At 34.3% G+C, this 72,089-nt stretch overlaps 1 protein-coding gene across 3 annotated transcripts; it reads left to right on the top strand.

Moving 5' to 3' along the window:
* The first annotated feature begins 17,025 nt into the window (after positions 1–17,025).
* On the top strand, positions 17,026–61,560 carry LOC309861440 (large proline-rich protein BAG6-like). 3 transcript variants are annotated; one of them, XM_082724337.1, is made up of 4 exons: positions 17,026–17,113; positions 19,088–19,191; positions 57,492–57,558; positions 61,246–61,560. In XM_082724337.1, the coding sequence occupies exons 3-4, from the start codon at positions 57,551–57,553 to the stop codon at positions 61,502–61,504; spliced, it is 267 nt and encodes an 88-aa protein (XP_082580463.1). In that variant the 5' UTR covers positions 17,026–17,113; positions 19,088–19,191; positions 57,492–57,550; the 3' UTR covers positions 61,505–61,560. The 3 variants fall into 3 exon arrangements, with proteins under 3 accessions (XP_082580463.1, XP_082580464.1, XP_082580465.1); XM_082724338.1 differs by having other exon boundaries at positions 17,026–17,117; XM_082724339.1 differs by lacking the exon at positions 19,088–19,191 and having other exon boundaries at positions 17,028–17,113.
* The last annotated feature ends 10,529 nt before the right edge of the window (positions 61,561–72,089 follow it).

The following is a 72,089-nucleotide window of genomic DNA, read 5'->3' as shown; positions in this document are numbered from 1 at the left end:
TGAAGCAAATATCAGGCTATGACAGAGTAGAGAGTATGCAGGATATGGATATAACAATTTTATAGAAATATACAAATATCTTGGGAGATGAGAACATTTATGAAAATAAACATGTGAACTTTAGGTTAATATTTCACATTGCTCAGTTAGTGTCATTCAGTTTCTATTTTGAAATTATATTTTTTTCTATTGTATTAAAGCTCAAATTTTCTACTATTATTATGTTCTTTTACACATTTTTCATAGGTTAAAAAGATGAGATTAAAGTGAAGCGGTTTTAGTCCATTATATTTTTATAAAACTTTTGCACTCTCCATGTCTAACCCTGTCCAAGACCAGTTTTCTAATTGTTTTTCGTGAGAAACAATGCTGTTCTTTCATACAGTACTTTTTGGTTGTTGCTATTGTAAAGTTCATACAACATATCTGGTCACAGAAGCAAGATTATAAATCACAGATCATAAGGGTATGACAAATGCCTTTATATGTAAGTACACATCAAAGAAATGTTTGTCCAATTGGAACATCACTTGCAAATATACCCTATATACTCTTTGTATTTGTATTCTAGGACAGGTATAATAAAGAACTGTAAGTATATGGCTTAAAGCAATAGAAGTATATTTTGCCCCAGTTCTGGTGACTAGAAGTCTGAAACTGAGGTTTCAGCCTAACCCTACTCTCCTACAGACTCTAAGGGAGGATCCTTGTTTGCCTCTGGTGGTTGTTGGCAAATCGTTGGCATTGTTTTACTTGCAGTTCCATTACTCCAATCTCTGTCTCCAACCACATTTGATCCTTTCCCCTGTGTGTCCATTTCTCTGTGCCCCTCTGTCCTTACAATGACAGAAGTCATTGGATTTAGAGCACATCCTAATCTAATGGGACCTCACCTTAAATATGCAGAGACTGCCATTTCTAAATAAGGTCTCAGTCACAGGTGTCAGATTTTAGGACTTCAATATATCTATTTTGGTAAACACAGTTCAGCCCACGACACAACTTGCTATTATTAGTAGTATGGAGTAGTCAGATATGGTAGACTTTTTAGGTCAATAGCAACTGATATATAGTATGTAGATTTTCATATCAAATCAGAAAAAATGATTAAATCTTCAACTTTGAAACTATTCACCTGCATATTCCATTTTCCGTTTAAAATAAATGTAAAAACAGGGTTCTGGGTAGCTCAGTGGGTTAAGCCTCTGCCTTCAACTCAGGTTATGATCTCAGGGTCCTGGGATCAAACCCTGCATTAAGCTCTCTGCTTATCAATCAGGGAGCTTGCTTCCCTCTCTCCCTGCCTGCCTCTCTGCTTGCTTGTGATCTCCGTCTGCCAAATAAATAAATAAAATCTTAAAAAAAAATAAATGTATAAGTGATGCTTCATGTGTGTGCTGCTTCTACATGGATTTTATGTACAGGACTTTTCAAAATACTCTTTTTTTCCCCCTTTTTTTAAAAGTAATCTTTATACCTAGTGTTGGGCTTGAACTCACAACCTCAATGTCAAGAGTAAGTCACTCTACTAATGGAGCCAGCCAGACAGGTGTCCCCAAAATATTTCTTTTAAATTTACTCTTGTACAACTGAATTCTGGAGCTTAGACTAGAAGAAAGCCAGGGCTTGATGCTTAACTGGAAAAATGACACATGTATCAGTTCTGATAACAAACTTAATTGAACCAATTACCTTTTTCTTTTTAAGTTGAATTATAATTGGCATATAACCTTGTATAAGTGCAAGGTGTACAATGTTTTGATTTGATGCATTTATATATTGCAATAATATTACCACCACAGTATCATCTAATGTCTTTATCATGTCACATAATTGTTATCTCTTTTAGTGGTGAAAATAATTAAGATCTTGTCTCTTAGCAACTTCAAAGTTTATAATACAGTATTATTGACTATAATAACAATGCAGTGTATTAGCTCTCCAAGACTTACTTATCTACTAGTTGTAAATTTATACTCTCAAATAACGGTTCCCCAATCATTCACCCCTTAGTCACTAGTAACTAGCATTCTATCCTGTTGTTACAATTTTTTTAAATTAACACCTAAGCGATATTATACATTATTTAGTCTCTCTCAGTCTGACCTATTTCACTAAGCATAATGAAAAATAACTCATGATGTCATGAATGGCAGAATTTAATTTTTATTATTTTTTAAAAAATTTTATTTTTTTATTTGACAGAAATATCACAAGTAGGCAGAGAGGTAGGCAGAGAGAGAGGAGGAAGCAGGCTCCCCACTGAGCAGAGAGCCCGATGCGGGGCTCAATCCCAGGACCCTGAGACCATAACCTGAACCGAAGGCAGAGGCTTAATGCACTGAGCCACCCAGGTGCCCCTGGATTTTTTTTTAATGGCTGAGTAATATTCCATTGTATCTATGTGTTACATTTTCTTTATCCATTCATCTATTGACAGACATTTCAGGTTTTCCACATTTTGAATAGTACAAATAAAGTCACAATAAATATGATAGTACTGATATCTTTTTGTTATTCTTTTTTAAAAAGACTTTATTTATGTATTTGAGAGAAAGAGAGCATGAGGAGGCAGAGGGAGAAGGAGAAGCAGACTCCTCACTGAGCATGGAGTCCAATGCTCAATCCCTATACCCTGAGATCATAACCCCAGCCAAAGTTAGATGCTTAATCAACTTAGGCACCCAGGTACCCCTCTTTCTGATATTCTATTTTCAATGGGGGATACATACATAGAAAAAATACATACATACACTTATCTTCCAACACTCAAAAATTAACTTGAAATGGATTATACTTATTAAACATATGACCTAATGTCATTAAACTCCTAGAAGAAAGCATAGGAAAGAACATCCTTAATATTGGCCTAGCAATGATTTTTTGGATTTGACACCAAAGGCACAAGCAACAAAGCAGAAATCAATTGGAACATATCAAACTAAAAATCTTTTGCATAGCAACAAAACAATCAACAAAATAAAAGGCAACCTATAGAAGGGAAGAAAATATTTCCAAACTATGTATAGGATGACAGGTTAGTGTCCAAAGTATACAAATTTATACTACTCAATCTAAAACTACAAAGAATCCAATTTTAAAAATGAGCAAAGGAGCTAAACAGGTATTTTTCCAGAGAAGACATCCAAAAAACCAACCAACAAATGAAAAGTTGCTCAAGATTCATCATTCAATTTGAAACAGTTGTTCAATGTACAAATCTTTCACTCGGTTAATTTTATTCTTTTTGATATAACTGTAACTTTTTCTTAATTTCTGTTCTTATAGTTTTTATTAGTGTATAGAAACACAGCTGATCTTTGAATACTGATTTTGTATCCTGCAATTTTACTGAAGTTATATACTACTTCTAACAATTTTTGGTTAAGCCTTACAGATTTTATATATACAATAGCTTGTCATCTGCAAAGACAATTTTTACTTTTTCCTTTCTGATTTGGATGTTTTTTATTCATTTTTCTTGCCCAATTTCTGGCTAGGACTTCCAGTAGTGTATTAAATAAAGTTGGCAAGAGTGGGCATCCTTGTCTTGTTCCTGATCATGGAGGGACAGCTTTCAGCTTTTCACCATTGAGTGCGATATTCGCTGCGAGCTCATCATATATGACCTTTATTATGTTGGGGTATGATCCCTCCATATCCATTTTGTTCAGTTTTTATCATAAATGGATATTGAATTTTGTCAAGTGCTTTTTAGCTGCATTTGCTGAGATGATCGTATGATTTTATCCTCCATTTCGTTAATGTGGTGAATCAAATTGATTTGCAGATGTCAATCTAACCTTGCATCTCAGATACAAACTCCACTTGTTCATGATATATGATCCCTTTAATGTATTGTTGAATATGACTTGATAATATTTTATTGAGGATTTCTGCATGTATGTCATTAGGGATAGAGGATGGTAATGTTCTTTTCTTTTGGTGTCTTTAGATTTGGTATCAGATAATTCTAACCTTATAAAAAGCGTCTGGAAGTATTCTCTCTTCATGTATGTTTTGGAAGTGTTTGGGAAGGATTGGTATTCTTCTTATAATGTTTGATTTAATTCACAAATGAAGTCATCTAGTCATATGAACAAGGTAGGGGATCTGAAAGAAATGAAGCACTTATTGTGTCTTAAGTAAAAAAAAAAATTAGAACGTCTAACTGAAGAATCTTATGGTTGGAGGAAGAGGTCTTGGTTTCTGTGGCAGTAAATTACTCTTAGTTTGGATGACAACTCCTCACATGCCACTAGGTTCTAGGTAAATATGACTTTAGGATGTCAAGTGACTGTGAGACCACAGCTGCCCATCATCAACTGGACATTATCAGATTGCTGAGTCAAAAAGTCAAGTAGGCACAGTATAAGTTGACTGTATAATAAAAATAGTGCATTCAAGATTAGGCCAAACAGCTATAAAAGGTATGTGCAAATTACACATAAAATTACGCAGATTCCCCAGTCACCTACAAGTATGAACTGTTGCTTTTTCACTAAGTGTCTTGCTTTGAGTCATTCAAGAATTGTGATTGCCTGGCTTCCTCAGTTGGAAGAGCATGAGACTCTTGATCTTGGGGTCATGAGTTTGAGCCCTATGTTGGGTGCAGAGATAAATAAATAAAACTTTTAAAAAATGTGGGTGGATATGACCTTTAAGGAGTATCTGTGACAGACAGTACTCATACCTCCAAGAAGTACTGGCAATTTTTCTCCCAACAATGTAGGAATATTTGTAGCACAAGACCTAGAACTACTGAAAGAAAAAAATATTTTAATGTTATAAATGGTGGACTGCTGATTTCTATTTTACTTTCTCTCATTTTAGGCACTATTAAAGGGACTTGGTAATATAAAGAATCTTGCCTCAGTCCACATCATGTGACTTTTGTTTTCACCATGTCTCTTCTCTGTTGACACTAAGACGTAGGGTAAGCTATAACTAAGATGACCAGACCAACTAAATCCAGTATTCACTAAATTTTCCTCTGTTTAGCACTGAAAGTCTCTCAGGAACCCCTCAGTCCCAGGAAAACCAGTAGAGATATCCATCCTAAGTATAACCTGGCTGCCTTATATTTACAAAGTGAAGGGGAATTAATGCATTATGGAGTAAATCTTTAAAAAAAATATGGAATGGTTGCTGATGGATCAATGGATTCTTTTTTAGTCCCCTGGTTGAGACATACTTCAAGCCACTTCCCTGGTCCCTGGGATCATGCAATTAATAGTCCATAGTTTTGGAAATAATATCTCTTTTTTTCAGCCCTCCCTCTAGTTTTGTTTTTCTCTTACTGTTATTCACCATTGTTTTGGTGAGATTACCTGCCCAATGATGTATTCACATGTATCTTTATTTAAGTTGCACTTTCTTAGGGAGTAATTATAAGAAGTATGGTTTATTAATAAAATATATTTTTACCTGGATTTGATGTATAAAAGAGGCTGAAATAATCCTGAAGTCACAGTGAATATCAGGCACAAATTTATATTATTCAGATTCAAGTTTTTTTCTTAAACATTCCTCTAAAGTTAAAAGAAAGTAGATTATGAATGAAAAAAAACTTAGAACTTGGAACATTATCTTTTTTTAATATAAAAAGCTATGTAATTTGAATTAGGATTGAATCCTTCTTTGAAAGATCAGAGAATTAGCTCACCTAAATTTCCTCCCACATTTCCACCCATTATCTTCCAATTTTCATCATTTCTGTTAAATTTTTCTGCTGCAACTTTAATTTCCACAGTTATTTAATATAAATTATATTTTAAAATAGATTTAGAAAGTCCTTTCACCATATAAAGCCAAATAGAGACTGCTTCAGGATCTACATTACTTCATCCATACCTGTTTGAAAATTATTCCCAGGTTTATAAGAAAATGCCAGAATATTTCTGATATTTCCCATTACTTTTTTAGTTTTCCTTGGTAGTGCAGATTTGACCTCTCACAATATTTCAGTACATCTATCAGTCTCTTTGCTAAAGTTTCTCTAGTCACAAATTTTTTTTCACATTCATTTCTTAGTTCATTGGATTTAATTGTCTAAACAGTTGGTTGTTTTGTTTTGTTTATAGTATTTGTGAAGGCATGGGTACCTGGATGGCTCAGTCACTTAAGTGTTCAATTCTTGGTTCCAGCTAAAGTCATGACCTCAGGGTGGTGAGATGGGTCACCACAATGGACTCGAAGCTCAGTGGGGAGTCTGCCTGAGAATCTCTCTCTCCCTCGCCCCTTCCCCCTCACTCTCTCTCTAAAATAAATAAACTTTAAAAAAAAATTGTGAAAGCAGTTTACAGGTGTTTCTGCATGAGTTTCTGCATGTTTGAGAATGCTTGAGTGTTTGTTGCCTTTATTCAGTTAAAAAGAAAAAAAAAAAAAGACTGGGTTGAAAAGTTTTATTTCACACTTTGTCTTAGAACTTTTCAGACATGACCCCTTTTGGTCTTCTATGAAGAAATCTCACTGTCTTTCGCATGCTTCTCTGTAAGTATTTTGTTTGGCTGGATTTTGTCTGCACGAAAAAACCAATGGGTATTAGATTTTGTTTTTCAACTTTTCAGGTTTGACAATGTATGTGTTCTGTTTTTATAGCTGAACAACACCTTAGTTTAAAATGGGGTCAGATTTTATTTATCTGAGAAATGTGCTGATGGCTCATTTATCTTCTGGCACTGATTGGCGCTCACAAAAGAGATCTGGGCCTAGCTTGAATTTCACCCACAAAAGTGATTTTTTTTTCCTTCTGACTGGTTGCTTAAATTCTTTTTTTATCTGATGTTCTGCAACTTAAAATGGATATGTTTCAGTGTCAATTATCTGTATCACTGCCCAGTGTGCTCTTGCAGGCTTCAAATTCAGTTATTCCTTCTTTCATGAATTTCCTTTCAGAAATATGTTATTTTAAAATCTTTTCTTTCTCACTGTTAAGGTGTCTAGAAATGCCAATTATCTTTAAATGGGATGATTTTTTTAATCCTCATTATTTGTTACCCTATTTCTAATTTCTTTAAACTACATCATTTTGGAAGTTTTTAGTTTTCTTTTTGTTAGTGAGCCCATTTTCATTTTCAGCGGCATCAATTCATTTCCTTGCATGTCTAATCATTTATCAGTTCTGTGTGAGGTCTTCTTTTTTCCTTATGGGCTTTTATAATTTTTCTTTTCTTCTCTGAGTTCCTGTTTACTCTAAGTATTTTATTAATAAATCTCTATAGGGAATTTCTACTGTACCTTGAATTAGGTTTTCTTTAAAATTTTGTTCTTTTCTGTCTTTTTCATGCTAGTTTTATAAAAAAAAAAAAAAGTATTTTTCTATTGTTGTCTGGCAATTTCTTTTCTCCTCGGACACACTTGTGGAGAGATCTACCCATATATTCCATTTGTTATCATATTACCACTAATTTTCCTTAACCCCCCTTTCTGCATTAGCTGAGACTTGTTTTTGCTCTGTTATTCCATCTTTTATGATACTGTCACCTCTAGCATTGTGAGTGAATTCAATTCATGGCTTATTAAATCTCCTGTATTGTGGGGCACCTGGGTGGCTCAGTGGGTTAAGCCTCTGCCTTTGGTTAGGGTCATGATTCCAGGGTCCTGGGATCGAGCCCCACATCAAGCTCTCTGCTCTGTGGGGAGTCTGCTCCCTCCTCTCTCTCTACCTGCCTTTCTGCCTACTTGCGAGCTCTGTCAAAAAAAAAAAAAAAAATCTTAAAAAAAACATCTCCTGTATTGTGGAGGCATGGAGCCCCCGAGGTTCATGCCTCTCTATATGAGACATCCTTCTAGCGGCCTAGTCAAACTCTCCTGATCATAATCACCAAGGCCACACCCATTTGCACTCCTCACCCACCCAGGTGACTGATGGCAAAGAGATCTACAGGTAAAGCAAACTTTTTAATCAACCACAGAGGAAATGGGGAATTTTGTCATTATCCTCATGCCTCTATCTCCACACAATGTCCTTTCTGCTCAAAGGAGCCCTTTAGAGAGCAATGATCTCACTGCCCCCCTTCCTTTACTCCAAGCCCAGAAAAAAATCATGATGGTGTACCCTCATCTTTTTATATGAAGGCTTAATTTGTTAGTATTCACTAGTTGCCTGTACTTCTCTAAACCTTGAGAAATAATATATGTTAAGCTTAGCTTCTTAAGCTTACTCTTGGAATATTTGAGTAACTGAACATCAATTGACTAAAAAATTATAAATTAGAAATATTTTAATGTAGCCCGTCTATAAGTAATGAAGTAAAGTTCACCAGACACAAATATTCTGTGTTGAAAACTCATAAAAGAATGTCTAATTTATTATGATATACAGAGAAACATTGATAATAACATGAGGCAAAAATGGTCACTTGAGTATCAAAGTGACTGATAACACAGTATGAACAAATAAACATTAGCCAAATAACAAAAGTCTTTATGAGTGAGTGGTTTGATGAATTCATAGATTCTATTTTTTGGTCCAGAAAGGACCAGTGCTTACATATGTCATCTCATTTAAGCCTGCATTACCTCTCAGACACATTTTATAGATAAAGAAACTTAGTGGGAGACAAGTAAGCAATTTGGCCAAGGGCATCCAAGTAATTAAGACACCAAGCTTCCAACTAGGCAGATTGACTCCAGAGTCCGCACTCAGCTTTGTGCCCTCCCTTCAGTCATGGATGTCTCATCCCCAGCCTGTAGCTCCATGCCTTCCCTCATTATTCTTTTCCTCAGACATTAATGTAATTATACAAAATCATTGCCATATAACCTTGCCTTATATACCTGCAAGTTAATGCTTCCTATTTCAAACTTCAGATAATTATTGAGCTAATGTCAAAATAGGTTAGTAAATGCTTTACCCATTGTCTTATTGAGAACTATATAGCTCAGGAGACATTCTTTCAGATTGCTCTGAAGAACTGTTCCAAAGCTGTTAGCTTTGTATGAATATCTCAATAAAGCTATTATTCAAAACAAACAAAAATGACCAGTCTTTTCCCGGGTGCTGGCATTATATATGTATATAACATATATTTACTTCCTGAAATATGACCACTCTCCTCTCTAATCAAACACAGAAGTATACTTCTCTTTTTGAGTATAATTATAATAAAAATTTAGAAGTATTTCAAAACAATTTATGGAAATACATTAATTTTGCTAATCTGTAACTAGTCTTAAAATTAATCCTATAATGCTAAATTTTCACATAGATTTTTTCATTCTGTTTCCTCATCTATGAAATGGGGGCATTTATGTGGTGATGAATAAATATATCTAAAGCAAAGAGAATGTTTCCTAGCGCTTAAGAGGTGCTTTGGAAATACTTATTATTTTTACTGGACAGAGCATATTCATTTTTTCAAAAGAATGTTTTTATTCTTAACCAAATAAGTTTCAAATTTCCCATTATATTTTTTTCAATCTTTTTTTCTTCACAAACTGTCAACTCTTCAAAGAACATAAGACCTTTAAACACCAATTTTCAACTCAATTAGTTTATAATATGTTTGTGTAATCACAAAACTTCAATATATTTTTTTTTTCAGAAATCAAAGGTCTTTTCAGGAAATAGGAGAATCCAATTTAAAATAAAAACAAATAAATTTATAGTTAAAAGAATACAATTCAGGGCCTCCTGGGTGACTCAGTTTGTTGAGCATACAAGTCTTGATTTCAGCTTGGATCATGATCTTGGGATCATGACATCAGGCCCCACATGGAGCTCCACACTGGGCATGAAACCTGCTTACAATTATCTCTTCTCCCTCTCCCCACCCCACATGCCCATTCCATGCTCGCTCGCTCTCTCGCTCGGAAAAAAAAAAAAAAAAAAAAGGAAAAGAAAGAAAGAAATATAATTCAACTGAATTCTAAGCTCCAATTTACCATTCCCCCATCTACAATCTCACTATTAATCTAATGCCTCATGCTCAGTTCACAAATGCATAATTTATTATGCATGTTCATATAAAATTTGGTGCTTACTCAATTGTAACTGTGAATGAATGAATGTAGCAACCCCAGCCAGAGAAAGGAGTGATAACCAAGGTTACCAAGGCTCAATGCCTTTAGAAATTTAGGTTTGCACCACAACAGGGCTAGTTTCATGGGAATTTGACCTATGAATTCCTTAAGGGTCCTGTACATAGAAAGAACCTCATGCTTGGTTTATTTCTCTGCTGTGAATGTCTTGTAATTCTTAGAATTTTTGAACAAGGAATACTACATTTCATTGTGTACTATTATGTGGCTGATTCCACTCATGAAGTCAAATAAGCTACCAAGTCCTATGGTGATAGTTAAGGAGAGGGAGGAAATCAGTATTGGTAGCTGAAGAGGGAGATGATAAATATAAAAAGTACTCCAAAGCCAACTGCAGCATGATGACCATACCTCTGCTCATTAACTTCTCATAAGTTTGCCCTCTAAAACAGAGACCCACGAGAACAATGGAGGAGATACTTTTCAAGTACAGTTGGAGAAGATTAATGTGAAACAAAGAGATGAATGGGAAGCATCCTGCTTTTATTTTATTCAAGGGAAACTTCTGTGGGAAAGATGGCTGGTTGACAGCCTCTAGTTACTCTAAGATTGGCCAATGTGTTCATGCCAGACTATGCTTCCCTACTGAGACTTTGATATGTTAGAATCAAGATATTCCTTCTTATTGCTAGATTCCCATAATTCCTATAATGATAGACTTTGCTCAGGAAGTCTTAGGTGGTCAGCTAGCTGACTCACACACATAAACTCTATCAAATACATGCATACATACATATATACACATAATTGCTACTGGGATCATGAGTAATTTTGGTTTCTTTCACCCTGTTTTGCTTGTGTGTATATTATTTTTTTTTTCCAATATGTTATTCAATGACTTAAAATATTACTGGAAATCATTGAGGATAACACATTTTGTGATCTTAATGGGAGTAAGTGATTTGAACCACTCACATTTACTAACTACTCTTAAAATGCACAGCTTTTCGTCTTACCTGAATAGTATCATCAGGAAAATGATTCCAGTTTAGGTACAAACATATACTTCCATCACTCTTTCAACAGGAAAATCATAAATGCATTCCATAATAGGTTTTTGCATGAATTACCACTGCTACAAATCACTAGGCAATGTATGTGGGCAAAACTCCATTATTTCTTTGTTTTCTTTTTCTAGTTAGATTATACTAACTGTATATTTACATTTCACAATGGTTTTTAGAATTAACTACATCTTTTTATTTCTTATTTAATATTACAAAATATTTTGAAATATTCAAACATAAGAAAGGCTTACTAAAGGAAATACACTACAATTAACATTTCCCATGGTACTAACACTATGATTACAGGAAAAGTAAAGTTATGCTTTTGAGTGTAGAAGGGAAAATAGAAGTAAGCATAATTTATAGGCAAACTTCTTAGGAAATATTTAGGTGAATTCTGAAAATCTAACCATAAATAAAATTTTTTCATCTTAATCCATAGTTATTACAAGTATATATAATGAACTAAGTTTCAGTGGCCAGCAAATTGGGGTGGTTCTTGACTCTTTCCTGTTCCTTCCCTTCATTTTAAATCAATCAGAAAGTCTTGCCAACTATACATCTTAAATCTTTTTTGAAGCTCTCTCCTCCACCCAATTTCCACTGGCATTGGGCTAATACTGGTGCTCATTAACTTTTCATTTACATACTCAAATTCTGGCCTCCCTTTGTGACTGTCCTCTACATTGTCGCCAGTGTGATTATTCTGAAATGTTAATATGGTCATTCCTCTGCAATTTATATCTGTCATTGGCTTCCCTCAATCTAGTTTTAAATAAAATACTTTTTGGCAACATATTTGAGACTGTGATCTTATTCCTGCTTGCTTCTCAGACTCATGCCTTGTCACTACTCTGTACAAAAACTCTCTGTTCTGACTCTACTGAACTGCCTCTCTTTGTTCAAAGGTTCCATGAGTTTTCACAACCCTGAAAATTGCATCTTCAGTTGCTACTGCCTAAAACATATTCCTCCTGTTCAATAACAAAAAATACAATTCACTCCTCTTTTAGCACTTACATATTTTCTAAAGTTCATAATTAACATGGATACATTGTCATTAGTGGGGGATGGGTTAAATGGGTGGTGGATGCTAAGGAGGACACTTGTCCTGATGAGCCCTGGGTGTTATGTAAGAGATGAATCACTAAACTCTACTTCTGAAACCGATATTACACTATATGTTAACTAACTAGAATTTAAGTAAAAACTTAAAACAATATTCAATAAATACTAAATTGCCTCAAAACTTTTTTAAAAAATTAAAATTAAAAATCCTCAATGCAAAAACATTTAATTTGCTCAACATAAAAAAATTTAATGTATCTATACTAAATATTTCATTTCCCATATCAGAATAATTAAACAATAATACCACATGACATTTCCCTTAGGCCAATTTCACTGATTTTTCTCCCTGGCAAGCAAGTGAACAAAATAACAAATGACTTACCTTGATTTAAGCACTTCCTCTTCTACCTTTTGCTGGATGCTGGATAAATTTCCAATAGGCAGCTTTAGGTACTATACCTACAAAATGCTCTAATGTGTCTGGGAAATTCTTAAGTTTAAAGACTCTATCTGTTCATTCCCATATCCTAAAACTCTTGAACAATGCTTGCTGCATGGGAAGAGCTCATGTAATATTTGTTTAGAGAATGAAAGATGTCAAGTAATTAGGAATTAAACATAATTTTGACTTTTCAGTGTTATTTTGAAAATTTCATCAAAATGTCAAAACATAGCTATTCAGATATGCAGATATCCTTGGCCATGTTCTTGCTTAAATTTTATAAATATTAAGATACAGTTCATTCCAACAGCGTTTTTATTTGCCTATGAATTAGGTACTTTGTTTCTTGAGGAGCTCAGATAAATAAAGCACTAACTCTTTTTTCAGTATGTTTTCAGAGTATGAGTAGATGATGAAATGATGACTGGTACTATATTCTGTATTATTACTATTTAATCACCTACAAAGATATTTAGAGGTGAAATTTAATAATCATGCTGTAGTCTTAATTTATGTGTGTGTGTAAAACAATTTGATACATTCAAAATATGCACTGTGTTATGGCAATATAGGTAAATTTATGCATAAAAATCATAGGGCATAGTGGTTAGTTAATTTTGGATTGATTGAACATATCACTACTATAAATAATTCATAAAGTATAAACCTTTCAATTGCACACTATACTTTTTAAAAAATGAGAACAGCACTTCAACACAACAAAAAGAGTGAATAAATGGGATTATATAGACTTGATCAAATTTCCTTGTTTTTTTTTTGAAGTAGCCTCAGTGTCCAACGTGGGGCTTGAACTCATGACCCTGAAATGAAGTCACTTGGTCTAATAAAATGAGCCAGCCAGGTGTCCCCCCCAACATGTACTTCCCCATTTTATGTACTTAAAAATATGTAACTATAAATTCCCTATATGCCCCAGTAAACATTACAATTCAAATCTGAGACTTACAACAATATAAAATGTTAGTAAAATCAGTTTTGTCAAAGTGATATTAATTTATGTAAGATTTTTTAAGAAATTGGGGCACCTGGGTGGCTCAATCCGTTAAGTATCTGCTTTTGGCTCAGGTCATCATCCCAGGGTCCTGGGATCAAGTTCCCTTAGGGCTCCCTGCTCAGCAGGGTGTCTGCTTCTACTTCTCCTTCTGTTTCTCCACCCCCACCCCATTCATGCACTCTTTCTCTCCCTCCCTCTGTCAAATAAATAAAATCTTTTTAAAAAATTCTTAAGAAATTGACTAATGCAAAAACTATAAAGTAGTGTAGGTCCATGGCATTTATTTTTCATACGTCAGGTGGGGAAACCCACCCAATGGGGACCATCCACAGTGCCACAAAGTGCCTACTCTGATTGCATCTCATGACCCTTGTTTTCCCTTTCTCCATTAAAACACTTAGTTCCTAGTAGCAATTTTTCAGAGTTCTGATGGCTGACCTCTGCATTATAACTTGATGAAAATAATTTTTGAAAGGCTAATATTTCAGGATATTTTTGTAAATTCCCTAAACAGGTTCTCTTATATTACCATGGTTATTAGTTTCATAATGTTTCCATAAATTAATACAAATTTAGGGGCTTAAACAACACAGGCATGATCTCACAGTTCTGTAGATCTGATGTTTAGTTGGTCTGGGTCTCAGAAAGCCAACATCAAGTGTTCCCAGGGCTGTGTTCATTTCTGCAGGCTCAAGCAGAAAATCCACTGTCAAGCTTATGCACATTTTTTCTAGGATTCATTTCCTTGTGGTTGCAAGTTAAGATCCCTGTTTCCTTTTTGGCTATTGGCTAGAAATTAGGGATCCTTCTTAGCTTCCAGAGATCTTCTTGACAGTTGGTCCCATTCCTTTATATTTAAATCAGCAAGAGTGGGTCAGGTTACTTTCATTCCTCAAATATTACCAGCCTCATGTCTTTGACCAACTTATTCTGTCTTCTTCTTTGACTTTTAAGGACTTGTGTGATTGTATCGGGCCCAATCATATAATCCAGGATTATCTCCCTGTTATCAATAAATGGGTTAGTAATTTTAATTCCATGTGCAAAGTTTCTTCTCATTATTACCTATAATAGTGTCTCATCAAATAATCAGAGAATAGAAAATGTTGGGGAGACATTTTTATAATTCTTTCTTTGATGACTGTTTTTTCTCCTTATGGAAAACATATTGAATAAATTAGTTATAAATATTGAGTATTTTTGGAACATATTATTCTATGATGGTGCACTATCTTAAAGACTGCAAACAAAGAAGGGAAACATTAAAGAAATTCTTCATTACAAGTGTCCCTCATACTTGACCTCTCTCTTAGGCATTTTTTTTTTTTTTTGGCTGTATTGTTATAAATTGCTATTAAAAATACAGCTCCTGACCAATGCCATCAAAGGTCCAATTGCATTCTATCTTCCTGCTCTGCCATGTTTATTTAGCATGTGGATTCTATTCTCCTATTCATAGAATGGCTGATGAGCTTTGGACAACCTGCCTTTATTCCCAGCATAAAGAAGGGAAAAGACTAGGAAAAAAAAAAAAAAAGATAAAGTGCCTAAATCCAAAAGCATAAGTGCAAGTCTGTGGAATCTGGTCTTTCCTTAAAATATTCCCAACAGCTCCACTCACTTATTTTCATTACATAATTGGAACCATATACTACATTGCTTTCCCTAGATGATAAATTACTCAGAAAATAGTGGGGTTGAATAGACTGGGATGGTAAACGGCACTGGGTCTGATATATTATCATCAGACAGAAGAACACATAGTTTACATCTGAGTATTTTTTGTCTCCCACTTAATAGAGAAAATAATGGAAATTGAATTTATTTGACTGAACTGTGCCTTGGTGTCCTGAAGTTTTCATTTTGTTTGGATCAAAGGAATCAACAGTCACTAAGCTTCAGATGGGGAATTCAGCTTTAATTTGTAAATTCAGATCATATATCAATAGCTCATGTTTTAAATAGTTTATGTTTTAAATTGTTAAGCATTCTGAAAAATTATTGAAATTTTTAATGTTAACTTTATGTGATTTAGCCAAATGTCTCAAAAGTGTTGAACTTTTAGGCTTTACATATTATGAAGTGTAGAAGGGTAAGAATGCATAATCTTTTGTTTTATCTTAAATTATCCTTTTGTATATCTCAAATCAAGCTTTTAACTTGGCTTTCTGTTTCTGTTATGTTCAATATCTTTCCTAAAATTAGGATTAAGTTTAATTTGAAATAAAATATCATAATCTATATAATATTTATACATTTAGCTTTTGTGTCTTGTGACTATTATTCAAAAATAGCAATTCTATAACAGATACCATCTAAAAACAACATTTAAAAGCACATCATTTTCTACTTTTGATGATCTTAGTCCTTGAACTTAAAAAAAGCAAGCCCATATCAATGAATGTTAATAAGAAGACTTTGTAATGTGACCTGAAAATCAACAATGTGTTTTCACTTTATGGTTCCCTGTCTGGGTGGCATAGTATAGATGATGGGTAATAAAGAAAAATGAGATTCAAAGCAATTATTTCCCAAACTGTTTGGTACTGGAATTATTGTAGTCTTTGGTCTGAACCAAATGAACTTACTATTATATAAAATAGGAAAGTCAAAATACATTACAGTAATCCTTGAATCTCAAGGGTAAATCACTTAGCTATAGTAATTTAAAGTCCTTGAGTATTTATTATAAAGTATACCTCACAATCTGAATATACAACTGGCTATATATCCCCCAATAACACATTGATATTCAGCTATTTCAGTAATGAAATAGATCTCAGTATAAGACTATACTATGATAGAAGCAATCATTCTTAGTGAGGTATGTATTTAAGTTGGCATATCAACTTGTGAGAAACTTACTAAGTACTTTGGTTTTAAAACTTCCCTATTTAATACGTTAAAACATTGTTTGCAGTATACCAAGGGCATTTTATTCTAAAGGCTTTTCATCATAAAATATTTTCAGTGAAGCATTTGCTATCATGCAAAACTACTAGCAGTTAATACACTTAAGAATTTAAAATTTGTCAGAGTCAGATGTGAAATTGTCTTAGAAAGGAACATCTAAGAGATAGCCTGATGTTCCAAATAATGCAATAGTACTTTTATATACAGATAAAACACCGTTTTAAAAACAACTTAAAACAAAACAAAACAGCAGGACATTGGTAAGAAGAATTTAGCTGATATAGATGACAAATTTGAGAAGGATGATTATAGGCTGACAGCACCAACTGAAGAAATTGGAGGAGTTTGCCTGCTCTGGAAATTTCTTTCTTCAGAAACCCCAATGGCCTCTCACAACAAAAGGTCTAGAAGGTCAACAGGATGTACCCATTCTAATGCAGACTAGGATGTAGAATTAGAATGTAGAATGTACCCATTCTAATGCAAACAATAGCCCTGTGGGAAGATTTCCACTCAGATTGTTGGTTAGTAAACTCCTGGATGCTCCTGGGTTATAATCTGAAATGGGCCCCTTAAAGCAGTGGCCAGGGAGAGACTGAAGAAAGATGGAGGCCACTCCAGGTCGGTAGGTGGCAGTTTTAAGAAGCACAGAGAACTTACACATGAGGCTTGTCTTAGGTGGCAAGATTAACAGACCCCAGGCCCTCCTCCCTTCCACTAAACCTTAAAGGTTTATATAGAGGTCATAACTGAGTTCAGTAAGGTATACCATGAAGGTGTTCTCAAAACCATATCTATCTCAAGGCTATATTCTTGGAGCAGCCTCTGGGTGCATAAAAGGCAAGGAGAATCCCCATTCCAAGGACCAGAAAAGGGGTAGGGAGCCTCACGGACCCACATCCAGCTCATAGGTCAGCGGGCAGCCATATCTCAATGATGTCCTTCAACATTGACCCTCCTCCTTTATCTCCACCACAAAACAGAAGCCTAAATATGAATGAATAATAACACTGCTGGACTTAAGATATTTGAAGGCCAGTTTTAAGGTCCTCATAAAATAGGCGAAGCTCTATGTCATTGGAAGGTAGAACCTCACTGATTAAAAACATAAAGCTGTATATTTTAAATTCTAAGGAAATTACTAAAAATACATGAAAGATGTATAAGTAATAAGCCAGTGGAGGAGGTAAAATGATATAATAGGTAATGTTCATTTAAGACCAAAAAAGGAAGAGCAAGATTATGCAAAGATTAGATGAAATGAGTAGAAAGCAGCTAGCAATTTGGTATATTTTTAATCCAACTACATCCTTAGGCACATTAACTATGAATATCTTAAATACAACTTTCTTAGGACTGCAATTATCAGATTGGATCAAATAACAAAATGCAGTTCTATATTGTCTATAAGAAATAGAGTTTATATATGATAAAGTTAGGTTAAAAGTAAAAAAAGATAGAGAAAACATACTGTGCAAACACTAATCCAGAAGAAGTGGAGTAGCTATTTTAATATCAGAAAAAGCAAGCTTCACAGTCAAATATATATATAATCAGGATTAAAAGATGCAACATTACATCATAACTAATTGTCAGTTCCTGAAGAAGACATCATAACCCTAAATGTCAATGTGCTTAATAACAGAGCATCAAAATAAAGAAGCAAGAATGGATGTTACTATAATGAACAGGGCAATATAAATTTAAAATTGGAGACTCCAACAATCTCTTCTCAGCTATTGATAGAACAAATAGAAAATAAGAGTTTAGAGTATTTGAATATTACCAACCAAATAGACCTAGCTGACATTTATACAATAGCCCACCTAACAACAGCAGAACGTTCTTTTCAAAGACATATTGAACATCCATCAGAATATACCACATAATAGGCCATTAAAACAAACACACGCCCAGTTTAAAAGAATAGAAATCATGGAAACTAGATTCTAATAACATTATGGAATTCTAATAGCATTATGGAATTTAATAATAAATCAAAAATATATCTGAAAAGTCCTCAAATAATTGGAAATTAAATATCTCAATGTTTAAATTTTTGAATTTAATACAAGTAAAAATGCAACATATAACAATATGTGCTATATAGATATAGTAGTGTTTTCAGGATATTTTATAGTATTAAATATTTATAGTAGAAAAAAGAAAGGGGCATCTGGGTGGCTTGGTCTATTAAGCTTCCAACTCAGGTCATGATCTCAGCGTTGTGAGATTCAGCCCTACTTTGAGCTCTGTGCTGGGTGTGGAGTCAGAAAGTTCCAGATCAATAATCTAATGTTCTATTTTAAGAAATTAAAAAAAAATAAGCAAATTAAATCCAAAGCAAGTAGAAACAAGGAAAGAATAAAGGCTAGAGAAGAAATTAAAGAAATTAAAAGCAGAAAAAAATAGTATCAATGCAAGAAAAAGGTTACTTTTTGGAAAGTTCGATGATAAACTTACAATTACAGTACTACAACAACAACAACAAAAGAATTTCCAGTAAAAAGAAGGAAACATTGTCAATATCAAGAATGGGAAATAAAAGGACAACAGTACCAACATTAGACCTAAGCTGAAACCATCATCTTCCAGGAATCTGCCCTATGGACAGCCTGTGACCTCAGTGCCATCACAGAGATGGATTTCAGAGTGATGGATTTGAAGCCTTCAAACAAGTCCATTCCTGGGAGTTGGAGGTAAGTGAAGAAAATCCTCCTGGCCACATCTTCAAAAGTCTCCATGTTAGATAAGCAAAAGGAGGATGGGCCTGTTCTAGAGTAGAGGAGATAAGAGAAACATAACTACCAAATCCAATCTGGTGTGTTTTATCAGATCTGGGATCAAATACCAGCAAGTGCAAATATTTATGAAAGATACCCAGTTGGATATTTGGGGCAAATTGGTATACTGACTACATGACATACATAATAAAGAACATCTTTGTATATCAAAGTTAAATTTCCTGAGTGTAATCATTTTACTGCAGTGGGATTGAATGTCTTTTATAAAAAGGAAATGACTGCTAAAATATTTAAGCATGAAGTATCAGAAACTTAGTCCCAAATAATAAGTATGTAATTCAAAATGTGTATTGTTGTATGTGGATATGTTTAAGTAGATAGAGATAAGGGATATATATCACAAATAATGAAATTTGGACACTCTAGGTAAAGGATTAAGAGTGTAAACTTTTAATTTCTGAAAGTCTTATATTTTTATACTAAAATTTGACTTAAAAATAAAGTAGTATACAATAATTTCTTATAGGCCACAGTTTAAGAAAAAAAAAAAAGTCAACCTACTTCAGAATCCTTTTAATTATTTTTAGTTATTGTAGTGCTTGAGTGCCTTAACCACTCTGTATTTCAAATCTTCAACTTCTGTCTGTATCTCATCCAAACTACAGGTGAAAGTCTTAGTAATTTTGATACTACCTGATGGTCTTATTGCATTTAGTTGGGGGTAAAATCCAGTTCCAAAATTCCACCCTGAGTATTAGCATTCTAAATATCAATTGGTAGCATAGTCTTTCTAGAAAGCTGAGCATGAGCCTCAGAAAGTAGCATTCAATTCTAGAAAGAAGTGAGGGGCAAAGTGGGGGAAGGCAGAGAAGAAGGGAGAGCCAATACAAATGTGGATTATTGAAAATCAGCAGAATACAATGATTATTCTCAAAAATCTATACTGACTTGGTTTCTGTTCCTTCTATTAGAAGGGAGAAATAAGAATGAATTTACCACAATTTGCTGAATCCTATTGTTAAGGTTTACTTCATGGAGACTTAACACCCACACACTTCCAGGTTGTGTAAGCTCCCTTATACCAGCTTGAATAGAAAAATCTCATGAGGGAGGGGGAACACGACACGGGCATTTTGCAAAGCACTGACAGACTGAGCACACATCAAGGTTCTTGTGGTCAGTTGGAGTTTATGGTCACCCTGGAAACAGAAAGGAGAGATACCAAGGTGGAGAAGATCTGAATGACTGAGGGTGCACATGTGTATGGAGAATCTGTGGGTGGTGGGGAGTGGAATTACAGAGCACTTTTTAGCAAGCAGAATATAGTGGAAGGGGTGGGATGTTTCCAAGATTATGCTGTAAAAAGACTGGTTTCCATTTTGGATGCTCTCTTTCACACTCTCTTGTATTTGCTCACCATATTGTGACATGTTATGGGACAGCCCTGTAGGAAGAGAGGGGAAAGGACTGAAGCCTGCCAACAACCATCTGAATGGGCTTACAAGTGGATTCACCCCAGCTTTTCCCCTTGAGTCTTTAACCGTGACCATAGCCCCAGCTGGCCAATGGCTTGACTTGAGACAGAGGCATTCAACGAAGTCACACTCTGATATCTGACTCTTAAAAACTGTTAGAAAACACATAGTTCTCAGGAGAGGCCATTAAGTTTGAGGATAATTTCTTCCGTAGCAACAGATAGTACACTATTCTATCTCATCCTCCTTTGTGGGCTGTGCCATGTTTTTCCCTCATGTTTGGAGCTTGCAGTTAGTACTGCATGTATAAAGTGCTCTTCTTTTATGCTTCCTCTAGCAACTGTAGCTCCGCCCTACAAGCTAAACTATGAGTCACATGACCCTCACAATATGTTGTCAAAACTTCCTATGTATTTTCTTACCACAGTTTGGAATTCTATTTTTCTATGGTTTTTTGACAAATGTCTGAGAATTCCTCTAAATAATAAGCTTCATGAGGCAGGGTTTTGTTTTGCTCTGTTTTTCACTCCAGCCTTGGTCATAGTACCAGCCACAGTTTTTGATTAGCGTGTATTCAACTAACATATGATTATATGAGAAGCATCACTACTAGACAAATATGGACATGTTTCAAAATTTACAGGTGCTTCACCTTGAAAATTCTAGTAGTAGGTAACAGAAATAAAAATAAGAAGAAATTTCATGGATCATCTGGAGATTTAATTTCACAACAAAAAATACTTTTCTGGGCGCCTGGGTGGCTCAGTGGGTTAGGCCGCTGCCTTCGGCTCAGGTCATGATCTCAGGGTCCTGGGATCGAGTCCCGCATCGGGTTCTCTGCTCAGCGGGGAGCCTGCTTCCCTCTCTCTGCCTGCCTTTCCGTCTGCTTGTGATTTCTCTCTGTCAAATAAATAAATAAAATCTTAAAAAAAAATAATTTTCCTAATGAGAACTAATAGTAAGATAAGAAATATATAATGAAAAAAACAATAATCTCTGTCTTAGTAGAACAAAAAGAAAATATTTAGAGATATTCAGAAATTTTTAGATATTCAACAGATAAAGCATTACTGAAAGTCTTAAAAGGAAACTAAAATAAATGAAAGTAAATACCTGTTCTTTCATAGGAAAAATCAAGTGTCTATTAGTCAGGTGATACACTAACATGATAACAGAGTAATTATATGAAATGTACATACATTTTTAATTTTCACTATTAAAATTAATTATGATTTTAGATAGAACTATCTAGTAGGAAGGACTAGGAGAGAAATCTGGTGTCAGAGAGCATTACCACTTGCTACCTACAGGACATCAAACAATAGGTTCCTCTTTCTTAGACTAAAAGTCTATCAAGAATGTGAATTTAATTAGTAGAAAATTTGATTTTTTTTTAGATAAAGATTAGGAGAAATCATTAAAGTTTGTATGTACCAGATCCCCTGGTAACTATAAAACAATTAATTTGTATTTCCTCTTGTTATTGTTATTATTACTATTACTGTTAGTATAGTTAGCAATTCTACAGCATTATCAAATCTGATTATTTCTGCTGAGTCTTTGAGTGGTAAATGGTAAAATGAGTACATACTGTCTTTGAATAGAGTCATCAGAATCCACTTGGGGATTTTTTTTTTTTTAAGATTTCATTTATTTATTTAACAGAGAGAGATCACAAGTACGCAGAAAGGCAAGCAGAGAGAGAGAGAGAAGAGGAAGCAGCTTCCTGCCTAGTGGACAGCTGGATGTGGGACTCGATCCCAGGACCCTGAGATCATGACCTTAGCCAAAGGCAGAGGCTTAACCCACTGAGCTACCCAAGTGCCCCCCGACCTGGGGATTCTTGTTAGAAACTTCATTTTTTGGGCACCACATCAGCACATTGTGGTAGAGGGATGGAATGCATATTTTAAGAAGAAACCCAAATTATTTTTCATTCACTCTCAAGTTATAAATTGTAAAGACTGGTATGTTAGCTTATGAATTAAAGTTACATTTTCTACAGGATTTGTATTCCACATTCAATTTAAATTCTAGGAAATATCTAGTTGCAATTTATTGGAAACCAATTGACTTTGTTCACTAGTAAAGTCCACATTTAATTTATTACTGTATTTTTCTTCCTTAATTTTTTAAAAGCACTTTTAATGTGGATACATTAATCATATCTTTGATTCAGTTACTGGAAAGCTGTATTTCAGAAAACTGGTATGTAATTTTATTAAAATTAATCATAATAAAGTTTAAAATAATCACATTTAAAATGTGCAACCCATAGGGATTAAATTTCAATGGCTATTTACATAAATGCAAATATAATTCAGAGAACTGTAGTCATACTGTAAACCCTGACTGCTATTAACTGTTTCTTTTGACCCTCACTGATATTACATAAAAGGGACGTAAGATTTTGGGGGCTTAGAGTGGCTAACGAAGTGTTAATTTCTTCTTTCTGAAATCATATTGAACTTATAAAATGACCACAAAATAAAGTAAGTAACCAAGAGGATTCCTTTGGAAGAACAAACTACTGAGATATTTCTGGAGGATATAAAACCAACAAGATCAAACTGACTTTACAGGATAAACCTAGTCTGAACCTTCCACAACTCAATATAGACAAAATGAAGAAATTTCAAAACACTGAGATTTCAAATCTTTCCAAATGCCTCGATCAAAAAACATGTTCTAGGAAACTAGAGGAGGGTGTTTTATAGTCAAGTATGAATATAATTAATACCATGCCAGTTACCTTTTATCATTTTCTGTAACTATAGTGTTTATCCCACAATAAATTTGCAAGGATACCTCTCCTTGCTAGGAAGATGGACGAAAGTAGTTTCTCAGAGAGGGTTTTGCATCTGGAGAAAGAAGGTGAGAGGTGCCCAGGATGAATTCTGACCATTACTGGAGGAAGATCTCTTCCTTCCCACTCAGCAGGAAAGCTGCACCTGAATCAAATGCACAACTATAACTGTAGCTAGAAATCAGCAAACTAAAAGTTTGAAAAAGAAAGACTTTTAATGTTTCAGTGAGAGATTAAAAAAAAAAAGCCAGTTAAACTATTCATATTGATCTATCTTAACTACTACTAAGAATTTATACAGAAAATCTATAATCACCTAATATTTGAGGGGAAAATAAAGGACACCAGCTGAAATAAATGAAAGAATCCATTAGGAAAGAAAATTAATCCAAAGAAGAAATACAATTAGCTTAATAAATATCTTCATTAAAGCTTGGGAAGTTAGCATTCCCACAAAATATAAATATGAAACTTATTAACTAACTTCAGAATGCAAAATAAATGTAAACACAGGCTTAACAAAATAGACAGTAGAGAAGAATATAGAGAAAATATAAAAGAAAAATAATTCTGATAAATAAATAGAATATTTTACTGAATTAAAAAAAGCAACTCTTTAGATTTATGGTGCCTTCATTAGAAACATTCAGAGGAAATTAGCAACCAAAATAATAATAAAATCCTACAAACTTCTAGATAGAAGGAATATTTGTAGTTTAAAAAGATCACATTTACCTTATGATATGATGAGGTGATAAAAAAATACTAATGAAGAGTCCTACTCTCCAAAAACCATAGCAACTTGGTAACTGTTATAAGAAAAAATATTGTAAAACCAATTCTATATCTAATTATAATTATAAAAACCAAAATGATAATACTGAAGAAAATTTAAAAATAGACTACATACATTTTTTTTCTAATTTCATGCTTTTATTGAAAATCCAGTTAGTTAACATATACTGTAATATTAGTTTTAGGAGTAGAACATAGTGATTCATCACTTATATACAACACCCAGTGCTCATCACAAGTGCCCTCTTTAATACCCATTTTTTAAAAAAAGACAATTGATCATATAGATACTCCCAGTAAAACTGAAAATGAATTCACATACGGCACCAAAAATAGACACACAGAGTATGTTTTAAAAAATAGCAAGACACACTTCATGTTACATTGTGATGGTTAATTTTATGTGTCAGTTTGACTGGATAAGAGAAGCCTTGGATAGCTGGTAAACATTATTTCTGTGTCTGTGAGGGTATTTCAGGAGAAGCCTAGCATTTGAATCAGAGACAAGCCAAGAAGACTGCCTTGACTATTGTGGATGGACATTATCTAATGCACTGAGGGCATGAATGGAATAAAAAGGTAGAGGAAGACTAAATTTACTCTCTGCTTGACTTGGGAAATAACTTAATTCAGCCAGAGAAAAAAAATGTTTTCTAGCTTCTTCAAGCAACAAACATTAATTGTCCATTTTGTAATTTACTATGGCTTTGCTTATGAATTTAAAAAGATACCATGCACCCATACAAAAATATACACATTTACACCTATGTAGATGGGTCTGTTGTTTCTGTGAAAGCTGGAATCAAAGGATGCCCAGGACTCTCAGACTTGCTTTTCTCACTTAAACAACCATGAATATGATGCCAGGAAGAACATACAAATCACATCTAAAACCTGTATAATATTTCTTTATTATTTCTTTATGTATATGTATTATATTTAGCATTTTTACCACTTAATAGCTTTCAGGTTGCCTGAAATATTTGTTTGTATATGTATGAGTTCACAGACAAGAAGAGATATTTTATTTTATTTTATTCATTTGAAATAGGAAATACTCATTTTATTTTATTTTATTTTATTCATTTGAAATAGAATGAATATTTTATTCATTTGAAATTTTTTTTTTGCTTCTTTTTTTTTTTAATATAAAATTTTATAGGAGGAGAGGGAAGAGCAGATTCCTCACTGAACTGAGCAGGGAGCCTGAGCCCAAGTTGGGAGAGGGTGATCCCAGGACCCCGAGATCATGACCAGAGCTGAAGCAGCTGCTTTACCAACTGAACCCCAGGTGCCCCAAGAAGAGATATTTTAGATGTTATGACAGATCCTTGGGTTTAGAGCTATGGTGGAGTGACGGGGGGTGGGGAGCGGCGGGGAGGAGTAGTGGAAAGGGAGAGCTCAGTCTTAAGACCCTATATCATGAACGGAGCCAAAATCAAGGGTTGGTTGCTCAACCAACTGAGACACCCAGGTACCCCTAAAGTTGTTTTAGACTTAGATATGGTTACTTAAATTAGATCTATAATTGGGAAAAAAAAGACATTTTTAAGAACTAAGGAAACAGGAATCATAAATATGAAACATATATTTCTAAAAAAAGTTTTTATAAGATGGGAAAGAGGAAAATGCAGAGAGGGGAGAAAGAAAAACAAGAATTTAAATGAAAATCAGACATAAGACCAATATTATTGATTATAATAAGTGATTGATTTAATTTTTGTATTAAATGAAAATTTTCTATGATGATTTATAAGTATACTATTATAATATTTATAATAGACACACCAAAAACATTTTAATAAACATTTAAAAATAATGTAATCTCCAGATACAGATCCAAAAACTTGAAGGGAGATTAAAGCAGTATCTTCAATATGAACTTTAGTCAAAATATGATTTATGGTAAAAATAAAACATCAAGGGTGTGGTTTATCTCCCAATCAGAGGGGGCCCCTGAGTGTGGGGAGATGATGGTGGTAGCGCTGGTGTGGGGGCCAAAAAATTTCACCTGAGGCTAAACAAAGGCATTAGAAGTTTACTGAATCCAACTCAAAGGATAGCAAGACATAAGAGGAGAGGCTGTCTTTAAGGAGGCAGTGCATGCGGCCTATTCTGTTTTGTTTTGTTTTTTGAGAATTTTATTTATTTGTGAGAGAGAGCACGAATGAGGGGAAGGGCCGAAGGACAGGGAGGGAGAGAACAGACTCTTTGCTGAGCAGGGAACATGACCCAGGGCTTGATCCCAGGACTCCATCATGACCTGGGCAGATGCCTAACCGCCTGAGCCACCAAGGTGCCCCATGGTAGGACTGTTTTTGAAAGGGGAAGATGAGGAAGTATGGCAATATATGGAATCTTCCCTTTTTTGGTAACTGTGCCTGGTTGTAAGTAACACATTGGTCAGTTAGGGCCTATGGATATTTTGAGGTAGGTGGCCTAATGGGCCTGTGTTCAGCCAGGGGGTGGGGGTAACTTTGAGCCCGTTTGCCTTGAACAGGTTTCCACTGGTCAAGCCTGTACATCAGAAATGTATATACAAATTAATATAACACACAAATGCATAAGGAAAGTATTTTAAAAAGTGGAAGAAGAAATAGAAAATGAACAGTTTCAAACTTGAAAACAATTTTGCCCAAACAGCAAAACAAACAAACAACTAATATGAAAAAAAATGAGATATTGTATCAAAATAAAACTTGTTTTTACTTGATGTTAAAAATTACTAGGGTGGCTCAGTTAGTTTACTGTCTGACTCTTAATTTTGGCTCAGGTCATGGTCTCAGAGTGGTGGGACTGAGTCCCTCATCTGACTTTGGGCTGAGTGTGAAACCTGCTTGGGATTCTCTCTTGCTTTCTCCAATGCTTCTCATTTCTCTCCCTTCTTCTCTCTCTGTCTTTCTCTCTCAAAAGGAAAAAAAAAATTACCAATATCTCTTCTCTATTTTAATCTGTAATATAAGTGCCCAATATGAATAACTATCTATTTAAATATCCATAGTATCTTACACACAGAGTAAGAGCACTAAGAAAAATCTCAATGAACTCAGATAAATGGAAATCATACAGACTATGATCCAATGAATATATAATATGATAAAAACAGTTCCCAGGCACCCATGTCTAAAGTAACTACAACTAAGAAATAAACGAGCTATGCATTCAAACAAGAAGATAATACAAGAATAATTCTTTTCCGAGTTTTGGATGGTAATCATTCTTTCTTTGTTATTATTATCACGCATTGTCTACCAAGATTTAAATGCACATATAGTTTTCAAATACAAATCTCTGTAGAACTACACCAAAATAATATGTACAAATAATAAACACAATAATAAGTTGTTTACTACAGCATTATTTATGGCAAGAAGAAACTTATAGGGCATTGATATCTAAAATAAGAACTGTGTAAGTCATTTTAAAGAAAAATAATAAGCTACAAGTTGTAAAGGATGTTTTACAAATATATTTTATAAAATAACATTTTGTTATAGAAATATGAAATAATGTGGTGTAGAAGTTATTATTTCAAAGTAAATAAAATTCTATAATATGTTCATTAATAGGTATGAATAGATAGCAAGGAGTTTTCTAAGTATAAGTTTCAAATTAGGAGATTGCTAAGTGGTGGTTCTTAGCTATTATTTCATTTCTCCCTGTGTTATTTATTGGTTGACTTAAACACAGTACATATCAGAAGAATAAAATGAAAGGAATTAAAACAATAAAATGAGTTGGAGGTCATAAAAAGAAGAATCAACCAATTATCAAAAGGCATATGTACAAAAAATTATACAAGTTATTGGCAAATTCTATCAACTGAAAAGATGAAATATAAATACATGATATTACTAAAAAAGAGAGGCTATAATATCAATCCAAAAGAAATTATAATACCTGGGAAAATTATTAAAATTTATACCAAAGTATTTCAAAAATTAAAGTTAGGATTATTTTAAATAGAAATACAATTTCTCAAGGTTGTTTCTAGAAAAAGAAACTTTAAGTATACTAATATTCATTAAAAATGAATACATAATCAATAACATGCATTCACAGAGAGCAGGTCATATGGTTCTTCCTACCGGTTAATTATAATAAATCTTCAAAAATTATAAGTTTCAAGTATTTCAGAACCTAAAAATATAACAGACCATTGCTTTGTTCTTTGACTTGCTGTAGAGCATAGAAGTAGCTAAAAATGGCAGTATTCATTCTTTGATTCTATAATAAGCCTTATAACAAAACCAAAAGACGATTACAGAAAAAAAATGAATATTATAGATAAAACTCACTTATACATTAGTAAGTTGAAGGAGGAAGTATATTTTATTTTATTTTTTTAATTTTTAAAATTTTTTGAAAGATTTTATTTATTTGACAGAGAGAGTCACAGCGAGAGAGGAAACACAAGCAGCAGGAGTGGGAGAGGGAAAAGCAGGCCTCCCGCCAATGTGGGGAGATCCACAGGCCTGGATCCCAAGACCCTGGGATCATCACCTGAGCCGAAGTCAATCGCTTAACAACAGAGCCACCCAGGTGCCTCAGCAGAAGTATATTTTTAAAAACACCACTACTGCATATATATATATATTTTTTTACTACTGCATATTTTTAAAATCAGAATACTTCAAGGGAAAAGAAAGCATTATTATAGCATTCACACGTTGAAGTACTAACCCCAGTAACTTAGAATGTGACTGTATTTGAAGATACAACCTGTAATTAGGTAATTAAGTTAAAATGAAGTCCTGAGGCTGGATCCTGTCTGACCAGTGTCCTTATAAGAATAAGCCTGGGACATAGAAAACAAAACAAAACAAAAACAACAACACTAAGGATATACTCACAGAGAAAAGAAGGGCACATCAAGTATCTGGCCATTTGCAAGGCAATGAACGAGGCCACAGGAGAAATCAAATGTGGGCCACCTTGATCTTGGACTTCTACCTTCCATAACTATAAGGAAATAAATTTCTATTGTTTAAACCACCCAACCTGTAGTATTTTGTTATGACAGCCCTAACAAACTAATAGGCATTATTTTTTATTTATTTATATTTATATTTATTTTTATAGATATGATTTACTTATTTGAGAGAGAGAGCATGAGCAGAGTGAGGAGCAGAAGAGAAGCCGACTCTCCACTGAGCAGGGAGCCCAATCGAGGGCTCCATCCTGGGGCTCTGGGATCATGACCTGAGTTGAAGGCACTTGCTTAACCGACTGAGCCACCCAGATACCCCTGCATTATTTTTTTAACACATGTGATAGTTGGATGCATTAACTTGGCTAGGCTGTATGCATCAATTGTTCAAACACTGTGAGTTATTTTGTAGATGTGATTTTTTTTAAGTTTATTTATTATTTTTTTTAGGAATCTCTACACTCAGTGTGGGGCTCAAACTCCGAGCCCCCAGATCAAGAATCACATGCTCTGCTGACTGAGCCAGCCAGGCACCCTGATGACTCTTAATTAAGAATAATATTCTTTAAATCAGTGCACTTTAAGGGTATTATCCTAGACAATCTGTGTGGGTCAGATTCAATTAACAGAAAAGCCTTTAGAGCCTTGAGGTTTCTTGGAAGGAAGAAGACATGCATAGTGTGGACTGCGGCTATAGCTCTTGGCCCAGAGCTCCAGCTTGCCCTTTCAGACAGCCTGCCCTAGGTACTTTAGACTTGCCTAGCTCGCCCCCAACTGCTGAATAAGCCTACAGTTTGCAATAAATGTACCTTTCTGTATTTTCCCGTCTCTCTCATTCTCTATCTCTCTGTATAGCTATTCCTCTCTTACTCTTTCCATCTCTATCTTCATATTTATATACATATACTTTAGAGTGAAATATCTGGATACTTGGATAGGTGTATATATATTATATATTAATAGACCATGCCAGTTTTCCATGGTCTATTTTTTCCATTCCAAAAATAATGCAGGGGTATCTGGGTGGCTCATACCTGCGTGGTTATACCTGTGTGTGTGTGTGTGTGTGTGTGTGTGTGTGTGTACACATCTCCTACTGGTTCTGTTTCTGTGGTAGGAATGACTGGATTTTGTGGGGAGAGGGTTGGAAGGAAGAATAGTTTTTAAGTAAGTATTAGTTCCCTTAGTTTCCTGGGGCTGCTGCAACAATTTACCAGAAACTTGGCTTAAAACAACCAAAATATATTCCTTATATTCTCTCATAGTTCTGGAGGCCAGAAGTTCAAAAACATTGCCTCACTTAAGCAGAATCACAGCAGGAGTAGGGCCACACTTCCCCCAGAGTTCTAGACAAGAATCTGTTCCTTGAATTTTCTTGTTTCTTTTTTTTTTGTTAAATTTTTTTTTAAAGATTTTATTTATTTATTTGACAAACAGAGATCACAAGTAGGCAGAGAGGCAGGCAGAGAAGGAGGGGGAAGCAGGCTCTCCACTGAGCAAAGAGCCCCGATGTGGACCCCAAGATCATGACCCCAGCTGAAGGCAGAGGCCTTACCCACTGAGCCACCCAGGTGCCCCGAATTTTCCTGTTTCTGAGACTACAGGCATCCTTTGCATCTGGTGCCACACACCAGTCTTTTTTTTTTTTTTTTTTTAAAGATTTTATTTATTTATTTGTAAGAGAGAGAGAGTGAGAGCGAGCACAGGCAGACAGAGTGGAAGGCAGAGTCAGATGGAGAAGCAGGCTCCCTGCGGATCAAGGAGCCCGATGTGGGACTCGATCCCAGGACACTGGGATCATGACCTGAGCCGAAGGCAGCTGCTTAACCAACTGAGCCACCCAGGCGTCCCAGCCACACACCAGTCTTCAAGGGTAGCATCTTTAAGTCTCTCTGCCCTGTCTTCACAGAGCTTTCTCCACGAGGTGTGTAAAATCTGTGCCTTGGTGCCTCCCGTACAGGGAGTGATAGCACTCAGCACACCCGGTATAAACCAGGAAAGCCTCCCCTCTCAAGATACTTAATTTAATCCACATCTAAAATGCTTGTGTTTTTCGTTTTTGTTTTTGTTTCTCAATTGTTAGGTCGTATTCACAGGTTACAGTGATTAGGATGTGGATATCTTTTAGGAAGTCATTTTTCATCCTACTACAAAACAATTTTAATTTAATAGATACGCAGAGAAATAATGCTTTTATTTTAACTGGTATTGGAAGATAATTAATATAAGTAATATTTACATTCAAAACATTTCTAATCAAGATCCAAAAGGATTAGAGAGAAGTTTCCTCCATTTGAGAATGTGTATTTATAGGAACTATAGCCATCACTCTTAATGAATGTACTGTGAAAAATAGATAATGCAAATGAAGTCTTTATAAATCAATGTATAAATAATAATTGTTAAAAATTCACTGATTCTGTGGAGCTTCAAGAATGTCAATGTCTCATTATTATGAAATTGTCATAACAAATTGACAGACTAGGAAGGCCATTATTGAGTATAGCAGTAAATAAAGAATAATCTTTTGTTTTTCAGAATTAGCTATGAAAATGAACAAAACTCAGTGTTATTAGTCACTAAAGAAAACTAGAAAAATATCATTTTGCTGGTCATATTTTAAAGTCTTTAAGTTACTCTCCATCAGGCCTGGGGAACTGGAGTTCACTGGTTATAGAAGAGATTCCCATCGGAGAGTGGTAAGTAAATAGGTAGATAGATAGATTATTATCATTTTTTCAAATAGGAAACGAAGCTTTCACGCTATTCATTAATCTTATTGAACTGGCACCTGATCCTCAGAGAAATGGTCTCAATCTCATTAAGTCAAGGCAGCTACCATTCCAGAGAAAATAAGCAGAGAGGAAAAAAAATACTCTATTTATAGGAGTTTTTTAAAAAGAATGTCCATCAGAAACTCTGTGGCTCGAACATGTACAAAAATACATCTATTACATTTAACTGCAACGGGGCAGAGTGAATCAGTTTCCCTGTTCTGAAATGTTAAAGGGCAGACATTTCATTTTATTTCTTCCTGGCTTCTCTACATTAAAAAATGATTCCGTTTTTGACAGACTGCGGCTGTAGATGGCCTTGTTACGGTGCACGGCCATCCTGGTGAATGACTCTGATTACTCTAGATCCTGATGCTGTGAAAATCATGTAAAAAATATAAGAATGGTTTCTTTTCCTTAAAAAAGGAAAATGCCAGGAAGTTCTCTCTTAAAAGAATAAAAAACTTCCTTCTATGGAAAACATTCTTATTTTATTAGTAAAGGCTTTGATAAGGAGCTAATAATTGTGTTATTTCTGACTCTCTCTTTTGCTAAAATTTACCTGAAATTGTATGTAAAGTACATAATTTATTTTTAATTCTTCAGAATCTTTAAGAAGTTGAGTTAGAAACTTCGAAGTAGGAGACCAAAAGTCAGTAAGATATATGATGTTGATTCTTTTTGTGTGTGTGTGTCTTTAAAAAAAAAAAATTATTAACGTATAATGTATTACTTGTTTCAGGGATACAGGTCTGTAAATCATCAGTCTTACACAACTCACAGCACTTTCTTTTCTGAATGGGCAGGTGGGTAGAGTCAACTCACTTTAAACTCCAAGCTGTGTTAGAATGTGTTAATCCAAGCAAATTCAGGGGGTTACCAACTAGTAAGGAGTCAAATAATATCAGTGGACTAATCTAATGTGATATTGATTAACTCCCTTATAAAGATGACAAACTATAATTTAGGCCAGTTCTCACCTAAGCAAAATTTTATACACACACACACACATATGCATGTATAATACATACTTTAATATTGTGGTTGAATGCTAGTGAGAAAAATAAATTTTGAAATATTATAGAACTATTTGTAAATACATAGGAAAAGTACTATCTTTTCTTTCTTAAGATTTTATTTATTTATTTGACAGAGAGAGAGCTCAAGTAGGGGGGGGTGGCAGGCAGAGGGAGAGGGAAAGGGTGAAGTAGGCATCTCACATCATCAGGGAGCCCCCTACTTGGGGCTAGATCCTGAGACCCTAAGATCATGACCTGAGATAAAAGCAGAGGCTTAACAGAATGAGTCACCCAGGTATACCCAGAATACTATGGTTTCTTAAAGCTATAATCAGAAAAGACCAAGGACATATGATTATTTAAATATCCACAAATGAAAATATTAAGAAAATTCCTGAATTTGAATGTCTAAAATATATTATATAATTATATCTGCTTATGTAAGGTATTATTAAGATATGCTGAATATGCTAAAATCATTGGTTTTATAATTTAAAAATGATCTGTGAGGCTATATAGAAAAAGCTCTCACCATACATGTGATGAGGAATGCCGAAGCTCAGGAGTAGAAAGGCTACTTCAGGTCTAGACAGGGATGAAGAAAGGCAAGCAGAATGCAATCTTGGCTACATTGGATGATATAATGCTTATGGGACTTAAGACAGAGAGATATTAATTAGTATCAGAAGATTCAGTAAGGCTCTTCTGTGAGGAAGCAAGCATCTGAAATGGAATTTGAGGGGGACAACAGCAGAAGACAGGTATTTGGGTAAAGTAGGACAATCAGTTGTAGAGTACAGATTAGTCAAAAAAAAGAATTACCTATATGCAGAAAGCATGTTGGGAAAGTTAAAATAACTGTGAAGAGAACTTTTTTTTTTTCCTTGTGGATTCTGCTTGTTATAAAATGTCCCTGGGAAATTACATGTTAAATTAAAATTTTTATCACTGGATAGGAACACAGACTAATAATGACCACCAACATACTCTGCTTTAATGTCAGCTACACCACATTCTAAGTGTTTCTTCTGCATTATTTATTTAATCCTGACAGCCAATATAGAGGTATTACCTCCATTTTATAGATGAAGAATAAAGACCTACAAGGGTAAATAATTTCTCAAGGAAATACAGCCAGTAACAGGCAGAGCTATTAATTGAACCCAAATAGCCTGGTCCTTAATTTGTGTTATTAACAATTATACTACCAACCGCTTCTCCAGTTTTTAAGTGTGATGTCCTAGAACAAAATGACATCACTCTAAATTCTCATTTTTCACAGAAGAGTAAGATTCAAGCTACATCATTTAAATATAGAAAAAATATCAAGGTTACTAGAAATCTTATAAATATGCTTAAATATTTATTCTTAATACTTTTCCTCTGTTATTTTCTTAACCCTGGATATGTCTCCTTTTTTGAAGAGCGGGAAACACGTATACAAGTAAGCTGTTTTTAAAAAATTCATCATTCCCTCTCCAATTATATAGATGTTTAGGATAAAGAGCAGAGTGGTTGCTGCTTGAATTCTGTGAAATAACACAAAACGAAGTCTATGAATAAGAATAAGCAACCTGAGATATATATACGATGCATACCATATACTAAGGAATATATGGATTTGGTTCAAATTACACCATTCTTTCTTTTCTGATCACGGATTGGAATATTTTTGTTCATTTATATTTAAATCTACTTTACAGAAATATATCATTCCATGAAAAAGCACTTGAATCTACTCAGCAGTCAAATTCAGAAAACTCGGCAAAATGTGCATACAGTGATTAAAAAAAAAAATTACCCAAGACTTTTTTGAACACAGTCACAACAAATGTTTGGGTTCTGAGTACATCTTTGGTAATTGTTTACTCTGGTCATCCTGAGATCACTGACTTTTAACTATCTTCTGAAATCTGGTGATTATTTGTCAACTGCCCAACTTGTTCTGAAAATGTTAGCTCTCAGGGGAAATCGTTCTTCAGACCTCTCGCTTTCTCACATTAGACTCTAGCTGTCAATGCCACAGTATGTATATTCCTGAGAGAGGACACAAGGATTCTAAGACTTCTCCTAATTAGATAGAAAGGGATATCAGAGGGGGGGAGAGAGAGAGGGAGAGTGAGAGTATTATTTTGACAGTTAAAAGGGCTTTTCCTCTTAACTAGTACAAAATTGTTCAATGCTTGAACTAATTTCTCTGTTTAAGGCAATCATTTTTCAAGTATGGTTTCATTTTTATTATTTATTTATTTATTTATTTATTTATCTATTTATTTCCCGTTTGTTTTTTATTGTTATTATTCCCTTGGAAAATATGTTAACATTTGCTTGCTGCGCTTGCCCTCGTGTTCATTTTGTTCGTTTCACCCGATTTACTTGGTCTCCTATGTAAAAATATCCAAATGCATACTCATAATCTTTTGTGAATCTTCACCTTAATTATTGCAACATGTAAAGAATCTAAGTGATAATATTTAATAAATGGAAGCAGGAGTCTCTTCGACAAAGTTCCATTTTTTTGTTGCTTTAATGACGTAACACATAATTTATCGTGAAGATTCCCAATGGTCTGTTTTTTCCCATGAACTGCATGAAGTTAATTTTCAATGTAATGCTCTTTCATAGTGACAGAAGAAATGGCAGATCCTCAAATGCAATTGGTTTCTGGAGTGAAGTCTTGTCTATTTAGAACACTAGTAACTTAGAATTCTTATTGGATAGGAAAAGAAAGCAGTAGTATAGTAATACACATAGCTATTGATAAATTAACTCATTTCTGTCATATCCAAGATTATTTGAGGTCCTAATCAACCTTCCCCCTCACATCTGTCTTAGAAATCCATCCATATGATTTACATGATGTTGTTTTTCATTTGTGTTTCTAAATTTTTTTAAAATGTGATTCTTAATATGCTACTTTTTTACTTAACTATTGGAATCATGAAAGAGAAATGTAGAGGGTTTTCCCCCCAAAGTGTTATATTAAATAATAATAGTATCAAAACCAAAATAAATTAGCAACTTGAAAAGCTTGTCTTCACCACTTTTATCAGATCAACTTATCAGAAATCAGTATAATCAATACACCTGGATACAGTTAATATGGACTCTCAAAAAAGAGAGACTTCACCTATTACTCTACCCTGCCTAATGTATACACAATATCATTTAAACATTTGACTTGTATATCTCTAATACTTTCACATGCATGGAAGAGATACTGTAGTGGTTTAAGTCCAAGCTTTTGGCGCCACTCCTGACTGTCACTTCCTAATTTTGTGGCCTTAAACAATTCACTTCAACTCTCTGGGCCTTGATTCCCAACTCTACAGTATGGGAATAATGGGAATAATGATAGGACTGAACACACTAATTCACATGAAACACTTAGTCTGTCAGTATAGATATTATAAAGTAAAAAAAGTAACTCCATCTTACTCATATTTTTTTAGCATGCATGTTTGCTTATTTGGCACTGCCTGTCGTCTTACACTTACCTGTCATTGATAAATGGAAAGAAAGCATTTTCCATTTGTCAGAAAACACACATTCTCATTAAAATTAGAAATAACATATAGATAAGGTTCAAATTTTGTTCTAAGGGTAAGTTTCAAACTTTATTTTTGTTTTCTTTTATTTCATAATTGTAATTACACTTAACACATTAAGGGAATGTTTTCAACTTGACTGTAGCTACTGATTTCATTTTTCTTTGCAGTTTATTTGATACATTTTTTTTTTCTCAGAAAACACAGTAAGTGTTTACATTTAAATAGCCAAATACGGGGCGCCTGGGTGGCTCAGTGGGTTAAGCCGCTGCCTTCAGCTCAGGTCATGATCTCGGGGTCCTAGGATCGAGTCCCGCATCGGGCTCTCTGCTCAGCAGGGAGCCTGCTTCCCTCTCTGCCTGCCTCTCCGTCTACTTGTGATTTCTCTCCGTCAAATAAATAAATAAAATCTTAAAAAAAATAAAAATGAAAAAAAAATAAATAGCCAAATACACCATTCATCTTGTCAGGCATGTCTGGGAATTAAAGATGATTGTGCCTATTGGATCCTCTTCTGTTAGCAGCTGGTATAAGACTCCCGTTGGTATAAGACTCCTGGTATAAGACTCAAGCTTGAAGTTGCAGCTTGAAACAGGGAACTCCATGGGATCAAAAGAAATAGAAGCCAACAAAGAGGGTTAAGTGTCTTTAATGGCATATTCTGTTCAAGTGAGAGTTGGCCTAAATTACACTTTGCCATCTTTATAAGGAGTAAAGATGTTAACATCACATTGAATTCGTCAACTAATGTTATCTGATTTCTTACTGGTTGGTAACCCTCCAAAGTTGTTTGGTTCACCTATACCCTTAACACATTCTAACACTGCCTAGAGTTCAAAGTGAGTTGCCCCTTCCCACACGCCCCTTCAAAAAAGAATCAACACCACACATCTCACTGACTTTAGGTCTCCTACTTCAAAGTTTTTAAGCCAACGTCTTAAAAATTCTCTGACTCACCAGTTAAAAGATCTATGAATAGACTCATATAGGCTTTAGGGTATCCTTGTGGGTCAGAACACGGCTTTTATTTGAAGTTTCACTCTAACAGACTGAAAGCAGAAGGATATAAGTACCCACCACCTCACCACCCATTTGCTCTACTTTCCAGAAATACCTGGCTACTTGATGAAGAACTCAGAGTCTTAGACCTGGAGCTATATAAAAGAGGCAAAGTGGCTCAAATAGGTGGCTTTGGAGCCTCTGTCCTTGTCAAAGAAGTTGAGGGAAACAGGTCTGGAGACTTGTTGCAGGAACACAGGCATCCATTTGGGGTATTATACATAATGTAGGCATTCCCTTAAAGGAGAAATCACCTCAGTGATCCTTGTTAAAACATTAACAGGAGTCTCCAATACACATCTCCTCTTTAAGCATAAAAGGGAATCTGTTTTGCCCCTTTTCCATTAGTATTGGTACATAAACTTCAATGTAATATAGAATTGTCTTTAAATACACACTTTTCACGTATTCATATATTTCTCATTATAATACTATTCTCTTCAAATTCATTCTAACATTGGGATAAAATTAGTTCAATGTTGCTGAATATGGTTCCAAAAAAAAAAAAAAACTAGTTATGCAACCTAGGGCAGCAAGATTCTCATACACGTTTCTTTTCTGGATGTGAAAAGTAATTAATTATTCCATAAACTCTTATACTTCTGGAATATGACTGCCCTGAACAACCCTGTATTTTTCTGCTTCTTATTTTATCCAATTTTGTGGGGGACTTTTGAAATACAATTTATGTGCAGCCACACTTTATTGCATTTTCACCATTATGAGATTAAAAGGCCAATATCATTTTAAAGGTCGTAACTGACAGGTTGTTTGCAATATTTTTATAGCTCTGCAAGGAAAAAATTAATTTGTTGCATCTGTTCACACTAGAAAAAAATTGTCTTTGGAAAACATACTTGTTAAAGTCTTTCTTGTAATAAGGACTCCTAGCTTTGTTTTTTTGTTTTTGTTGTTGTTGTTTTCAGCATTGCCTACAGTCCCAATAATACTACGAGGGTTAAAATGTGTTTAATTAATGAAAGGCATAAATTCTATGCCTCATATAATCATAGGGTTGTGAAATGTTTAAGTTGTTTTCTACTCTACCCTCACCCTTATCTCATCTAACTGTCTCAGAAACATGTTTTAGACTTAGCTTCGTAAAAAGGAGGGTATGAGGTGAGTGTTAACATGCTCAATGTTTATTGCCGGAATCAAATCCAAGCATGTGTGGGAAAAGTGGAATAGGAGATAAAATGTGTTTTATCAAACTGAACATAATTTCAAAGAAAGCAAAGATAATTGCTCGGTTATGGGACATCTCCATGAGATTACTCAGAACCGCTGCTCTCAGATCAGTTCTTTGATCGAAGAAGTGTGACATTTCTCTGCTAGTTGCTTCCCATCTTCTGTCTCTTATGAATGAAAATATTTGTAAGACATTAGGTCACCTGGGGCGGCTGGGTGGCTCAGTGGGTTAAGCCTCTGCCTTTGGCTCAGGTCATGATCCCAGGGTCCTGGGATCCAGCCAGCATCAGGCTCTCTACTCAGCAGGGAGCCTGCTTTCCCCTCTGTCTCTGCCTGCTGCTCTGCCTACTTGTGATCTCTCTCTGTCAAATAAATAAATAAAATCTTAAAAAAAAAAAAAAAAAGACATTAGGTCACCTGAACTGGGCCACTAGGAAGGCAGAAATTTTCAGGTGGACTCAAGTGCAGTTCAGTTGAACTGGATGCTAAAGTTGCTGTAGTTCATGCTTTGGAGGGTACAATAGCAGCCATACCTAGTAACCATCGCTGGTCCCATGGCTACCCTGACACTACTTGTGGTGTTCAGAGATGAGACACAGTCACTTTAGTCAGGGCTTTGCGATCATTCCCTCCACTCTGGAACCCAGGGGAATGAATGAGACCCAAGTAACTATGAGTGGTACATTAACTCAGTTTGTAGCAATTTACCCTTCATGCCAATTAAATAGCATGTATACTAATCTGTTACTACGAAAAGAGGTCCTTATTCTTTTTCAAGAAAGGAAGAAATACAATCCTTCAAAGTAGAGATGAATTTGAGTATTTTCGATATAGTCCTTGATGCTACAGGAAATCCCAAAATCAAAATCAATATTTATCTTCTATTTCCTTCACTACTCATCTCAGATTTTGCCCACCTTTGTCCAGCACGCTTGTAGTCACTTGTCTGTCTGATGGAGTGACAACTCCATCCTTTTGATAAGTACCACTCTTTTCATTTTGTTTGTTTTGTTTTGTTTTGAGGAGTACTGCTGTTGGTTAAGGGCTTCCCCTACTCGTTCTCATACCGTTAACTGTCTTGTCACAGTAGTATATTAACTTTGTTGCTCTCTGTTTTAACATACTTCACAAAGATCTTGACCATCTTGATATTCCACAAAACAACATTTTGATCCACTGTATTAATGATGCCATGCTAATCAAACCAAGGAAGCAGTAAACAGGATGCACTCTTATGTAATAAGACATAGGCAAACCAGAGAGAGAGAGAGAGAATTTTCAAAAACTCACTTATCTCACATATTTGTGATGTTTATGTGGGTCTAGTGGTCTGTGACATCCCAGAAAATTCTCCTAACTAATAAAATATTTTGTTATACCTTGAGCTCCCAACCATTATAAACATGAAGTGAATTACAAAGGATTCCCTATAACCAGAGGTTGTACAGAGGTAGATGAAAAAGATTCATGACTGTTTAAAAGCTTTATATAGTGTGTTGTCACTATGGAAAATGGACTGCTATCCCATGACAGCATCTACCTCTCCCCCTGGGCTGATCCTGAAGGGTAGTTGTGGTGAGAAATAATACTATGAGGCAGAGAGAACAAGCAATACACTTGGTCATTCAATATGTATGAAAAGAAAGGTGACCTGAAGTGTGGAAATACTCTTGCCTTCTGTATTGTGGTAGAACACTTAACCAGAAGGTCAAGAGCCTGAAAAAATAATGGTAGAAGTCTGAGGTTGAGTAATTCTAGGAAACTACCGATAGCTTCTTTAGAACTCCTTAGTAAGGTCTAGATTAGAGGCTATCAGAAGAGTCACTCATGTTTTGTCTAGCTACAATGGGAGAAAAAAAGCCATGAGGATAGGTGGCTATTCTTACTAGTTCAAGCACCCAGTAACAATAGAGAAAGAAAGAATCTTTGATTCTGAGCAATTCTGAATACCCCCCCAACTTTGAGTAAATTATATCCACAACCTGAATATCATTTCTATATTGAAGACCCAAATTGAGGACTTAGAATCATTGGAGAGGAGGTGATAGTTGCTTAGAAGATAGAGTTGGAGCAGCCATGGATGTAGGACTTTGAGACAAGAGTACAAATGTGAAGACACTCAAGAGATGTGAGTATGTTAAAAGGGAAAGAGAGTTCATTCAGTTATATTATCTGCTACTGCTAGATCAAATAAAAACAGGTATCAGATTTTCACAAAGCAATGATACTGGAGTGTTAAGAGCAAAATACAGATGGAGATGGCTTGAAGGATGTACTAGTAAATGTGCAGTAAGACATCCTGAATTCACTAAGAATCTTCACAAACAACTTCCTGTTTCCTAGTACCTTTTTAGTACATTTTAAACCTTGACATCAGATATAATTGTGACATATTCTAAATTGTGAATGCTAATCAACTTAATTTTTGTTTTACTAAAATCATTTATTCTGTCAGCTCCTCTACATCATTTCACTTATGTTTGATCTAAAAAAGTAAAAATCATGTCATGTGTCTTGACCCTTAATATTTTCCTACTCTATCAACCTCTCTACTTTTTTATCATGTCATTACAGATCCACTAACTCATCACAAAAAAATGAGTAACTAATATTTATTGAGATAGTGTAACTATTATTTTACCGATATGATTTCATTATATCTCCATAGCAATCTTATAGGTGTATAAATTATTTTTACTCTCATTACAGAGTAATGAGAGTAAAACTCAGTCACAAAATATGTAAGTGGTTGAAGTGGGTTTGAAACCCATTCATTCTGATTCCACGCTTGTTTTTTAATCACAGCTCTCTATTAAATTCTCATCAATCATCTCAACAACCTGTCATTCAAATTCCTCACACTTTAAAGCTTCCCATGATTTAGCTATCGCAAAATGTCTTCACTGTGAAGTAACCACTATGTCGCTGTTATCCTCCTTTCTCGGCTGTTACCCTTGCCTTATACTTCATTAGAACTGTACGAGGTCAGAAGACACAACATTCCCAGACATTCTCTTTATCAACCACATTGTATTATTTATTTAAAAACTCAACTGCATGTATCTTTTTCCTCATTTCCAAAGGACGGGCGCTCATTTCTTGTAAAGCTATATCAACTGTCTCTGCATTGGATTCCATCCCCTCCTGCGTGGTTCAGTATTGACCTGCTGCCTTATGGTTAGGACTTTCCCCCTCCTACAATTTTAGTTCTCCTAATAGTCAATTTTGTCTCTGTATGTATAAAAATATGCATTTCCCGTAGTAAGGGAAAAATAAGTTAGCAAAAACAAAGCCATTCTCTAATCTATGTATTCTTGTGACGATTGCAAGACATATTTAATTATTAATGTTTGTCATAAACCAACAATCTCATGATCCCCATGTAGCTCAGTCAGTTAAGACTCTGCCTTCTGCTCAAAATTGAGCCCTGCATCGGGCTCCCTGCTCTGTGGGGAGTCTGCTTTTCCCTCTCCCTCTGCCCCTTCCCCTGCTTGTGCTCTCTCTTTCAAATAAATAAATAAACAAAAACTTAAAAAAAAAAAAGCCTCTATATTCTGCCTCCTTTTATTCAAACACCACTCATTCAGACTTCAATCCTGCGTATTTTTTTTTTTTTTTGAGCAGCTTTAAACAAGGTTGCTAATAATTGCCAAATGTACTGGAAACTTTGCAATTTTTGTTTTATCTGATCATTTAACCAGGTATTTAAATAATTTTCATATTCTCCATACTCTTTCCTCTAGTGAATTTTTATCATGGTGCACCATGTGTCACTAAGAAGTGTCCCTTTCTATATCTTTATGCATTCAAAAATTCTGTTAAACCTTAAAAATAGAGCTGTCTCCATCCTGCAATGCTAGATTTGATTAGTTATAGTCTAGTTACACAATGAAATACTATATACAAATTGAATGAACTACCTAAAATTATTTATACTATGAATAAATTTCTCAAACAGAGTTGACTGAATGAACTGAGACTCAATAGAATACATAGTGCATGATTTTCTTTCTTGATCTGGGTGTGAAGTAAATGGGCATGTTTATTTGTGAGTAAGTTCTCTGCATGTGTCTATCTATCCTTCTATCTATCTGCACTTAACATATATCTCACTTTGAGCAATCCCTTACACAACTCTGCTTTTGCTATTAGCTGAGAATTCTCTCCAGATTCCCATATGTGTTATGGTACTGATACCCAAATCCATATGCTTTACTTACTCCCCACTCCATGTTGCCACCAGTAAATATATCATGTCTTCAAACAAATCATTTGCAAAATCAAACTAGCTAGTTTCCTTCCCAACTCGATTTACTCCCAAATATTCACTGACAAGCCAAATGTGTCTTCCTTATCACCACACTTCAAAAATTAATAAAAGTTCTTTCCATTAACCATCACAAGAACCTCAGCCCTCACAATGAATATGTCATGGAACCCATAGGTAATATACTATCTTCTTTTTTTCCATTCAGTCTTCTATATGGAATTCAAGTGATTGTCTAAACCCAAAATGCTCATCTCATACCATTATTAAAACATTTTCAAGTGTCTTTAGTGTAAAGGCCAAATCCCTTACCAAACCAAAACTACCTCAGTTTTGTTTCTCAGTATAACCTTCACCCACATTGTCTTCTTTGCTCTGACCCCTCACAGCCTATGCCTCCATATGCTTGTTTATATTATGGCTTTCCTGTCACAAATACACACCTGCTCATCATTCAAGCTCACATATGTTGTCTCTTATATAAAGTTTTCTAGTTATATGCCTCAAGGATAAATGATTCTTTCATATCCACACAAGGAATATTCAGAGAATACACATTGAATTAAATAGAAAGCTCTTAGCTGTTAGGAATTATGTTTGTGGATATTTACATAGTAGAATTTTCTAGGTCATCATTATCTCTTTATTTTACCTATTGTGTCTATTTTCATTCTCAATTACAGACGTCTCATTATATGTCCTCTCATTTATTTTTTCTGGGTCACTTCTCACTCTATATATGCTAGGATATATGAGGGCTATTTTCTGTTTTGTTCCTTGGTGTACTTAGCTTTTAGCCCGATACACAGTAACTACATTAACCATGTGACTTTGGCTACCATCAAGAAACTAATATCCTCCACAGGAAAACTTCAGGTCACTTTATCCATTCCAGAACCTTTTTTTTTTCCTTTATAAATGGTATTTTGGGTCCTGACATATTCATAATATTCATATATCCATTTGTCAGTCATTTTACTTTTTCATTTATATTGCACAAGTGCCAACATACCAAACTGAACAGTCTCTTTTCTACTAGAAATTCCTTTGCTTTGACTCAAGTCAGATCTTCTTAAAATGCAAATCTTGTGTTATTCTCGTACATCAAGCTTTTAGTAAATGCCCTCTAGTCTGAAATAAAGTTCACTGGATTAGTGAAGATAAGGCGTTTTTATTTGTCTCAACACACCTAATTGTATCATTAATCATTACTGCTCTCCAAATACATAAGCAATTGAAAAAAAAATAAAGAAAAACATTAGTAATAAACAAACAAAGAAACAAACAAATGAAAATGAAAACAAAGCACTTTAAAATGTACCAGTTTAGTGAAAAGCATAGAAGTTAAAAAAAAAAAAGAAAAAGAAGGATGGAGTAGTGTTATACTTCCAGTGCTGAGGTGGTGGGAAAGTACTGTGTGAAAATATCCTTTAAGTCCAAAAGGTCTGTTTCCCAAACTGACTTTTTTAAAGTTTTTATTTAAATTCCAGTTAGTTAACACACAGTGTAATACTAGCTTCAGATGTACAATATAGTGATTCACCACTTCCATATAACACTTGGTACTCATCACAAGTGCATCCTTAATCCCAATCACCCATTTCATCCATCCCTTTCACCTACCTCCCCTCTGATAGCTATGGGTTTCTTCTCTATAGTTAAGAATCTGTTTTGTGCCAACCTTCCTTCTTAAACCTTCTACATAAAAAATTATTAGCAAATAGCTCTTCTAGAAAAAAGAGCACTCTGACAATTATTAGAAGGCATGGTCATAGGTATTTGTAAAATATAATTTAAAAAACCCAAAATAATAAAAAGACTAGATCTTTCCCAAATACAGAAACAAATGCACATTAGAAATATTGAATCAGAAATTAGAATAATCTAATACTTATCCATTTTTAATGCTATAAAAGAGATTAAAGAAAACAGTTTTCTTTGAAAGACCTAACCTAATAAGAGATATGATATATTTAAGAAGTGATCAGACAATAGAACCTATAAAAATGTTCTACTACAGTCAGGAATGAAAAAAAAAAAAAAAGGAAAGGAAAAAATAGTAAGTAAACTGTAATTTAGAAGCTACAGAAAAAAATGGACTGCAGACAGAGGAGTAACTTGAGGAAAACACTAACAAATGGGGGAGGGAAATAGAGACTATGTATTACGAGGAAGTAAATGATTGCTATAGCACAAAAAGAGAGCTAACATGCATAACATCTGTTGCTGAAGAAAAGAGAATAACAAATGAAAAATAGAAACACTTCAAAGAAAAATATAAGAACTACTGAAATGAGGAAATATCTGAAGCTGCAGAGTTAATGTAAAAATAATCAACACCAAGATATATCCAACTTGAAACTGCTGGGCTTCTTGAATAAAGAGTCTTAGAGTCCTCAAGGCAAAATAATAATAATACTAATGATAAATTTATCAGAAAGAAGGGAAAAAATCATTTTTAGACTTTGAACAATTATGTGTAGACCTAGTTCACTCCTTATCGTTCTATTGTGTGACTCTAAATCAATTCGTGCTTCTCTTTATTGTTGATGGGCATTTGAGTTCTTTTTTTTTTTTTTTTTTGGTTATTATATGCAATGTTAATACCAATATTGTTGTGCATGTTTCCATGCACAAAAGATATAAATATAGGTATACCTGTATACAGGTAGGTATAAATATAGGTATTTCTATATATAGGCCTACTTGTCCAAGAGTAGAATTGGGTTAATTAACACTAGATGCTCAGTTGGTCCATATAGTTGCCAAAAATGCTATTGTTTGTCTTCTCATTTTAGTAATTCTAGTGAGTGTGAAAGATTTCTTAAACTCAGAAACCATTAACCATAGATCAAAAAAGAAATACAAGTGTACATAAAAGAAAGACTTTCTACTTATCAAAAGACACCACTGAGAACCTTAAAAGAAAAGCCTCAGCATGGAAAATATATTTGTAATACATATATTTATAAGATATGTATGAAAGTGTATTAAGAAATTCAAGAAATTTGTCAGTAAAATCAGATATCCTGGAGAAAATGAATAAAAGTTTTGAATAAGCCTTTTAAAGACAAAGATATCCACATAAAAAAATACATATATGAAAAAGTTCTTAACTTCATTAGATGTCAGGGCAAGGGCAAATTTTCTATTTTCTACCCATCAGAAAGACTAACTTGAGAGGTTTTGTTTTGTTTCTGCTGAGATTCTGAAGTAATACCAATTAACATTGCTGAACATGTATGAAACTGTCAACTTCCACTAAGTGATTTACATATAATATCTCATTGAATTTCTACAATAATCTTCTGTGCCAAGAAGTGCCATTATAATCCCTCTTTTATAGGTAAAGAAACAAATAAAACCATTTGATTAGGAAACCTACTTGTGAATGGTCAAGGAAAACTTCAAACTCCATCTGTCTGATCAGATTCTGGAAAGTATGGGAAGTTTGAGTGTGTTCCCATGCGTACGTGAGGTAGGGAGGAAATACATAGCTTTGCCTACGTAAATCTGACCAAAGAAGAAAGTAGATTTCCAGAAAGGAGGTCAGCCACTGATCATTTGTTTTCGCTGATGTCAATTAACATGCTTTCCTTTGTACTTGTCTCTTCTTCCTCCATTTCCTCTCTTCCTCCTCCATTTCTTATGTGTCATTTGAGTTAATTTCTTTAAAATATTCATGCTAAAGTTCTTCAATATATGGAGAGGAAATCTGAAATTCATTGGTGAAGGATTTAGGGACATTGAAACAGCTACTACCACTCACACTGGAGGTCTAAAAACAAATAACTTTTCTGGTTTGGGTGGGTTCTTAATATTTTGTAGGGAAGTTAAAAAAAATTATTTCCATGTTCTCTATCTTAGCCTTTATTTCTACAGATGAATAAATCCACAAAAATTTTCCTTAGCCACTTCCATTTGTTTTCATTTTATTGAGCATGTTTTGCTATGTTTAACACTATAAAACTATTAATCAAATTTTATGTCATGTAAAATAATGCCTTTGTATTTATTTTACTTCACTTTGTTTTAACTTTCCCACTTCCCTTCCCAGTTCACTGTAAGATACTCTCAATTCTACCCATGATGCTGAAAATATATTCTTCAAAACTTTAATGGAGAATTCATTGTTAAAATAATACTTTATCACTGTTATGCTGAAAATGTTGTACCTAACAGAACAAGCGATTATAGTTCTGGTGCTGAATTAAACTGCATTTTGACCAGGAAAAAAAAAAAATTCCTTTAAGATAGAGATGTTGTCATTCCCTTCAAACCTGGCCTATGGCTATTGAAGGGGAAGCATTCTCGCTTCTACAAACACTATTTCTACACCATCTTTTCAGTCGAAATTCTATTAGAGGTTGAGGAAAGTAAGTTTACAGAAGGGTTATATGCAAATCTACCTCTTTTTCTCCACCACACTCACCTCCAATTACATTTAAAAAAATGTCAGTAAAATTAGAAGCTTTTTGGCAAAGAGTAAGCAAAAAAACCTCTTCTTTTAGCATTAAACTTAATATATTGATCTACATTTGAAAAGACAGTTTGAGTGATTCAAAATTTGCATATTTTTATACATGATACCTACCCTCACCCCACCTTTGGCATTCAAAGTGACAGTTAAGAGTAGTAGCAGGGAATAAGTGCTTGGAATGCAGTTAAATGCAGCATAAATGGATCCTTTTAAAGAATAACAGTTTTAATGGTTACTTAACCTACATATGACTCCATTTCTTCCTGCAGAAAAATAGGGATAATATTTATCACTCATAAAACTTTTTAATATGTCACCTCACTAATCTCCTTACCCCTTTGTGTGACCCTGAGAGAGAAAAGCTCTAGATAAAACACAAGAGCTATAAGGCTGGCCCTCAATTTTAGATACAGAAACTGATAGACCCAAAGGCTTGAGCTATGGCTATTTGAAGCTGTTACAACAGTTTCAATCTTTCACAACAAGCTGGAACTAAATAACCTGGACTTTTGTCTCACCAAGTTACTTAAAAATATATTAAGTTAGTATATAAGGACACACCAAAGCAATCAATATTTTGTGAAACTGACAGACTGTAATATGTTTTTTTTTTTTAATGGCATTAGTGTTAAGTGCATTAACTTTAATGAAGAACCTAGAAATGATCTCTTAATAACCTTATTGGGATATGACTACTTTTAAATGGCTTTTGCTTTGTCCTTGGAATTCATATGATGCATGTGACAGAGGCTTGTTCAGTGTTAACAGAGGATTAGATGAAGGAAATTAATTAAAGCTTCCTTGCAACGTTTTCCCCTTGAGCTATTCAGTATGCCAAAGTGGTATGACAGGGTACCATCCTTCCTCTAAATCTACTCATTAAATAACTCAATTGGGTTTAAACACACATCCTTTTTTTTTTTTTTAAATTAGACCATAATTTTTCTCCTTGTCTTTCTAACCTGACCCCTTCGAGCCACTGCCACCTCTGTGATTTGTAATTACCTTTTAGCTTCCAAGAATAGGACAGCCACAAAGTGCATCCCCCTGTTTCAGGGTCTACCAATTCACTTTCTTGAGACCTGTCTTCAATTGAGATGACAAATTTAAATAGGTTAGGGACATTTGTTTAACTAATCCCCTGGGCAAATAAGGATCTAAAATGATTTCCTAGAACTGAAACCATAGTTATCAGTAATATCCTGTAATATTAGATGGAACACAGATATATGACTCTTTTCAAATACTGTTCATACCACACTTTAATAATTATAAGAAATATTACTTTTCAATTTTATATTTAAAAATGAATAGAATCACTTGTCTTTAAGTTTCCACAAATTGTGATCTTCTGTTTTTAAAACATTCTTATAGATGTATTAATTCTTTGCTACTAAAAACAATTACTTATAAAATAAGAGAAAGATAATTTCACAAAAGAAAGGTTACTTTCTTTTCTTGAAAAAAAAAAAGGAAGCACTGTAGCAATGACATGTGAAAGTAAATCAGGATAATAATATTTTTTGAAAAATTGTATCAAGTTTGAAGTTTTCAGGTAAGCAAATATAAAGCTCTTGATTCCCTTACATACTACTTTTAATCAAATAAAAAGTCCAAGTTTTAAAATGCTTGCTTTAAAATGTCTGCCCTTTTGAGGTCAAGGATGAAGATATAAAGAAATTTAAAATTAGACTGTTGAGTCTTTCTCTTTTTCTTCATCTAGATGCTGTTTGACATGTGATACTGATGAGGAAAACCAACCTGGAAAAAGGGAAATATGATTTCTGTTTAAAATAATTATTTAGAAAATCAGATATAGATGATCAGTGGCATAGTGGAATGCTCACTGACCAAAACAGAAATCAAAAATTGCTCAGACAAATTAAATTCTATTTAAAACATTGATACTATAATTAAAACTATATATGTACATGTGCATGTATGCATACCTGTATATCCACACACAAGAAAAACTGTTCATCCAAATTGTTAATATACTTTGTTGATTGCATTATAATAGCAATTCTATGAAAAAGCCAGTGTTATTATTCTTTAATACATTGGACCCAATACATTGGATTATATTTTCTGAAATTAAAAAACATGAAATTGATCACATTGACAAATTTTACCTAATTTATAATACTAATATACAAATAAAGAAATCCATAGCTTATATGGTTAATATATTTATTTGTTCATTATTTTAAACACTGTAAGACTGACGGGTTCATTCTTCTGCAAATTACATATGTTCAAAGTTTGATCAACCTTGATATCTGAGATGAAACACCTAAAATACATCAAAATGCAAATCTGACCAGCTAAAAAGTATTCATGCTAAAATGTCAGGATCATGACAATTAAGATAGGTGGTTCCAAAATAATATCCTGCAAATATTTAATGAGATTGAGAAATATTATAACACGTTCATGCAAAATTTTACTTGAATCATTAGTGAAAAGCATAGTACTTCAACTGTCTTAAAACATGTACCCAACATTGCAAAAACGACCAGAGACATTTAAATTCTCAAATAAACCTAAAACCCCTATCTTGTTTTACATAATAATAGAAGTTATATTTTACCTGCTAAAAGTGTGAGTTCCAAAACTTCAAGATTTCCTGTAAGGAAGCAATCTCAGTCTCTTTGTGGAGTTTGTGATACGTAGGTAAAGAGTATAACTGCAGCTGCAGACTTTATCTTTTTAGCTTGAACATTAAAAAAAAGCTCGCCTAAGTCACAAAATTTACAAATTTTATTTTAATTAATTCTTTCCTAGAGCTTTTTTTTAAATAGACTAAATCTCAAAATAATTCCAACTAATAAAGATAGTGCCTTATGACACTCAAGTACATCATTTATAGTAAATTCAGGTTGTAACTTGGCCACTGATAGGAACCTCCAGTTCAGAGACAATTCTATAATGTTTGCCTACCTTCAGGTGGGAATTCTCGTATGATGCAGTTCCCAGTACTTACCATGATTTTATAAGTTGCCTGAAGTGGGATTTCTCACTATGCCATCCTTACAACACTTAAATCAGAATCTGCAGGAATGCTTACTTCAAATGTGAATTCCCAGGTCCCACCAGAGACCAAATGAATCAGAATGCATATGGTAGAGCATGAATTTGGATTTTAATTATTTGCCCAAGTGGTTGTTATGCACATTAAATTTGAGAATGCATATGCATTCCTAAATCCAAGTAAAGAATATATGGCATGCATACCAAATATTTCACAAAGCTGTCAGTCACGAATAGAGCAGGTGATTAAGTATTGATAAAATAGTTTAAGTAATGGAACAACTGTAACCAGCTTCATAAACTGGGAATAAATGAGGAAGATTTTAAGACTTAGAGTATACCAAGGTCATGGGCCTTCTAGCTTTGGTGATTTTCAAGCTTGCCTGATAAGTCTCATGGGGTGCTTAGTAAACTGCAGATAATTATGTCTCAACAGAACCTATTGAATGAGGGCCTCTTGGAGCAGATGCCTGGTAATCAATATATTTAACTATCTAGTCTGGTGACATTTATCCTCAAGGAAGTGGGGATATACGGCTTAGTGTATTCCCAGGCTGGCACTACAAAATAATCATAGTAACTTTGACCTTAATTGTTAAAATTTCTAAATTGCTAGTGTGGCATTATATCTTTAATTAGTACAGTTGCTTTAATCTGTCAAATTATGTCCTTGATATCTATTAGGTACACCCCTTATGCTCTTACCTTTTCCTTATTAAAGACGGACTTAAAACTGACTTCCTATTACTATTCTTGTTTTGCATAGGATTGTTTTTCATGAATAATCATGAATGCCCTCAATATTTGTACAACCTAATCTGTGAGACGTCTGATACACTTTTTTTCTACATGAATTTTTAAGTGTCTTCACAAATACAAATGCATTAGTAGCAGTTAATAAAGGTACATGTATTTTCCATAAATTCAGTATCTCACAATATTTGTATACATTATGGCATATGATAGACCTAGGAATGATTACACTTATTAACATACACACATACAAGCATGATTGATTTCAGGCTTATAATTTAGAAAACATTGCTAGTAACATGAATAAAACCAGAAAAACTAAAATTAGGCATCCCTCAGTTGAGGAAATCATTATGTAATTGTTTAAAAATAACTGTAAAATTCAGTTGTCTACATTGAGTTCATTACAATCCATTTAAAACAAAAAAAAAGCAATTCTTTTAAAAGATTCTTCTTTAAGAATAAACTGTAGTTTAGAATGGATTAAAAGCAAAGCTACCTTTTCAGGTTTCAAGATATACTATAAAGCTACAGTAAACAAAATAGTATGGTACTGGCACCAAAAATAAACACATAAATCAACAGAACAGGATAGACAGTCCAGAAATAAACCCACACCTACATGGTCAATTAATCTAAGACAAAGGATGAGATACAGTCTTTTCAATATATGGTGTTGAAACAACTGGACAGACACCTACAGAAGAATGAAACTGGCCACTTTTTTTGCACCACAATGAAAGTAAACTCAAAAGAATTAAAGACCTAAATGTGAGACCTAAAACCATAAAACTCCTCAAAGAAAACATAGGCAATGATCTCTTATGCTTGGATCTTAGGAACATATTTATGGATATGTCTCCTCAGGAAAGAGAAACAAAAGCAAACATAAACTATTGGGATTATATCAAAATAAAAAGCTTCTGTACAGCAATGGAAACCATCAACAAAACAAATAGGCAACCCACTGAATAAGAGAAGATATCTGTATATATATCTATATATATCTATATATATATATATATCTGATAAGGGGCTAATATATATCTGATAAGGGGTTAATATATAACTGATAAGGGGTTAATATTCAGAATACATAAAGAGCTTACATAACTGAACACCAAAAAATAAACAATCCAATTAAAAATAATCAGAGAACCTGAATAGACATTTTTCCAAAGACATACAGATGACCAACAGACACAAGAAAAGATGTTCAACATCACTCATCATCAGAGAAATGCAAAACAGAACCACAATAAGGTATCACCTCACACTTGTCAGAATGACTAGTATTTTTTAAATTAACATATAATATATTATTTGTCTCAGGGGCACAGGTCTGTGAATCATGTCTTACACAATTCACAGCACTCACCATAGCTCATATCCTCCCCAATGTCCATAACCCAACCATCCTATCCCATCATCCCCCAACCCCCAGCAACACACAGTTTGTTTCCTAATATTAAGAGTCTCATGATTTTTCTCCCTCCCTGGTCCCATCTTGCTTCATTTTTTCCCTCCCTTGCCCCACAACCCCCTACCTTGCCTCTCACATTCTTCATATCAGAGAGATCATATGATAATTGACGTTCTCTGATTGACTTATTTTGCTTAGCATAATACTGTTCCATCCATGTCATTGCAAATGGCAAGATTTGGGGGTTTTTTGATGGCTGCATAGTATTTGAGTGTGTGTGTGTGTGTGTGCGTGTGTATGACATCTTCTGTATCCATTCATCTGTTGGTGGACATCTAGGTTCTTTTCATAGTTTGGCTATTGTGAACATCGCTGCTATAAATGGTCAGATGCATGTGCCCCTTCAGGTCACTACATTTGTATTTTTAGGGTAAATAGCCAGTAGTGCATTTGCTGGGTCATAGGGTAGCTCTATTTTCAACTTTTTAAGGACCCTCCATGCTGTTTTCCAGAGTGGTTACACCAGCTTGCATTCCCACCAACAGTGTAGGAGGATTTCTCTCTCTCTGCATCCTCTCCAACATCTGCCATTTCCTGACTTGTTATTTCTAGCCATTCTGACTGGTGTGAGGTTGTATCTCACTGTGGTTTTGATTTGTATTTCCCTGATGCCAAGCGATGTGGAGCACTTTTTCATGTGGCTAATATTACAGAGACAAGAGATAACAAGTGTTGGTGGAGATGTTACTCTTATGAACTGCTGGTAGAAGCACAAATTGGTGCAACAACTGTGAAAAACAGTACAGAGGTCCCTCAAAAAATTAAAAATTAGAATTCTACTCCACTACTGGGTACATAACCCTAAGAAAATGAACACACCAATTTGAAAAGATATATGAACCGTTATGTTTACTATAGCATTATTGACAATAGCTAACAGATAGAAGCAACCCACTGTCCACTGGTAGATGAACAGATAAAAGAAATGTAAGATACACACGCACACACACATATACATACACACCACACTGGAATGTTACTCGGCTATTTAGAAAAATGAGATTTTGCCATTTGCAACAGCATGGATAAATCTAGAGGGCATTATGCTAAGTGAAACATGTCAGACAGAAAAAGACAAATACCATAGGACTTCACTTAACTATGGAATCCAAAAAACAAAACAAACAAATAAGCAAATGATTCACAGACCTGTACCCCTGGGGATAAAAATATATGTTTATAAAAAATAAAAAATTAAAAAAAAAATTAAACAAAAAACACACTCTTAAATACAGAGAACAAATTGGTGGTTGCCAGAGAGGAGATTGGTGGGGGGATGGACAAAAGAGTTGAAGGGGTTTAAGAAGTACAAACTTGGGACGCCTGGGTGGCTCAGTGGGTTAAGCTGCTGCCTTCGGCTCAAATCATGATCCCAGGTCCTGGGATCAAGTCCTGTATCAGGCTTCTTGCTCAGCGGGGAGCCTGCCTCTCTCTCCGCCTCTGCCTGCCTCTCTGCCTGCTTGTGTGCTTTCTCTCTCTCTCTTTCTGACAAATAAATAAATAAAATCTTTTAAAAAAAAGTACAAACTTTCCAGTTTACCAGTTATAATAAGTCATGGAGATAAAAAGTAGGGCATAGGACATATATTTAGTAATAATGTAAAAATGTTATATGGTAACAGATGATGACTGCCCTTAATGTGGTATGCAGGGAGCAATGTATAGGATTGTTGAATTATTATGTTGTACACCTGAAACTAACATAGTATTATATATCGATTATACTTAAAAATAAATTAAAAAGTAAGATGATTAAAAGTATAGCCATCTTGCCTGTACTTGCAGATGTTTTCTATTCTGAGAAACAGAGACCACAAAAGGCAATACAACATTTTGGTCTTGAGAGAGATAGAATGCCAAGATTTGGGAGGCACCTTCTGGACTAATCATATCATGAAGATCAACTCTGTCACGACCTACACAAAAAATTTTAAAACTATATTCATTAGATACATTCACTTGGAGAAGTTTGAATGGCAGTAATTTTTTCCCAGTTACAATTATTTTACATCAGCAGATTCTATTTAATATCTTTGATAATTCTATAATTTCGAAGATCTCCAGAAAAAGAACATTGCATTTTTTCATTTTACTGCAAATATTTTGTTAAAAATGTGTCAGCTCTAATATTGAAACTACAATGCAAATTTTTAATTATTGGCACTATTCTATAAAGTGCAATGAAGAACATCTTTAAATAAAAGAGGGTAAGGGAACCTGAGTGGCTCAGTTGATTAAGCTTCTGACTCTCGGTTTCAGCTCACATCATGATCTCTGGTCATGAGATCAAGCCCTATGTCGGGCTCCATGCTGGATGTGGAGCCTGCTTAAGATTCTCCCTCTCCATCTCCCCCTCCCTGCAAGCAATCTTTCACTCTCTCTGTCCCTCTTTAAAAAAAATAAAATAAAATAAAAAATAAAAAAGAGGGTAGTATTTCACTAGGGAATAAACTAAAAGACTTTCTATCTTTCCATATCTTTGTCCAGTGAAGCTGTTTTAGAGACTAGTTTCTAAACAGATTCAATTTTTTTAAAAAATGATGAAAGCCATGTTTTGCTCAGGAATACTATTGTAACCATACCATGTAAGTTGCTTGACAGCAGATACTAGTGTGTCAAGTTTCAAAAGGCAGAACACCGAGTTTTGAACTTGTTTTTGTCTGGCTGGCTTCTGTTCACCCTGGAGAATCTGGGGGCTTATATTGCTGAGACACCACTAGGTCACCACCATTTCTCTTCTCACAGATGAATCCATCATGACAGAACATTCATGTCCTTAAGATGCAACCCTAGCCAACAACTTCCCACAATTTCACTGGATATCACAATGTTCTGCTTGATAAAAATCTGTTGCTTCTTTGATTTTATTGTTGATTTCAGGTGCTTCTTTATTTGCTAATTTCTTAATCACATCTTCTTGTTTTGTTTATATTATTCAACTCTATCCCAGTTGATCGGCACACCACCACTGTGACTGGAGAATCTGAAGAAGAAAACCACCGCCTATTACACTTGCTTTAAGTTTTCCGACTTTCTAGAACCAAAACCCTGTACAACAGCCAGTCACTCCACCTATTAAATCTGGGTGGTTACAAGGCATTTTTCTACCACAGATACTGAACTGTGGCCAAACACTCAGCTCCACCAGTGGTGTCCTCTTGTATACTCATTTAAATTTACCACTTTATAAGAATAATCATCACTTTCTTTTTTTTTTCTTTTTAAGACTTTATTTATTTATTTGAGAAAGAGAAAGGACAAGAGAGCATGTGTGCACACACACATGAGCAGGAGAGGGGCAGAGTGAGAGGCAGCTGCTGCACATTGGACTCCCCACTCCCTGCTGAGTGGGAAGTCCAATGTGGGACTTGATCCCAGGACCCTGGGATCATGACCTGGACTGACATCCAAACGCCCCTCATCTTCACTTTCATATTCCAGTGAGAAAAGCCCCATCTAGATTGCCCTGGCCTTGGAATCTAGACCCAAGTGGAGAGCACTCAGGTGTCAATGAAGAATGGAATTGGAAGGGAGGGTCACAGTCCCAGAAACAAGAGATTTTACACCTATGAGAGCCACTAAAGCTAAACAAATGGCACTTCTTGGTGAAGAAGTCTTCCAGTACTGCAATAAATTAAAAGAACTTCACATCACTCTCTCCCAAATCATTCTCAACCTCTGCAATTAAATGAATTTGTGTTTCCCCCATTTTAAAAAATTAAGTGCTTTATAAAATGAATAGTATTTTATTTATCAAAAAAAAAAAAATCTTGTCTCAGCAGTATAATATGAGGACAGTTCCATTAGTTAGCTCCCCATAGGTGTTGGTATGGGGTCTTTAGAGTCTATCCTGCATGTAGTACCTGATACTGGTTATCAGTGCAGCAGGTTAAATTTAATGCAATATGGCAAAAGAAAAGTAATACTGACAGCAACTATGTTGGGGGCAAACACAGCATATTCACATAATCACTCACAGACTTTTACTTATTCTTAGATTTAAAAGACAGATTCTCTGTGGCTGATCAATGTCAGTCTCTTGGGATGCACTAAAATGAAATTCAAAAAAAGCTAATTCAAATCATTCTGGAATTATAGACAACTATACTGGAAAACCTCTAAAACACTGAGAAATAGAGAGAGAACAAAGAAAAGGGCATAAAAGCACCTAGATCATGTTTTCTAGGTGCTGAGAATAAGAGTTGGGGCAGGTGTCTCATGTGATAGATCTAGCAGATACAATAAATGAGAAAAGATGTTAAATATATTGTTTTTTAAATTATAAACAGAATTCCTTTACTATCTCTGAGAGCCCGCTGTCAAGATTTAATTTAATATTTCATTAGTTTCCTCTCTTGATACTGTTTCCTTTTCTGTACAGGTCAATAACTGTAAATTATTTGTTTTCAGTGATGGTGGATATAATGGTAAGGACAACCAGAACAATGATAGTGCCTGGTCATTTCTATGTACCATGAATTCTATTGGAAAAACCTATAAATACAAGTTCGGCTTAATAAGATCTGTGTTTTTTATTGCAAACAAAATAAGTAAAAATACACTACTCGATATTAGATATTAGTTACTATATTTCTTTTTAAAAAAATATCCTCTTCTTTGCCTGTTCTAAATGTGTTATTTCTTACAGGTCTGATACTGATTTGAGTATTCTTGTACGTACTGGCGTTAACCAGCTGTGACTGAAGGATGCTCAGGTACTCTACTGTTCAGATATGTTTTGACACATCTAAGTTAGGGTGAGGAAGGTTCTTCCAGGACGTGGAATTCCTTCTTTAGCAAGAATAGTGGGATGGAGACTTACTCTGAATAAAGAAGAAGTGGAAACTGGAAAGGTTAAAGAGATTAGTCTAAAAATAAAAACTGCCATTCCCATTATTCTCGAGATCAGACTGCAAGAACACGAGAAGGCTTGGCACCAACTAAACGGATCTGAAGAGACATTCTAATTCCTAATCTATAATCTACAAGGGAAAAATAAGGTACCACCATGAGTAATTATGGGAGTGTAGTTTGTGAGGAGGACTGATGTATAGGTTATGATAGTATCTTTGATAACAAAATGTATCAGTTTTGTGGTGGCAATGGAGGTTTAAAGCTTATTACATGGGAAATCAAGATTTTCTGCATATATGAACATATAGGAAAACCTATTTTTTTTAAAACACCTGCATTATACCACTTTAGAGGCAAAGGATGGTTTCTCCCTTTATTAGATCTTCTATTGATAATATATATTTTCATTACAACATCTTCCAAATGGTCCCTCTAAGTGGAAAGACTCTAGGTATTATAACAAGGAATCTTGAAGTATAGGTCCTTAGGGAAACATTTTAGTTAAAAGAAGAAGCTACTTAGAATCATTTCTTACATGAGAGGAAGGATTTGGAACCATATCAAATCACTGGTTAATCTGTAAAATAATAAATGCCATAGGAATAGAAAAAAATAGGAATTTATGAGTCAGAAAGGCAAGTTTCATTAAGATTTTGTTCGTGGAATATGTATACTCCAGAGTCTGTACAACACTTTTCATTTTATTTAATTGATAATGCAATTCTTCTCTATGTGCAAGGTTGCATAGCTCATATTAAACACACTTATTTGAGGGGCACCTGGGTGGCTCAGTGGGTTAAGCCTCTGCCTTCAGTTCAGGTCATTGATCTCAGGGTCCTGGGACTGAGCCCTGCATCGGACTCTCTGCTCAGCAGGGAGCCTGCTTCCCCTTTTCTCTCTGCCTGCCTCTCTGCCTACTTGTGATCTTTCTTTCTCTGTCAAATAAATAAATAAAATCTTTAAAAAAATAAACACACTTATTTGAAATATCTTACATCTTATACATCCTGAAAAAGCATAGGTTTTCATTAGCTGCTGTATTCCCTCCCTAACCTCCAACAATAAAACACACAAAAATACCTCATCAAACCCTTACTACTTTTAAATTTTTAGAAAACTAAAAAAACTACTTAAATAATTATTTAATCCATAAAAATAAATTTATTATTTTGTGAAACTCATTACAGGAGGTATTAAATTGTAATTCTACATTTTCTCTCTTTTTTATTTTCATTTTATTTCCTCTTGTCTTTTAACATATCTTTATAATTCCATCACCCTTTTGCTCATAAGAAAAAAAAGTGGCATTTTTAAATATCAAGTAATATGTGTTAGAGCTTTGCTAACCATCTCATCACCAGTTTGTTGCAAGAGATTTATAAATCAGATTTTCATTAAAAAAGAAAAAGAATCAACACCATATGTTCTGCTGAATCCCATGCAGCTGTTGCTACAGCAGCTTAATAACGTGTAAACAGGAAAGCATTCGGTACTTTGTACAATATACAAGACTGTAACTCCTTTCAAATATGCTTTTTTTAAAATATTAAGATTAAAATCTAAGAAAGCCTGGTAAAATGAAATAACTTAGAAGTGTTAACATTTATTTTATAGAAAAGGAGTTCTCTTTGAATCAGAAGCTAAATGAGTATCTATAACTGAAATTAAAATACCGAGGTATGTTTGAAATTGAAATAGAAAAGCAGACTCAAAGAAGAATGTGGTGTATTAATGCATCTCCTCCAGTAATCTTAACTTTATTGCATGTACTGTTTGCCTAAATATCAATCTAGTTGGCACTTTTATTACAATCCTGAAAATGGAAAGAGAGCAAATGAACCATTTACTGCTTTTATTTTCTAAGTATAATCATGTTTCTGCTTTCCATTCAATGATAGTCAACTTTTTTTTTCCTCCAACATAAAACATTCCTGAGTGTTAATGATCAGTTATGGTAAGAGTTTGATATTGCGAGGCTTGTATATATTAAAATGTACAAAATGCCAGAATCAATTATTTATATTTTTTAGTTGAAAGGTTAGGAAGTAATGCCCTATTGTAAAAACTTGTATAATTTAAATAATGTTTGTGGGCCAAGTGCATATGAGATATAAACACTCCCCTAGATATATATTTTAAATTTATTGAATTTAAAATAACAAGGCTAAAAGAGAAAAATCTTTTTTAAAATAAAGCCCCATAAAAAAGATAATAATTTTTCTAAACATTAATTTTCATATAAAATTACATGCTTATCTTCCATTCCCAAGAAACACCTCAGAATGATAATTAATTTTCTGGCATTAATATAAATTTACATTACTTCTGCTTGTATTATGATCAAAACAGATGTACTCATGAATTCGTGTGAAAAATATGTTCTTGTCATAGATATAAGACAGGTGACTACTTCCTTCTAGTATGAGGATATCATAAGAATAATCTGCAGACCAATATTCTTATTAAATATATACAAAGAACCTTCAAAAATTACTAACAAAATGAATTCAAACAACATATAAAAATATTATATAAAACCAAGTGGGCTTCATCCAAAGAATGAGTTGTCAATTTTATATAAGAAAATTATCAATATAACAAAATAGATTAATGAGTTAAATGACAAACAGAGCACAAAATCATCTCAATAGGTACAGAAAAGCCATGTGCCAAAATCCAACACCCTTTAATGATAAAGGTACTCCAAAAGCTAGGAATAAAAGCAAAATACTTCAACTTGTTAAAAAAAACCTACAATAAATTCACAGCTCATATCAAAGTTCATGGGGAAAGACTGAATGCTGTATGCCCTAGATTAGGAACAAACCCATTTACAATAGAATGAAAAAGAATTAAATTGTTCAGAAAAAATATGAAAAAAGTAAGATAAAAACTGTAAATTTTTTTAAATAAATTTTATATTCATGAATATCTCATGTCTATTGTTACATGACAATACTCAAATTAGTTTTTAAGACTTTTTTTTTTTAATTTTTTTTTTTTTTTTAGATTTTTTATTTATTTATTTGACAGAGAGAAATTACAAGTAGACGGAGAGGCAGGCAGAGAGAGAGAGAGGGAAGCAGGCTCCCTGCTGAGCAGAGAGCCCGATGCGGGACTCGATCCCAGGACCCTGAGATCGTGACCTGAGCCGAAGGCAGCGGCTTAACCCACTGAGCCACCCAGGCGCCCAGTTTTTAAGACTTTTGATGCACATTGTCAAATTACTCTCCAGAACATTTTTTTATTTAAATCCAATTTAGTTAACATATGAGAATGCTTTTATTTACAGTCTATCAGCAATATATAGGAAGGTCAACTTATCCTCACCTATGACAATTCAAAGTGTTATCATTTTAAGAAAATCTCTGCTACTTTAGTATTTTATATTTTCTATTTCTTTGATGACAAAGGAGATTAAACATTTCTTCTGACACATATTCATTATTTTTTTCTATAATTGTCTTTCTCTTTTTTTAATTTAAATTCAATTGGTAACATATATTACATCATTAGTTTCTGATGTACTGTTCAATGATTTTTTTTAGTGGATTTGGGGCCCGTTTGCTGGAGCTGTGTAACCAGGGCCTGTTTGAATGCCTGGCCCTCAACCTGCACTGCTTGGGGGGACAGCAGATGGAACTGGCTGCAGTCATCAGTGGCCGAATTCGTCGCATGTCTCGTGGCGTGAACCCATCCTTGGTGAGCTGGCTGACCACTATGATGGGACTGAGGCTTCACGTGGTTCTGGAGCACATGCCCGTGGGCCCTGATGCCATCCTCAGATACGGTTCGCAGGGTCGGTGATCCCCCCCAGCCCCTTCCTGAGGAGCCAATGGAAGTTCAGGGATCAGAAAGAACTTCCCCTCATTTAAAAATATTTCAAGTATGCCTGGAACATTAAAAAAAAAAAAGATGCTGCTGTTTTAGAAGTGTACCGATTTTATTAAACATTTTAGTCTAGAAGTTCCTTCATCCTCACTCTCAAAGGAAATCATTATCTTGATTACTGACAGTATGGATTTCTCTCAGGTAATTTTGAAAATTAGTTCTGGAATTCGCCTTCCTCAATTTTTTTTTTTTTTTTTTTTTACATTTTTCCTTCTTTCCGTTTGCTTCAAAATTGATATCTCATCCTTCTCCTACAAAACATAGTACCAGGGGCTATCTGGGTTGCTCAGTGGGTTTGCCTCTGCCTTCGGCTTGGGTCGTGGTCTCAGGGTCCTGGGATCGAGTCCCGCATCGGGCTCTCTGCTCAGTGGGGAGCCTGCTTCCTCCTCTCTCTCTCTCTCTCTCTCTCTCTCTCTCTCTTCCTGCCTGCCTCTCTCAGGTAATTTTGTGGTGTCTCTCTGTCAAATAAATAAAATCTTTAAAAACAAAACAAAACATAGTAACAAAAAAATATATGTATTTCCTTAGAGAAACTGAGTGATTCTTAGAATTGAGAATTAAGCACAGCAATTTCATTTATCTGCAATGTTGTTAACTATCTGCTCCAACACCATTCCTTACCCCAGCTTTCATCTCACTTGGTGTTTGCTGCATCAGATAAATTCACAAATGTTGAGAGTTCAGATAGATGTGTTATGTCATTGATGTTACTTGTTCATTTTCCTACATTAATTAACAACCACATTTCTCATGACATAGAAAAATTGATGGTAAAATCTAGTCTCTGATACTATTTACATATTTACAAATTTGATGAAAAACTTATCTTTTTTTAATTAATTTTTTTTAATTAATTTTTTATTTTTTATAAACATATATCTTTATCCCCAGGGGTACAGGTCTGTGAATCACCAGGTTTACGCACTTCACAGCACTCACCAAAGCACATACCCTCCCCAATGTCCATAATCCCACCCCCTTCTCCCAAACCCCCTCCCCCCAGCAACCCTCAGTTTGTTTTGTGAGATTAAGAGTCACTTATGGTTTGTCTCCCTCCCAATCCCATCTTGTTTCATTTATTCTTCTCTTAATAAATATTATTTGTTCTTGAGTTTCCATCTTTGTACCACTCAACAAGATTCAGCCTTTATTTCATATTTTCAGAGGAGTTACTATTGCTGAATTTAGTGGTTTTTTAAACATGTTCATTTGACTCCCATAAATCTAACTTCAATTATAAACATGAGAAAGAGACAGATGAAGGAACTATGAGATAAATAGGAAAATTGAAGAGGAGTGAGAAATTGAGAAATAGGGAAAATGAGAATAGAGAAAAGTTTATATTGCCTGAAAAATTTAGTTGTGATTTAGAGAGTTATTAATGGCATAAATATTTTATGTGTTGGTTAATTTAATTCATAACTACAGTGATTGTTTTTTAAATATCCTGGTGATACATTGGGTTTATCACAACCCAACTTTATTTTACTATTCCTAAATTAATTTTTCAAAAATAATAAGCTAATTCTGTTAAAAATATCTACTTTGTTATCTAGAAGGCTTACAACATAAACTTGTAAGTCAGTAGGACTTCTTTATTTTGCGAAGCTTTTTATTACGGGAAGATACCAAAACTTATCACAGTGCACAAAGTTAAATCAGGAATTTCTTGTTATAATCTACCGAGATCTACTATTTATGATTTTTAGTTTAGTTTTTCATAATATTTATAATTTTTCATTTTTCTTTTTCTTGTTAATTAGTTTTATAGTCTTTTACTATTCTCTTCTCAATCTTTTTTTTTTTTTTAATACTATCTGACAATGTCATTATTACAAATTTTCGTTTAGGTCTTACATAGTCTGCTTGGTGATCCAAACTCTAGAGCTTCTCATATGAATTTGAATGAAGCTCCTCTTTTAACTAACATCAAGGTTCAAACTCTGACTGTTTCTGTCACTTTTTTATGGAAGTTTCTACTAAGAGCACTATTCAATACAGCTCATGCAAATAGATCTGTCGTAGACAACTTTTCTAGAGAATTTCGATCTAACAAAACTATCCGTCAGCTCCTTTCCTTTCTCATCAGCCTGTATTCCAAAGACAGGTGGTATTCTTGACAGCCAACTTTGCAGTCTCTACTTTTCACTTCACCAATCCTTACTGACAATTACTAAGAAATCTACAAAGGGTACCAGTAGATACTGTCTTTGTGGCAAGAATTCACCTACCTCCAACAGGTGATCCCACTTGGAGCAGACAGAGGTTAGATGAGTCATTATGAGACTACTCTCCTTCTTTTTTTATACTTAAATATGTCATGGCTTTCAATCATTCATTCCATTGTTAAATCTAACGGCATAAAGACAAAATTACTCAAGAAGTAATTTCTGCATCCTGCCCATGTCTTAAAAAATGACTAATTAAATAAAAACTAGGATGAGCAATGCATTCACAAATTTAAAACGACAAAAATTTAAAGAGCTTTACTTTAAGCCATGCCTGGGTCATTTTGAAACAGAGTCAAAACTTACTAAATGTTATATTTAAACTCAGAGAATTTCTACAAAAGTTCCTTCACATTTCCGCTCCTGAATTACATTTTCCTCTTTTGAATTTTGCATCTGGTCCCCACATAAATCCTGAAATGTTTATCATTACATCACAATTGTTTTTTATAACCTACACTGATTTACAAATAGGGAAACAGATTAAAAAAATTATTATTGTGTTAATATAATGCCAACTTATTTAATTAAGACTGGAGTGAAAGAGAACATCCACCCTCCCATGAAACTTCTTTCTAAAAATTTAGAGATTTTTAAGGGGCACCTGGATGACTCAGTTGGTTAAGCATTCAACCTCTGGTTTCATCTCAGGTCATGATCTCAGGGTCCTGGGATTGAGCCCCTTGTCAGCCTCTGTGCTCAGCAGGGATTCTGCTTCAGAATTCACTCTCTCCTTCTCCCTCTGGCCCACCCCTTGTGTGCTCTCTACTTCGGTCTCTCTAAAATAAACAAATTCTTAAAAATTTTCCTGAAATTCCAGGTCACCATGCATCACACAGTGGTCAAGGTTGTAAAAAGAGAGTATCAAAGTGCTGCAATATTTAAGCATAAGAAATTTGGAATTTGTAAAGAAGATCTAAGGTAGCCTTTAGAATAAAATACATGATTTAAATTAGTGGAGTATCTCAGAGTTTCCTATGTAAAATGTAAAATGAGGAAAGGCACAGTTGCCAATGAGTAAAGTGTGTGTGTGTGTGTGTGTGTGTGTGTGTAGAGGGCAGTACAAGGGGAGAAGCAATAAAGATGACTTCCCTAGAGGTATTGATTTGAATAGTCAAGAAATAAGCATGACTGGAAGGAACACATTCCATCAGTTATGGGGGTCTTAAATGCCTAAGGGATTATTTAGCCGGATTACAAAGACACAACGAAATAACAGTATTTTGTAAAACAAATTGAAGCTGGCACACAAACTCAGAGTAGACCATTTGGAGGTACTAGGAATGGGCATTGCCAGAAGGAACTGAAGACTTCAAGTCTGGGAAGAGGGCATACTGGACGTGATACACAGACACAAGAGAAAAGTCTAGGGAAAGAAGAGGCATACGAGCCATCAGAAGATAACTTTCCTTTCATGACTATTAAGTTTGTCTGGCTGGGAGAAAATTAAAGTGCCCATATTTTGAAAGTTGTCCTAAATACATAACTAAAGAAACAAGTTAGAGCATTCATAAATAGGAGGGGTTTTTATCATGAAGGGGTTTTTTATCATGAAGGGGATAGTTGAAGGCATAAAAGTAGATAACAATTTGGGAGAAGTATTCAGTGAGAACAGCGGAGTCGTGAGCTTAGACTCTTTTGTGGTGATACACTCTCAGAAAAAAAGTCACACACTACTCAACAGAAACTTGCTTACTAGCGAGAAACCTGTGCCATAGCAAACTGCCCCAAGAGTCTGCACTAAAGAAAATAAATGGTTTGAACACTTTTACTACTTGCCTGCCATCTGTTATTAATTGCAGTGACTGAGTGAGTGACTATTTGTGCAGCTGCTGTAAAGTGAACTAAATTTCAGGAATAAAAAATATATGGCATTCATTGAGTCAAAAGTAAAGTTGACGATTAAATGAAATATATAAAAAGGCATTCCTTTTAAACTGCAATTTAACTTCTGGGGTTGAAAATATTTTTCATACTTGCAGCAAAATTTATCCAACTATATTTATACTATAAGAGAACAAAACTAGAGTTTCATAATTCAAAAACTGCAGGATCTGGAAACTTTCCATTTGATTAATTTCTAGAATTTGTTGATTAAAGATCTCTATCAGCATAAAAAATCATATTTTATTTTAGTTTTATTGTTATTTTATAAATAGCTTTGGTTCCCTTTTAAGTGAAAAACTTAGAAGACTTACTAATTATTAAAAATACTTAATATCCACCAACTATTAACACTATAGTCATGACTAATTCAGGCTATATAATAAATCTATTAACAGACAGCTTTGCAAGCTAAATCATATACAAGATAAGTAAGGAAAATAGCAACAAATTTGATTTGTTATTTCTAAAAGAAACATACCACGTATCTTAATATCAATGAAAAATTATTATTATTACATCATTGCAAAAAGACTTTGGAAACATTCTCATAAGTGCACATGGAAATTCACCCTGCCACTTCAAATAGGCAAATAAGAAAATGGTGAGGAATCATTTACATAATGGACAAATGTAAATTCATTCTAGTTGTAGAGAGAAGCTCCCTGCTGTCTTGATTATATTATGCTTTCCTGCTGCTACATGAGCTCACACAAAACTGAAAAAAAAATTAACATTGTGCAGTTATGAGTTTGAAGCAAAGAAACAGGAGTGCAATGTTCCACTGATTTCTTCACCTCTAAAATCTCAGCTCATGAATTATCCTTGCTACAGATCTTTGACACATAAAATCATCTGCTTGAAAGACAAACTATATGCAATGGCACATATGAGAATCCAGCTTTAACTGCTAACTTTAAAGAATTCAAGATAAAGGAAATTACATTTTATTGTGGTTGCTCAGGATTGTTTGTTCAATGAGTTGTCACAGAATCCAATTTCCACATTACCCATTTTCTGTGTAACAAATTGATTCTTTTGTTTCATTTATGGTGAAGTGATATTTCTACAGTCTTCTTAACTTATTATGAAAAGTATTTCCTAAATCACCAGTCTTACAGAGGATGAAACTTGTCTGTTTACATAATAGTACTTGTTCAGTTATAATCAGTCATAAGTACATGACTTTGCAGTGAATTGACAGTATGAGAAATGTATTTCAAGTGATATTTATTTTATGACACAATTATGTCTCACATAAATAAAATGGAAAATAATCTTAGTTAATAAAAGTTAGGAAATAAATACAAAATAAATTCCATTCCAACACATATAACCAAAAGAGACTCAGCGGTCTAGAATCACTGTCAGTTAACATGTAACTCAAACACTAAATCTTCCCCTCCCACTATTCTGTGAATGGAGAGTATATGGTGAAGCAGTTATGAACCAAGTCTACCTAGTCTGACATCTGTGACTTTCATTCATAAGATGTTTGGTCTTTGGCAAGTTTCTTGATCTTTTAGTGACTCAAATTCATCCCTGCACACAGAGGGAATAGTGATTCTTACCTCATATATTATAGTGATAATTAAATGATAGTCCTGGTAAAGTATTTCAACAACAGCTGGATCAGATAAAGAGTTCATCAATAATTATTATCATCATTTACATTATCGCTGCTATGACCATTGCTGCTGGTGTTATTACTATAAACATGTATTTTTGAACTTCCAAGGAAGTTACATTCTTGTTCAGAAATTGTGTCTCCAGCTCAGTCTGAAATCACCAAAACTCAAGTTTATTGTTTGCAACTGCTGACATTCTACAACTATGTCAAGAAGTATCTTTTGCGTCACTCTCCATATAGTCAACAACAACTCTGGTTGTATACAGTAAGCAATTACTTAAGATTAGAGCATAAGGAGGGAAATCATTAACCAAACACAAAGAGCAAATTACTCTGGCATCATTATATTCTTCAGTATATTCCTAGAACCAATTATGACCTTGTAGCCTATCACATTTGTTTACACATTTTTTCTTTTCTCAAGTTACCCCAAATTCCAGGTATTCCAAAACTAGAGGATAAATAAAAATCCCTTCAGATCAAAGTCAATTTATACTTATTACCTCAACTCAATTTGTCACTTGTCAGTTTACTTAAACAAAATCAAAACAAAACAAGTGATTTTTTTTTTTTTTGGAAAGGTTTGGGGGCAGCAAGCGTTATTAGGAAAGCACACAGTTCAGAGCTGGGGGCCCAGGGGACACAGACTGCTACCACTGAGATACCTTTTACTTCCTGCTTCCTTTGTCTTTGTTTCTCCTCCTTCATGTGCTTGTCCTGCTCCAAAAACATTTTACTCCCATGGTAAATTCTGTAAGTTGCCTAAGACTTATTCACAAGCATTTTAATTTAAAAATTATTTTTCTTTAATTAAATAAAATTGTTATTTGCATAATTCAGCCTCCATCTTGAATAGAACTTTGCAAATCTGTCTTTGTATTCATGTACTTAAGGAGTAGCGATTGGTTTCCTGGAGATAAAACCAGTCCATGATGGGCATCTCAGGCTTCATGTTAACCAGCTGCACTGTTTTACTATAGCACAGTAGCAAAAAGAACTGATTTCTCATAAGAAGAAATTATATGTAGAATCTGTCATACTTTTGGTCCAAAATTCCAAAGCTCTGCTTTGTGAATCATTTATACCATCCTACAAAATGTTCCAAGCAACATTGCTGTCTGCCACAGACACTTAAAACAAATTGGATCTGCTGGGTCATATGGTCCAAGTATCATAGCAGCTTTCTTGGCAGATGGACTTTTTTGCAGAGACTTATTCTTGGATACTTTCAGCTTTTTAGGATACTCAGTAAATGGGTATGAGTTGTACAACCAAATCATGTATGTACCAGCCCAAGTTTAAAGAGGCCTATAGAGGGCTATAATTTTTCTTAATAGTAGGAGGGGCTAGTGGAAGCAATTTGACATTCAACTTGAAAGGGATATCTCAACATGGCTTTTGAGGTAGACAATCTAGAAATTTCACCAAGGTGTCAGGTTCCTGAATTTTATGGGATTCATTTGCCAAACTTTAGCATGCAGGTTCCTTACCAAAGTCTCTAAACTTACACATGTGATGGATAAACATGACATCCTTTTGAATTGCTAAGTGTTTTAGGTCACTACAGATTACACTATGACAGAAAGCCTAACAGCAGATATAACCCTGTGCTAGAACAATACAGATATATATATAGCCCTATTTGCTGAAAGCAAATTTACTTCTTATATTTTTTGCTAACAAGCATAAAGAAATCATTTTCCACATTTACTGCTGCCTGTAAGTTGCCAGGTGATATAATGATTTGCTTCAGCAATGAAATTACATCTGGATCAGCAGATGCAATTGGAGTCTTGCATGACTGTATTTTTGATAATCCAATTTTCATAATTATCATTCTAATCTTTCCTCTGCACAGTCAGAATACATAAGTTGAATTAGCTGTGGTAGGCAACCATTCCAGATTTTTTTTTTTTGGTCATTCAGCAAACTTTTATTGAGCACCTAATATGTTCAATGGATGGGCTAACCCTAAAATCAAACTTTATTCATAAAATCTCTTGACAGCACTTGAATATATTTTTTGGTTTTGATATATTGGTTTCAATATATTTTGGTTTTGATTTAATTTTTTACTGAAATATAACTGATATAAAACATTTGTCAGTTTTGGGTATGCAATGTAATAATTTGATTTTGTATATACTGTAAAAAGATCACCACAAAATCCATGACCAGACATAGTTACAATTGTTTTTTCTCATGATGAGAGCTTTAAAGATAGTCTCTTAGCAACTTTTAAATGAACAATACAGTATTATTGACTATAGTCACCAGTTGTATGTTCCGATAAGATTTTCAGAAATATAAGCAGTATAAAGAAAACAGTTTTCTTTTATGGCAATAATAGAAGCTTTCAGTTTCCTTATAAGAAACTGAAATAGGTACATTAATGTTCTGAGCTCATTACTTTCTTGCTCTAAGTATTCCAGCCCCTTTAGATGCTATAAAAATAAACAAAATGAACAACAACAAAAAATCTTCCAAGGGTAAAAATATGTCTGCATAATTCTGCCTTCCAAATTTCTTGTGAAGTGCATCATTTGGCCCATTCTGATCCGTAATTATGTAGAAAAGAGAATTCTGGGAAAAGAAGTGCCAGCCTAAGAAGGAGATCTACAGCTTTCATCCAACCCTATCAGAGGTAGTCATCGACCACAAAGAACATGTTCAAATCATTGTGCAAGAGAAAGAAAGGTGGGACTTGGGAAAAACATGCTGAAGTGTGTTTATAATATGAGATAAAGGAGTATAAATTTTTTTAAAATAAAAAACAAATGTAGACCAACCTTGAAAATTCCCTGACCAGACAAAACAGTGTAACTGTACAAATAAATTTAGCCTATTTACTTAATTTAGCTTATTTGCAAAACTAAATGACCTGGGTCATTTGTAGCTTATAACTCTGAAAATTATAAGCAAAGCTTAAACTGTTCCCAGTATTGATATGAGAAGCAGAGTCACTGCATTCTCACTAAATAAGCTGCTTTACAGCAATATATCCCCAAGCCTTATTTCTTTTTCTTTTTTTTTTTTTTGGTTTAAGTACTCCCAGTTTTCAAGCTGTCTTTTTTGATGTGTGCTTGTTAAACTTTTACTAATTACTACAACAATAATCCATTGGTTTTATTCTGTTATTTCTGAATTCTTGACAAAATATATTTTAAGAAAAAAAGATTTATTAATTTGTATTTACTACAAAATCAGTGGAAATAAATGATTTCTATAGACTAGGAGATTTGGAAATAGTTCACAGGGGAGATGAATTTTAAACTGGGCCTTAAAAATTATTTCCTGGTGTCAGACAGCCAGGAAGAACGGGCTAGAGTGACGGAGCAATAATTACAAACGCATCAAAGTACCCTCTTTATTGTCAACATCACGGATCTAAGCCTTCAAGTATTTTTTTTTTTATTTTTGTTAATAAAGACTTAAATTTCATTTAAAGCACACAGTATTTAACAACTATTCTGACAATGATATAAATATTTATGTTTTAATCTATGAATTTGCATCTTAATTTTAGTTAAAGCCTAGCGAGTATCTTTATGATTGTTGCTTTAAATTCTCCATCAGGCATGTTATTCATACCTGTTTCACTTAGATCTCTGGTTATAACCTCATCTTGTTCTCTCATTTTGGAGGAATTCCTCCATCTTGGCATCTTGTGTAAGTCTGTGCCTTCTTCTCTGTGTTAGAAAAGCCAGTTATGTTTCCTGCTCCTGAGAGTAATGGTTTTATGAAGAAGAGGTGATGTAGGTCCAGGTCCTGGAGCCTCAGGAACTGTCTCTGGTGTGTGCACTTTGCTGCTGTGTTTTGGGTGCTCTAGCCTTCAGGCCTGTTATCTGTAGAGGCTCTTTTTCATGTTTTTATTTAAATTCTAGGAATATACATACATACATACATGCATACATACATACACACACACACACATATACACACATATATATTTATACACACACACACACATACATATAATTCTAGGAGTATACACACACACACACACACACACACACACACATACACATACATATGTATATATACAGGGTGATATTGGTTTCATGAGAATTTAGTGATTCATCATTTACATTTAACACCCAGTGCACATCACAAGTGCCCTCCTTAATACTCATCCCACATCTAGCCCATACTTCTACCCATCTCCTTCCAACAACTATCAGTTTGTTCTCGTAGTTAAGAGTCTCTTACGGTTTGCCTTCCTCTCTCTTTCTTTTTTTTTTTCTTCCTTCCCCTACATCCATTTGTTTTGTTTCTTAAATTTCACATGTGAGTGAAATCATGTATTTCTTTCTCTGACTTATTTCACTTAGTATAATACTTTCTAGCTTCATCCAAATCATTGCAAATGGCAAGGTTTCATTCTTTTTGATGGCTGAGTTATATTCTACACCTTCTTTATGCATTCATCTGTCAATGGGCATCTAGGCTCTTTCTGTGTTTTCACTATTGTTGATAATACTGCTGTAAACATTGGGGTGTGTGTGTCTCTAATCCTGATGAAACCCACTCATATGCACTATCATTTTTTTAAAAGATTTTATTTATTTGTTAGCCAGAAAGAGAGAGCACACAAGCAGGGGGAATGGCAGGCAGAGGGAGAAGCAGTCTCCTCACTGAGTAAGGAGCCCAATGTAGGGCTTGATCCCAGGACCATAGGATCATGACCTGAGCTGAAGGCAGATGCTTCACTAAATGAGCCACCCAGACACCTCTATCATTTTTAAAAATAAGTATCAAT

This window comes from Mustela nivalis (assembly GCF_964662115.1).
Source record: "Mustela nivalis genome assembly, chromosome: 3".
Classification (NCBI taxonomy): Eukaryota; Metazoa; Chordata; class Mammalia; order Carnivora; family Mustelidae; genus Mustela; species Mustela nivalis.
Note: the sequence above shows the minus strand (reverse complement) of the source record. Positions and strands in the feature narration are given on the sequence as shown.